This window comes from Strongylocentrotus purpuratus, unplaced genomic scaffold (genome assembly GCF_000002235.5).
Source record: "Strongylocentrotus purpuratus isolate Spur 01 unplaced genomic scaffold, Spur_5.0 spur5_scaffold_21, whole genome shotgun sequence".
NCBI classification, from domain to species: domain Eukaryota; kingdom Metazoa; phylum Echinodermata; class Echinoidea; order Camarodonta; family Strongylocentrotidae; genus Strongylocentrotus; species Strongylocentrotus purpuratus.
The window spans coordinates 3100814-3158637 of NW_022145607.1; the positions used below are offsets into that span (position 1 = coordinate 3100814).

The 57824-nt window shown below is 38.4% G+C and overlaps 3 protein-coding genes across 3 annotated transcripts in view; all 3 read left to right on the forward strand.

Moving 5' to 3' along the window:
• LOC115928182 (serine/threonine-protein phosphatase 6 regulatory ankyrin repeat subunit A-like) overlaps positions 1-1827 on the forward strand; it is a 5708-nt gene extending 3881 nt beyond the window's left edge. Inside the window, exons 1-2 of the mRNA XM_030995088.1 lie at positions 1-1670; positions 1805-1827. The exon at positions 1-1670 is cut by the window's left edge and continues 3881 nt beyond it. Coding sequence (XP_030850948.1) covers positions 1-1670; positions 1805-1827 — 1693 coding nt within the window. The remainder of the gene's footprint in view (positions 1671-1804) is intronic.
• A 13-nt stretch (positions 1828-1840) lies between these two features.
• On the forward strand, positions 1841-5405 carry LOC105440733. The gene is made up of 4 exons (XM_011671219.2): positions 1841-2125; positions 2637-2701; positions 3235-3334; positions 3652-5405. Exons 1-4 carry the CDS (start codon positions 1910-1912, stop codon positions 4573-4575), a joined length of 1305 nt encoding a protein of 434 aa, XP_011669521.2. The 5' UTR covers positions 1841-1909; the 3' UTR covers positions 4576-5405.
• Positions 5406-32846: 27441 nt separating this feature from the next.
• Positions 32847-45316, forward strand: LOC115928183. Its single transcript, XM_030995089.1, has 5 exons — positions 32847-32909; positions 37380-37477; positions 38609-41139; positions 41488-44738; positions 45242-45316. The coding sequence occupies exons 1-5, from the start codon at positions 32847-32849 to the stop codon at positions 45314-45316; spliced, it is 6018 nt and encodes a 2005-aa protein (XP_030850949.1).
• The last annotated feature ends 12508 nt before the right edge of the window (positions 45317-57824 follow it).

The window sequence follows — 57824 nt, forward strand, 5'->3', positions numbered from 1 at the left end:
ATATCTCATGACTAAAGGAGCGAAGCAGAACACATACGATGGCATGACCCCACTCTATGCTGCAGCTCAATTTGGTCATTTAGATATCGTCAAATTCTTCGTTTCCAAAGGAGCTGATGTAGACGAAGAACACGACAAAGGGATGATTCCTCTCCATGGTGCATCTTCTAGAGGCCACTTAGAAGTCATGGAATGTCTCATTCAGCAAGGATCCGATCTTAACAAGGGAGATGCCAAGGGTTGGACACCATTCAATGCTGCTGTTCAAAATGTCCATCTTGAAGCTGTCAAATATCTCATAACTAAAGGAGCGAAGCAGAACAGATATGATGGTCAGACCCCACTCTATGCTGCAGCTCTATTTGGTCATTTAGATATCGTCAAATTCTTGATATGTAATGGCGCTGATGTGAACGAAGAAGATGACGAAGGGATGATTCCTCTCCACGGAGCAGCTTCTGGAGGCCACTTAGAAGTCATGGAATATCTCATTCAGCAAGGATCTGATGTGAACAAAGCAGATGCCGAGGGTTGGACACCATTCAATGCTGCTGTTGGCAATGGCCATCTTGAAGCTGTCCGATACCTCATGACTAAAGGAGCGACGCAGAACAGGTTTGATGCAATGACCCCACTCTATGCCGCAACACAATCTGGTCGTTTAGACATCGTCAAATTCTTCATATCAAATGGCGCTGATGTGAACGAAGAAGATGACAAAGGGATGATTCCTCTCCACGGAGCAGCTATTGGCGGTAACATAGAACTCATGGAATATCTCATTCAGCATGGATCTTATTTGAACAAGAATGATTACACTGGGTGGACGCCATTACATGCTGCAGTCAGTAACGGCCATCTAGAAATTGTCAAAGTTCTATTGGCCAAAGGAGTTCAGGGTACTATGTTTGAAGGATTGACCCTCCTTTACATTGCAACACAGTATGAACTTGTTAATGTGGTAAAATTCCTTGTCTCCAGTGGATATGATGTGAACGAAAGAAATGAATGCGGCAAGTCCCCTCTTCATGCAGCATGTTACAATGGTAACATGGATATCGCGAAATTTCTCCTTCACCACAACGCCAATGTCAATGAACAAGATCATGATGGATGGACACCACTCGAAGCCGCTGCACAAGAAGGACATCGAGATATAGAAGATTACCTTTTATTGAATGGAGCAGATATGACAGCAAGGGACATAGATGGTTTGACGCCACTCCTGGCTGCAGTAATCGCAGGTCAAACACCAGTAATAGAATGCATCCCATCGCGTATCGATGGCCTGGATGAAGAAGAAACAGGAGATCCACGAACCGGTAGTCACCAGAATATCATCACAAGCGGATTTGTGACGGTAACAATGCAAAGTGCAGACACACATGTACGTACAGGACAGTTAGCATCTCAGGTAGACAATGCAGAGGTGGGGAATGACCGCACTCCAGCTGATATTACGAAGAGAGGAGCCGGTGGACTCTCCTTGCAGAATCTGTCCACAAGGACCCATGATGATGATAAAGATGCAACTCATCCAAACGTAAATGAACACTTCTCCCCACGTAGAGGTGACCCGGATCAGGAAGATATAGGAGATCCACTATCGGAGAGCCACCACTATGGTGCTAAACATCTCACCACAAAAGGTTATGTGAAGAAGAAGAAGGGTATACAAATTAAGGAAGTAGACACAAAGTCACGTACAGGACAGTTAGCATATCGGGTAGACTATACAGAGGAGGGGAATGACTGCACTCAAGCTGATAGTGCAAAGAGTGTAGCCGATGAACTCTCTTTGAAGAATCTTTCAACAAGGACCCTTGATGATGAAAAAAGTGGAAATGGGGAACATAATCCTTTCATTCATGCTAAATTGAAATATCCTGACAAAGGTGAACAAGATCCGATGTTAGATCAGATAGAAGCAATACAGAGCCCTGGAACAATGAAAAGAGACACAACAACAAATGGCACAGACCGCTCTTCCCCGCATGGACCTGAGACATGGCAATATAGCGAATTCGATCCACCCTATCTACAAACCATTGAGACTGATGGTCACCCGTCTGAAAAACCGGAATCCAGATGTCACTCACTAATTTATGGAAACAGGGAAATGAGAGTGAGTGGTTATTAAATGTTTAAGTTTTCTCTTAACAAAGCATACATTTGGTTGAAACTTTGGATAGATATGAAAATGGCAAATACAGATATGTTTGGAAGCAACCATTCAGCCAATTATAATGTAATCATAGAGAATGAGAAACAAAGATTCATAGAAAGCAAAGTAAATAACCTTTTATAAATAGCCCTATAGTAAAGGTTCCGTAATATATTTTGGTTCCAACACACCTGTGCATGAGAAAAGGCCTCAAAATATAACAATAGGGAATTAAATATAATACATGCAATACTATTTTACACATTGGTCAGTTATTTCTCTTGTAAGAAACAACAACGTGTTCATTCTTTGCATGTATTTTGCGATTTGTCTTACTCGCTGTTTTGTCTAATTCCTCCTAGAGGATCCGTGCTAACAAAAACCAATTTTCTGCATTATGTCTTCTTGGATCATATCATTTTACTGCATTCTAATCTTACATTTTCTATGATGTAATCCATTTTCCCTTCAGGAATCTCCTTCACCGATGAATGCTGGAGATGATCTATCAATCAAAGAACCATTAGAGATTGAGAGGTACTAGTCACTTTCCGTTTCTTTATTATAAGGAAACCTTCTTATTCGTAGGACAAGATGTATTTAGTACATACATTTCGCTCCACGATTAATTGCGTCCTTAGTAACAACAGTTTCCTTCATGTTTATTGAATATTCAGAATTATTTTGTATATTCTTCATAATGTATATGAATAATCGTTTACGGTAAAAAAAATCATTATGTACGTAAACTGTATGACATTACCTATTAGCAGAATTAGAGCACTTTAAGATTTATTACCTACCTGGGCTTGAACCTTAAGAAGCTAGAGAACAGTGAAGCAAGACCTGATGTGGTACCCATGGTACTGTTGAATTCGATATTTTAAATCTAGGTATTTTTCATTGTAAGTCTTTTTTATAAACATTCATACGTACATTTGTATATTACAGAGATTTTTGGTTAATGGGCTATATATATTTAACATCATAGTAGTACACCCTACTATAAAGGACCAATGTGGTTTCTCCTTACATCAGCTAACTGTAATTTCTACAAATAAATTCAACAGCTTTCCTAAACACCCACCCGCTGTCGTTCACCAAAAATTGGATGATGGAAACCCTCTCTCCGACCATGGAACCTCCTCAAACACAGTTTGGGAAATCAGGGTAAGAGAAAAGTATTGCCTCAATTTAGTATGCTTAAATAAATAGCTGTCGAAGCTTATGATAAAATGGAACAATGTTCTGCATCTGTGCATAACAATACTTGTATGGGGGCTTTTTTAAAAGGACACTACAAGAATGTTTAGATTATATTTGGGAGGAAGCGTCGATCATTAACCCTTATAAGTAGTTTTAAACGTCAGCATTAAATGGTGCCCCCCACTCTGTATTGTTCACACCGGATCCTTGCTGAATGAGATATTCCATGACTTTGTCAAGTTTCAACGACGTTCTTTTAAATTCATACCCTTTTGATTTAGAACAAACTTCGGACAGCGGTTTACCGGTGTCCTTCAATCCTGGCCCTCGTACAAACTTTCCTGCAGGTGAGTATTGCTTTGGCCATCATTCTTGCAGGAAGTCCAGTTCTAGTTGCAGGGAGCGGTATCACCGAACGAGTCACATTACAAGCAGGTAAACCGGGTGTGGTCCCATTCCATCTCCCATTGTCACCTATAGGTACACCCCAGACTGTTCCATATTACACACTTCGATTCGAATCTCAGCCTCGCCCATTCTGCATTAACGGAGAAGCTGATATCAAGGGCTTTAAAAACTCATCCCAGTTGCGAAGGTTTACCACCTCAGTCACAGGTTTAGACACCTCTCCTTGTGTGAATCTAATGATAGATAACGTTGATAGTCTAGATGAGGATGGGTACTTATTAACGGCAGTCTGGCATAGTTTTGAGAACGTTAGGTATGAAACTATGAAGAAGGAGATTGATGTACAATTCCCACCGGGACCTGCAAAGTGCTTCATCACCTTAAGTAAAAATGTTGATTATCCATATGAAATACACTGTCGAGCCACCACTGGAAGCGCTACAACCACTCTATCATGTTACCAGAATGATCGGAAGATTGACATCAGGGGTGATATTACAGATAATGGGCTAATTACCAGTGGTATATTCTGGCTGCTCGATTACACTCATTTTTCTTGTTGCTCACATGATGTAACCTTGCATGTGAATGTTTCAACATGCAATGACTTCGAGTGGCCACCTATCAAAGAAACTACGAGACAGGCTGTTAATACTGTACCTACATCGGTTACCACTCCCACACCCCAAATAGAATCCCATACAGAATCAGGGGCTTGTAGGCAATTCATGCTTCCTTCTCTGTGGCACTTCACATACCTGTTCATAAACCTCCTCGACTTTGTTACAATGTACTAGACACAAAATCTTAATACGTAATATCACTTTCTTGTTTAAAGGATAGTGTTATACATAAAAATAAATGCAAAAATATATCATCGTTCAAATTCGAATTTCTTTAATGTATATAATGTTCAATGTTTTTATTATTTCATAATTGATTCTAAAATTATTGCATAACTGTTTTTATTTGAAAGAAAATATCAATATGGCCTACTTTTGATTTCGTCGTTATTCGAATGTATTCTTAGTTTAACAGTCTATAGTCTGCTATAGTTGAATAATTGAGGGAAAATCTTTGATAATCGATGTCATTCTATTTTATCACCATGTCGATTTGGCATAGACTATATAAGTAGTTTGCTATCACCCAGCCATTTCTGACCCCAATTTTAGAATGAAATTGAACCAAGAGGTTCTCATCACCAATCATGTAAATGTTAATTTGGAGTATGATTTCATGTTTTAGATTTTATTTTGCATTTTCCAATTTCATGTTGAGCCGGGTGTTACATTCTGAGGTTGAATAACTTGATATAGAATAGTGAATGCGTTAATGCAGTGTTAACGCCTTTCTAGCTTCAAATCGGCGATGTATAGTTATTTATCGCTGTGTCAGTAGAGGTAAATATGAGGTTGGTTTCTAACTGTTATATTGATTCATGAATTAGCAATAATTTTTCTGCCAGAACTAATCCAGGAATAAAGACCCTCATGCAATCTACAACTTAACCTCGTATCTACTTAGGTATCAACTCTTTGATAATTAGTCATCGCTCTGTTTGCAAAGATTCTGCTGAACTTTGGAACAAACTGCATTTACATGTCAAAAATTGCCAGACTGTCAACCAATTCAAAAGTTGTCTAAAGACAAATATTATTCAAAATTGCTTTTGATGATTAATTTACTCAATTTCATATGTATTGTAATTTGTGGGATTGTTTGTTATTTTTTGTTTTGTTTATAATGGAATTGTTTATCATTGTATTTTGCTTGACATAGCGCTTAGAGCCTTCGGTGGAAAGCGCTTTATAAGCACCGTTCTTCTTCTTCTTAGTATTATTATTCTCATGGAAATAAGAGATGTTCAACAGGGACGCATGTTCCATTGTCGAAGTCATAGTACATGTATATTTTGTAATGCACGGACAGACTTGTTGCTTGATCAATTAACTTCTAAAAATATTTTACATTTATGTCTACACTTCCTAATGTTTTTTATATTGATATACATGTGCTTACAGAACGACTCGCAATTAAATTAATATGTGTATTATAGGCCATTCCCAACACCATCCATGCACAATAGAGAAATAGTGCTTCATTGCAGAATATGATGTAATGTTAGCTCCTTATTGCATGATGTTATGGTAGTGTCTATCACATGTAAATTTTATAATTTGTGAATTTGTGCATCCCAGAGCTGGAATACGTTGAACAATGAAAAATTGGAACACTATAAACACGTAAACATTACAAGTTTCTTTGGATTTTCTTTGTAAATATATACAAATGTAAACGTGATTTTAAAAACATGCTTTGCACTCGTTTAACTTTTGTTTTTGTGTGTATGCTGGAAGTCAAGTGCACTAATTCAAATTTGTATATACGCCAAAGTTTAACTAAAGCATCTTCATTACGATATGCATTTTGCATTTTATTTTACCCAAAAAAAACAACACAATCTTATAACATATATAGCTCAACGCAATTCATTGATTTATTTGTAGGCTTTATATTGTAAATAAGTTTCATTTTCATATTGCAAATATGTGTTAGTTTTGAGAAAAAAATATGCGAGTTTTATATTGAAATATTGCATTTACACTACATGTAGTTCGGGGCACGCGTGCTTCGATTTTCGAAGCCTTATGGAGGAATGACGTGATCAAAATTGAGTTTTAAGAATGTACATCAGTGGCCAATCTTGTTTTACCGCTGTCCTGTAAAAGATATCGAATATTTTACAATTTGATCTTATTCAGAAAATACAATATTTTTGTGTCATTGTACCACAAATATGGCTATTTTTGCCGAAAAGATATGGATCAGATTAGAACCAATAGGTACAATAATGCAGATGATTGTTCTTCAATCAATGAAAGAAGATTATTTCCCACCTCTTTCGTGTGACTTTTGAGGAACACATGTGTCTTGTGCACTTAGCTTTAAGTGCTTGAAAACCTGCGCTTTCTCGCTTTTCTCTAATATAAATGTTTTTCAAACCATGATATTAATGAAATGATATATACCCATGTAGGAAATATAATATTGTTTTACAGTGTTGTGATTTGTTGTAGTATGAACAAACCCATATAAACAGGGCACAAATATCACAAATGTAATTGTACAGAAGAGTATGCATACTATATTAGTTTGCATAATGTACAGTAATCTACGAATGTCATAGTAAATTCCTTTAAAAAAAAATCTTTGTGTATATAAAAAACAGAACATCTATGCGTATATTGATGACCACATATCGAAAGTTTCAAGTCTTATTAACGAAATTATCACTGTTGTATATGTATATCACCCCATTATTTTACTCAATATCATGATCATGATAATAAAAGATCAACCTCTTTTGTATTGGGTTTAGAGTAAACGCTTATATTATGCACCTTATCAAATTATATTTGACATTCATACCGACCTACTGCTCATATTACAGAAGGATGGTGGTCATAAATGGTCTGATTTTGCTAAGTAAGAATAGCAGTAAAACTTTTGAAGACCGTTTATTTCGATCTATATATTTATGCTCGTGAAATAATGATGCGAAAACAACATCAGAAGACCAGCCATGAAGAGGAGTCACACAATAATAACAATAATTGAATATTTCACACGATTATGTATATATATATATTATCCTGATTCATGGCTATACAATATATGTACCTATATATAATTTACAGGAATACAATAAATGTAGCAATGGTACAAACATGTATCAAAGAAGTAAATTCCTAATGTATTTGATAATTTTGGAATCCATCTTCCTTTGTAAATAACTTTATCACTATACAATATATGTATAAGTTTACTTTGTGTTTCAGTGTTCTTCTATATAAACGTGATTTTAAAAAGAACATTGAAGATATATAAAAGATGTTGAGAATGACTATATAACCTTTCTCTGCTTTCTTATATGATTAGTATGCTTCCATGCATCTCAGTGAGTTATGTTATAATTAACATAAGTTAAAAATCGCTTCAAATCACCAACAGCAAGCGAAATTTTAAGCTGTTTGTTATGCACTAACCATGCTATCCTCTCATGAATGTCAATAGTTGTGTGCCCTTTGTCTTTAAAAGCTTGACAATATTTGCTGTCTTGCTTTTCTCTGGATTAAAGAACTTTTTCAAACTTTGGCAATGACATAATTATGTACCAATGTATGAAGTTATATATTGTTTGACAGTGTTGTGTTTTATTGTAGTAGAGTGTAATCCATATTTAAAGGGCATACATATCAGAAGTGTAAATATAAAACAAGAAAGAAGGGACGAGATAAACAGATAACAACTCAACGTATACATGTAATTATATCCAATATAGTCTGTTTAATAGCGTCTTTGTAGAGGTTTATGGGCTTTACTTTGCGTGATACTGGAATGGTAATAGTAATAAAGTTTTTCTTCACACATTGTTAATCATACGATATGAGATTTGGAAGGAGTATTGATAGTATTCAGGGGTAATAGCTAATGCTGTATAGTGTTCATTGATACATGTATATCGTTAATGAATTATTCACAATTTGTAGCACATCGATAAAGTAAATTGATTCACAAAGATTGTCATGTACAACAACAGAACCTCTTTGCGTATTTTGAATAATGAATTACGTAAGTTTGAAATCGTAGTAACAAAATGATTGATGTTGTATACATGTATATCGTTAATGAATTTTTTACAATTGTAATGCATAGTCTACAATATTTTGCTTACTTTGGAGTTTTTCTAAATTGAAATTTGATATCTAGTGTATTGTTGAGTATGATATACATATTGTGCAGTTATCTATGAAAATCATAGTAAATTGATTCACAAAGATTGTCATGTATATCAACAGAACCTCTCTGCGTTTTTTAATAATGAATTACGAAAGTTTGATATCTTAGTAACACAATGATTAATGTTGTATACATGTATATGACTCATTACTTTACTCAATTTTATAATCATGATGATCAAAGGCTAACCTTTTTGTATTCAGTGGTGGATTATATACTTAGATTTCAAGTTATCTGTGACGTTCATACCGACGTACTTGCTCATATTACAAAAGTATGTTGGTAACAAAGGGTCTAACTATCCTATTAAAGAATAGCCGAAAAACTGTTATACAGCAAAATACCAGCCATGGTGAGTAGAGACAAACTAAAAACCGATAATTGAATAATTAACACAATTATGTATGTACATATTTTGATTTATGGCTATACAATATAAGTTGCCTATATATAATTTACAGATATCCAATGAAGGTAACAATGGTACTTATATGTATAAAAGAAGTAAACTCCAAATGTATTTTATCATTTTGCAAACGAGAGAAATTTGTAAAATTGTCTTCCTTTGTAAATAATTGTATCGCTTTACAATATATCGTATAAGTTTACTTAGTCTTCCAGTGTTCTTCTATTCAAATGTGAATGTTTTTTTTAAACTCTGAATAGATTTTACAGAATGTACATATAACTTTACATCTCAGTGGGTTGTTATACTTTAAATAGTGATTAACGTCGCTTCAATACAACATCAACAACAACAACAACCAAACTCCATAAGCGTGTTATTATGTAATATAAACAATGCTATACTCTCATGAATTGCAATAGTTTTTTTTCACTTCGTTTTTAAAAGCTTGAACAAATCTGCTTCCTCGCTTTTCTGTAGGATAAAGAACGTTTTCAAACTATGATAATGACATAATTATGTACCCATGCATGAAGTTATATATTGTTTGACAGTGTTGTGTTTTCTTGTAGTAGAGTGTAATCCATATTAAAGGACACACATATCAGAAGTGTAAATATAAAAACAAGAAAGACAGGACAAGCGAAACAGATAACAACTCAACGCATACATGTAGTTATATCCAATACAGTCTGTTTAATAGCGTCTTCGTAGAGGTTTATGGGCTTTACTTTGCATGATACTGGAATGGTAATAGTAATAGAGATTTTCTTCACATATTGTTAATCATACGATATGAAACTTGGAAGGAGTGTTGATAGTATTCGGGCGTAATATATAATACTGTATATTGTTCATTGATAAATGTATATCGTTAATGAATTATTTACAATTTGTTATACATACAATATTTTACCTAATTTTGACTTTTTTCTAAATTTAATTTTGATATATAGTGTATTGTTAAAAGATGCGTATTGTGCAGTTATCTATGAAAATCTTAGTAAATTGATTCACAAAGATTGTCATGTATAACAACAGAACCTCTTTGCGTATTTTGAATAGTAAACTACGAAAGTTTGAAGTCTTAGCACAAAATCGTTAACAAATATCACTCAGTAGTTCACATAAAAGTATAATCATGATAATTAAAAGCTCAACCTTTGGTACCAATGGTTTATGTACGTACACAATAAGTAAATCATTTTAAAACAATATTATCACTATATCATATATCCTGTAGGTTCGCTCAGTGTTTCAGTATTCTTCTATCCAAAACATTAATAGTTAATTTTCTTCAAACATTAAATGGATACTAACCAATATGCTTCTATATGTTTAAGCAGGTTATAATAACAAACGTATCAATATTTATAGTATGCAAGGTGGACCGCATATATGGATTCTATGAAATTTGAAGACCTGTTGTACTTTAATGTGGTCTGTAACCACCGGTTTTTCGTTGAATAATGGATGTGGCAGATCAACATGAATGATCGAATTTGCTTGCTTTGCTAATAAATACCTAAATGAAAATAAATTGTTCTCAGGTTGTTTTTTAATCTTGCTATATATATGTATTGAGTAGGACTTTCATCCTTACTGAATATGATTTTCATGAAAAGTACTTTCCTAAAATCAAAGAGTGATGAAATCTGGTAAAAATAACAAATAATATATATGTCAGTTAATCCTATTTGGAACTATATACAGTGTATATCCTCGTAGAAATGCCCTATGATTTTAAAAAGTTGGACTGAATTTCATATGTGTAGTCCCCTACACCTTTACATGTGTGCGACGGTTGGTTTTACTCTGATATTCAGCAAGAGTGGGTCTTTTATATATGGAGAGAGGAATTGGAGGAGAGAGATAGGAAGAGAAAGGGACAGAAAGGGAGGATAAAGAGGGGTAGACGGAGAAACAAAGAGAAGAAGAAGGGAGAACCAGTATTTGCTTGTCTTGTTGTGTGTCTATCAGCAGGCACGTATCCGGAGTTTGATGTTTCGGGGGCACATACATGTAATCGATCGAGGTAAATAAAAGGGGTCTAATAAAGTTCAACCGATCATGGATTTTTTTTTAAATGCCCCCCCCCCCCCCGTGGCTACGTGCCTGTCTATCAGAGAGAGTGAGAGAGAGAGAGACAGACAGACAGACAGATAGACGTAGAAAAAAAGAATAGTACTGGAAAGAGCGTCCTCTTCTAAAGTTGCATAAATTACTCAGAACCTTACAACTAACCTAGGGATGATTTTTTTTGCTAACTAAAGAATGGGAATCTGTGCTAAAGGGTAGAGCAGACTTTAGTATAAAGGAAGGAATGTGTAGACGTCACTCTGCCAGGTTAAGTTCCATAACTTTTGTCTAAAATCCACAGACCCAAAATATTAACAGCGACTGATTGATTTCTTACCCCTCAGGGCATATGTGAAAGAATGAATAGGAATTTGCTGCAGTTTTATTTTCCTACTGATCTTATATATTTGTGCATCATCTCTCGTTTTTTCATTCTTTCCCTTCTTTTTTTTCCCTTTTCGTTTTCTTCGTACTTCTTGCTCGTGTCATTCGTCGTATTTTGAACTTCCCATGAAAACCCGGGGTCAAATGAAGCACATTCATTTCTCCAAACCTCTCTCATTCTTTTAAAGGATTCACAATACTTGAAGATAGAGAAGGATCGGACTTCCGAATATCCATCATCTGGTTTTTGATATTTTTTTAATGATTCCAATAGAGTATTCACTGAGTGGTTGTATAAAGGGAATGAATAATAATATGATACAAATCTTGACACTCTCTTGCGATAATAATCCAACCTACTCTGGCTCTTTAAATATTTTCTTCTCCAAGTATGTTTCTTAGATAAAGAATTTTTCTGGCGCCATAAAGCAATAATTCATATAAGCTAAGCATGGATAACAATTCCTTTTTGCTTTCTTGATTGTAGTCACTGGTATTTCTCATTTCATCTAAATGAGTTAATTCGCAAAAAACTAGGTCTCGGCCATTTCAAATCGTAGATTCCACGTCATGTACTGGTAGTACTAATTTACCAATGAATATTAGTCAAACAAACAGCTTGTTTGATTTGATTTATTGATTCATTGATAAATAGCGTATGAACACATTTATGGCGCTATCAAAAAGATGAATGATGTCAATATGTCCCTGTCCTCTGAGCGAAATGTGTTTCTTAAGCTTCCGATCATTGCTTAAAATTGAAGGGCGTATATATGAATCAGGGATTTCATAAAACGTATTTTCGTGTACATCGCGTGAAGAAGATCTCTTATCATTAAAACGAATAACTTTCAGAGAAGGCGGCGGAGCACCTGATTTGCGATTCCTAATACATTTGTAAACTTTCGATGATTATAATACCAAAGAACAGTAGGTCAAACGCAATTAAACAAAATAGGTACTACAAAGATCTGCATACCTTCAGCTAACTCCTTCGATGCACGTGTAATGGTGCTATTCAAATACAATTTCATAAAGGTTGCGAAATGTGTCGAGATTGTTGTCGGATATTGATCTTGTTGAATGGAGGATGATACTAAGGGGTATAGACCCCTGCAGTGCAATTCGTTGCCCTTGAGGAGATACAAGACGTCAAGCGTTGCAAACTCAGATGAAATAATATTTCGATCATCCAGCGTGTCCACACACACAACAATTTATCCCGAAACTCTATAACGAAACGTCGTATAAAGAATCATAGTCTAAATTTCAAAGTGTCCACACACAAGAAACGTCATATAAATAATCATCGTATAAATTCAAGGATGTCCATAAACAGAAGAAAGTAATCCTGAAACTCTACAGTCTGGTCTCCTTTCGCTCGAGGTCACGTTAAGCCCCGCCCAGTTAGTTACACTAGTTACACTCTCCCTGTCCACACACAACATTTCCGTGATTAGGCGTGATTCTTTATCGAGTTTCAGTTCGAAACGATGCCCAAACCTGCGTTTCGTTAGACTAGTTTCGTTATACGACGTATCGTTAGTGAGCGTCCACACCTACAATTTGCATCGTAAAACTATCGCGAAACGGTATCACTATCGCGAAACGGTATAGCTAATCATGACTAATGACGGAAAATGTTGTGTTTGGACAGGGGGATCATCTAAGTGAGTAATGATTATCGAGCTTGTTTATGGTAAGGGAGGATGTAATCCTTTGATTGATGATGTCTGTTACTGTAGTGACAATGTACAGGTCATTCTGGTGGAGAGTTTCAGTAAGACCGTTTACCCAGTAGGAGGTTGCAGAAGAGAAGGCAACCAGTGATCGTAAGGTACACTGAAATGGTTCTAGGAAAACTACCCCCTGGGCAATCACCCCCCGGAAAATTACCCCCCGGAAAACTACCCCCAAAGGACAATTACCCCCTGGAATATTACCCCCCGGAGAATCACCCTCCTAGGACAACTACCCCCCAAGGACAATTACCCCCGGAGAATTACCCCCCGAGGACAACTACCCCCGAGGACAATTACCCCCTAGGACAATTACCCCCCGAGGACAATTACCCCCCGAGGACAACTACCCCCTAGGACAATTACCCCCCGAGGACAATTACCCCCCGAGGACAATTACCCCCGTGGACAATTACCCCCCGAGGTTAACTACCCCCCGATGATAATTACCCCCGAGGACAATTACCCCCCGATGACAACTACTCCCGTGGACAATCAGGATTCAATAGCAAAAGACGATCTGACACATTCAAATACTCTAGCACGTTGTCTTTCTCATTACTACACATTTCCCTTTTATTATAATTTATGCAACGCCAGCGCGGTTGCTAATTTCCACGAAGGATGTAAGTTTTAGGTAATTGTCCAGCACTTTTCTAAATGCATAGAATTACATTTCTCTGGAGCAGCGTTATTTTAGCTTTTTGTAAGTCACGGTACCCTCTTAAGAAATGAAAAGTTTCTCCCAAATCCCAAAGTCTTTACAGACTATTAATTTTGCATGACTGGCTCTCGTCAAGTACTATGCACACACGTATGGGCACATTTAGGAATAAAACTGGTAATAAAAAAGTTTGTAATCCACACACTAGAAACTATTTAAAGTACTGCATGCGGGCACCTTGCCGCACTGGCGTACTGGTGGGGGGCTTGGGGCGCCAGCCCCCCTCCAAATAAAATAGAACCATGACTTATTTTCAATTCCATATACAAGTGATGTATAAATGTTCGTGATATCACATGATTTTCAACAAAATGTGCGTTTCTCCATTTCTGTTGCAAACTGACACATTCCCAAATGGCCAGGAAGAGCATATGTTTTTTTTTTATAGTCACTAAGGGGCCGTGGCCACTAACAGTAACACTAGTAAAAAAATCCTTTCCAGAAGCACTGCCGGGCGTTCCATACTTACATCATGTAACACTGCACATATGTACCGTTAAGGGGGCCCAGTGGGAAAATTGAATTCAGACAAGATTAAGAGTAGTGAACGGTACAACGAATCGTTTTCCTTCTTTAATAATTTAATGAAGTGTCAAAGCTCCCGCGCTTTGCGCGAGATGGGCGAAAATGAATTGAGACAAGGAGTAAGAGTCGGAACCGGTACAATGAATTGTCTTCTTTCTCTAATAAGTTAATGAAGTGTCAAAGCTTCCGTGCTTCGCGCGGGATGGGGGAGAATGAATTCAGACAAGGATTAAGAGTAATAATTTATTGAAACGTCAAAACTACTTCGCGCGGGAGGGGGGGGGACTGGATCCAAACAAGAAATAAGAGTCGAGAACGGTACAATGGATCGTCTTCTTTCTCTAATAATTGAATGAAGTGTCAAAGTTTCCGCGCTTCGCGCGGGTGGGGGGGGGAGACTGAAAAAAACTTAGTTCCTGGCCACAGGTTTAGAGGGTTAAATTTGTAGACATTTGGACATTGGCATCAATATATTTGTAGGTAATTGGTTGCTCCTTTTGTCTGTAATCGGTGGCCTCTACACCCTCCCCACTCCCCCACTGACAAAGATCTAGCGACGCCCCTGATAACGACACAGTTTATACACTCGACAATTTTTTTGCAAGTACTACTGATGAAGTACCGGACCACCGTCTTTGTGCATTGTGCGGCATCAAAGCATATACAACGTCTCAAGACGTGACAGATCACTTTTCTCTACCTTCTAACCAATAAGAAGGCCTCGTTTTTTTTCCAGGAAGTGCCGGTGGACATTAATGCGCCAAATGTGGTTCTCAAATTGCAAAAGATCCCTACTCTTGGAAGGGGTAGGAGAAAGCAATTTTACGTCATATTACTCCAGGAAGTGCCTAAAAATGCATCTAATTTGGTTCTAAAATTGCAAATGCTTCTTACTCTGGGAGGGGGCCAGAACCCACTCCCAAACCAACCCCGCTTGGTCGCTCCGCTCCCTCGCCGCTAAAGCCTCGTTCTGTCGCTTCATCGTTTTACATATATTTAACCCCATGCCATTTGGTCCCCCCCCCCCCCGGTAAGAAATTCCTGGATCCGCCACTGATGCCCATACCCCTTGAGCTTCGGGGGCTCCGCCCCTTGACCCCCGCCGGGGCTTTGCCCCTAGACCCCACTTTGCGAAACGTTCAGCGGGGCCTGCATGTTAGAGTGGGGTGCTGCGGATTTTTTTGGTCAGCCCCCCAAAACGTTTTTGCTCATTACGCCACTGCCGCCGAATGTACATACAAAAAGTGATATATTCGGTCATGACCTTGATACACTAATATGAGGATATTCGGGCCTCTCGTTGCCCTCATTTGCCTTGCTGTCAACAAATTGTCAGCGAGCGAGGAAGGAAGACACTTTAGTATCTTCCAAATTTTATTTTCTCTTGTAATTACATATTTTAACCGTTTCTGGTATTTGATTTTTTTTACAAAATCAACGTTTTCCAAATCATTCTCTTGCGGCACCCCGGTTGAAAAACGCTGTGCTGGAGTTACAAAATCAAATGAGATGAATTACCAGAGAGCGGATATTTATTTTCTTTTGACAGGGCACCGTACATATAACTTGAAGGCAATTTCTATTTCAAAATAATTTGTACACGAAAACATATTATACTTGTCCTCTGGGGTTGTTGTCCTCGAGGGTAATAACAATAATAATAATAATAATAACGTTTTATTTACCCAGGGTAGCCACTTCATCTTCCAGCGGGCCCTGCATAACATAACATAATTATTACTACCCTTCTCCAATCTAATATCCTGAGCGCCTAGCTAGAAGGCAGAAGGTCCCATTGTTATAAGTCTTTGGTATGACTCGGCCGGGGTTCGAACCCACGACCTTCCGTACATGAGACGGGCGCTCTAACCACTGAGCCACCAGGCCCAGTAGTGTCCATGGGGGGTAATTGTCCTCGGGGGTAGTTGTCCTCGGGGGGTAATTGTCCTCGGGGGTAGTTGTCCTCGGGGGGTAGTTGTCCTCGGGGGGTAGTTGTCCTCGGGGGGTAGTTGTCCTCGGGGGGTAATTGTCCCCGGGGTAGTTGTCCTCGGGGGGTAATTCTCCGGGGGTAATTTTCCGGGGGGTAATTGTCCTTGGGGGGTAATTGTCCTCGGGGGGTAATTCTCCGGGGGGTAATTTTCCGGGGGGTAATCGTCCTACGGGGGTAGTTTTCCGGGGGGTAACTTTCCGGGGGGTGATTGCCCAGGGGGTAATTGTCCTGATACGCACTGAAATAACGCAGATGTATCCTCTTTGGCACTCACATCAGCAGGCTGGGTGACGAATTCGAAAGTGTTAGAACACACAGACTTAATTTGGAAAATCACTAGAATCGTTAATAGTTTGGCGATAGGAAAACTCCTCTCTTGACAATTGTAACCTTTCAGAGCAGCGGAATGGACCCCCATTGTGACTGATACTACCAATGCCAAAATTGCATAAGATGCTCATCATACATATGACGAAATGATAAGGTAGGTAGATCGAAGATTATTCCTGAAATGAAATAAATAGTGAGAAAGTGAACACGTGAAACTGGTATGCATTATCAGATTAATTCTCCGGATAACAAATTACTTGTCATTCGACAAGTGTTTTAGTTTGATAGATCATGGGTGCGTGTGAGAAGGTTATTTCATGATTTTGTTTAAAGATAACGTAAGCTTGTTTATTTATTTGTTTTGACAAATATTCATAACATATAGCTCCTCCTTTTTTCTTTAAAGCTCATGACATCTCATCTTGAATCTCGCTAAATAAAAATAAAAAATTCTTCATGTTCTAGGCATGATGCGGAAAATAATGATCACAAAGCAGCTCACAGAGGACTGGGAACAAGAGAGGAATAATCCAGGAGAAAAGTTGTAATGTGGAATGTGTTGAGAATCTTTTACATAATCGTGCGCTACCGCTGAGAGCTCTGGTGAATGGGGGATTAGAACAAATAAAAATAGAGAGAGAGAGAGATGAAAAAAAATATCTCTAGGTAAAGCTTAGAGTTATGTGTGGTTTATTAGTTTCTTGAGTTTGTGTGTAAAGTGGTACCTGTGAAGTTCCCCCTGCTTTATTTGCAGTATGTTAGTCCCTTTTTGCACACCCTGTATTAAAAATGTTTATGTATGTATATACATGTAGAAGAAAATATATTAATTCACAACGCAAGATCGAATACACAAGAAGCATGGATTGAACTCCACAATGGTTTTCGATTCCTGTATGTCCTTAGGTTAACCTACCATCCTACTTACATGATGTTTACCTGACTAGAAGAAAATAGAGTTTGGGTCCGGATTTCAATCAATATCACTTTAATCATTCTCAAGACAACACCTGTCATCAACAATCATCTCATGGGAGAGCCATTTTTCAGGACTTGGTTCGGTTGTGTATGTCTTTTTCCAAGAAAAGAAGACATTTTATTGTTTTCACTCCAGCATATGCTATGAACTATACATGTCGTGGCAAAATAAAAACAACACGACATCATAACAACAATGATAACAATAAATTTGTACAGCGCATATAAACTCTCGAATCTTTCTCTGCGCTCAATGTTTATGCAATGATTTTGAAATTGTATTTCGTGCTAAAACTCCCACCTTATTAAAAGAAAATGTTACTACATTAAAAAGGTTCAAGTATAGTTTTTTGTCAAATGTTTAGGTATATAATTTCATATTATAATGAGAACAACCCACTATGATTACAGTTTCGTAATATTCTAGGTTAAACGGATTGTCAAACATTAACCACAAACTTAAACGTTTATAATCTATATTCTAACATTTTGCCAAAAGTAGTGATCACTATAGTCCTTCCAGGGAATATCATGTTAATGATATCGACGGTAATGGCGTGTTCTTTAAGCCCTCGTGATTGCTTGGTCGATGAGCTGTTAATATTCCGCACCTGAATGGCTCGTTATAATCTTGTTTGTATGTTTTATCAAAAGGATGACATCATCGCTGAAGTATTGTGGTTACAAGTCTGGATCACAATTCACGGTTCACCGTAGAGGGCCGAAATTCTGCTAACAGGGGAGTCCTTGAGTTAGAAATATTAGAGCGAATCACAAACAAACTTGACCCCTTCTTCTGGTCCACGGAAAAATGTGAACCTTTGTCGCATAAATTGAAACGAGTTTAGCAGTAGTGGTTCATTTGAAAATTGGAGGACTAGTTTAAATGGTAGGATAGCTTTTCCTAATTCTTTGTTGAATGCGGTTCAGCACAGGACATGCTCACAAAAGAATTTGTTCATACAATTCCTCCACATTACATTTCTTCTCCTGGTGATGCTACAGCATGTCTGACATTGTAACTCCTATTGTATGGTATTGTATTGTATGGTCTATTGTAAACAGGGGGTCAGCTCTGGTGAAGCTACATACCAAAGTCTCTAAATAGCTCACTAATGATTGATAGATGATGTCATAAGATTAATAAGATTTGGAGCATGTTATTAGGGTGGATCTTATTAGCATATCTGATAACATTATTTGTTTAATCTATTCAAAAATCTAAGACAAATATTTAGATGTTTAAATAACAAAAAGTGAATTGTATGCAGCCTTGCACATCACTAGGAATCAGCTTATATTTGGATGTCACCCGACCCTCAAACTCATTTTAATACATCAGCGCCATCTGTTGATAGATGTAGGGTAATGTCTTCATCCATCGAGCAATTATCATGTATCGTGAACACACATATACACTACATATCAATCATTTCAGCTACTTCCGAAAAAATATTAAAGTCCGAATCATTTTGCATAAAATTTGTTCGAAGTTCCGAATTTCATAAATCGTGTTCGTAAATATATTTTGCCAACCTTTGCATATCGTGCACATAACGATCACTTGGACGAAGGCGTAACTGAGATCTTTATTTATTCATTTTTTAAATCTTACGATCTTGAAGATAATGCATCACCGGTCATTACTATGGTCATATATATTATAAGTACTTGTATAAGTATTGTATACCACGTGACATTGTCATGTGTAATGTTATGATTGATTATAGTTTCATTATACAATACCATACGTTTCCGTGAGTTTGCTGACCATATACAAGAATATAAATAATATAAGAATATAATAATAGGTGAGGGTCAAGGTTAAGAGTAGAGTAGAGCCTAGCCTTTATTTAACATATTTGTGGCTTACACCCAGTAAATAAGATCGATTGATCGATCTGTATTGAAAAATAAGTCAGAAAAAATCTTGGAACCACCCGGATTTGAACCTGCATCTACTGCTTGCCGGGCAGCGACTCTACCACCAGGCCATCACTGGTCCATGTCACAGTCACGATGAACTAGAACAAATACCTAAGTTCTCCTAGTTCATTCTGCCCGGCAAGCAAATAATTGAAATTTCTCCCAGGAAGCATTACATTTATAAAAGAGCCTAGCCTTGTTTTTCAGGCACAAACCCTTGTCAGTCGCTGTGCGTTACAGTGTCTGCATTATGAGACTACATTAGGCTCTGTACTCTAGCTGCTATTCGACACATCCAGCAATTACCATATTTAGGTTCTGCTCTAGGCTGTAGGAATTGTGGAAGATTGCCAAATTAGATTCTTTGCTAGCAGACTTTGCAAGCAGAGCCTTTCTATGAAAATAGCATTTATTGAATGATATCATCGCCAGATAAAGTGTTGCTAATGATATGACAACGTCAGTGATCATAAATGGTCTAAGTTGCAGCAGTAGAATTGTTACTAGTAGTAGTAGTAGTTGAGTCTAGATGTACAGTAGTAATGATTTAGTATTTAGAGCCGTAGCTTAGTTGTAATAGTAGTTGTACGTAGTCGTAGTCCAAGTCTTATCGCCTTAGTCGTAGTTGTTGTAGTAATAGGAGTAGTAGTAGTAGTAGTAGTAGTAGTAGTAGTAGCAGTAATAGTAATAGTATTATAATTATCATTTTCATTGTCATTATTATCATCATTATCATTATAAGTAGTAGTAGTGGTAGCAGTAGTAGTATCAGTATAACAGTAATAGTAAAAGTAAAAGTAGCCGTAGTCTTGGATGTAGTAGTAGATGTAGCTGTAGTTACTTTATTACTTGTTTATTCATACGGGGTTAATCTGCAAAAGGGTCATTTGAACAACTAGATACCAATACCTTACGAATATAAATAATACTAGAAATATTGGGTTGGAAAAAAAGTCAGATGAAATATTGATAAACATAATACATTGAAATTTACTCTTGCTGTCCTGGGGCTGCAAATATTGACCAACATACCAAGTATTTTCAATCACACATTGTTCTTACAAGTAAAAGTACAGTAATAATCATTTATATAAATCATTCTTTCATAAATATCTAATATATAATTCATGCTGCCATGAAATATTTGCATTAAAATTTTCACAAAGTTGTAGTGAGGACAAAAATCCTGAATTATTTAGTTCAAGCGACCAACCTCTGTTACATCAATAATCAGTTGTGTCCGTATAAAATCATTCATTTCTATACTAATAAACCATTAAAAACATGAATTATCTAGGTCTATATATATGGTTTTAAAATTCGACCTTGTCCACGTTCATGGACACAGCTGACCTATGAAATTGTCTTCTTTTTTTTTACTTCAAACAAGTAAGAGTGGTCAATCTCTATCAGATACCAGTCGAGTGGACATGCGTGCTGGTATTCTTGTAATTGATTTATTTTTAATTTCTCCTGTACCGGATGCTAACCTCCCCTGTCCTTGAATATACATACCGTCCTTCGTACATGGTGTTTATGTGCCTAGAAGAAAATAAGTTATCGGTCCTTATTTCAATTCAATATCACTTTAATCATTCTCAAGACAACACTTGTTAATTACAGTCATCTCGTGCAAAAGCCACTTCTCTAGTTCTACAGTATGGGGTATTAAAGACAACTTTGTTTCGTTGTGTATCGTTGTTTTCCAAGAAAAATGTTATTTGATTGTTTTCATTAGGCTACAAACACTACATGTGAAGAAATGAAAACCAAATAATAAATATCAATAGTAGAAATTATTATAGCGCATTTACATGCAAACTCTCGAGTCTCAATGCTCTTAACGATACGAATTTTATATCGTATAACAAATTTCAAATGACAAAATATATAAAGAAATTTATTATACAGTGAGACTGTTGAATTAAGTATTTGTAAAATTAATAGTGTTTGTGAAATTTGCATTTGGCAAGTAGGGACAACTGCTATACTACATAATCATGATCGCTTTAATCTTTAATGAGGCTTTGATTTGTTATAATATGTTATTGACTTTTATAATTAAGATTATATTCAGATCAACACACTCTGACCCTGCAACTACAGTTTTGCATTGGTCTCGGTAAAACGGCTAAATAAACAATAACCACAAACATAAATGTTCTAATATTTATTCAAATAGTCGGCCGATGATAAATACTTGGATAGTCCTCCTAGTGACGATCATGTTTATGATATCAACGGTGATGGCATATTCCTCCTGCCCTCATGATTGCTTGATTGGTGAGTTAATAACATTCCGCCCCTCTTTCCTTCCTTCCTTTTTATCAAAAGGCTGACATCATCAGTATTGTAGGTACAGGTATGGGTCACAATTCACAGTTCACCATAGAGAGCCCAAACTCTGCTCACAGGATCGTCCATTAAAACGATAGATGGATTTGCAAGAAAAGAACCTTAGTCGTCATATTTGAAAAATCGAGATTGACAATATTTGGTACATTTTAAAATATGAGGGCTTTAATAATTTGTCTTCATTCGTTTTGTTATATTGGTGCAACACTCCTTCGCCCTTCCTCCATTCCTTCCTTCTATTCCTTTCTCTCGCGATACAGAGATCTTCGAATACATGTACATGTATATATATATATATATATATATATATATATATATATATATATACATATATATAGATATCTAATCAATATTATTTATTTTTCGCATGAGGTAGAATAATATAATAATGAAATAACCATGTATTTAAAGAAAAATTGTATAATATTTCCATACGTCATTATACCCCCCCCCCCTAAAAAAAAAAAAAAAATTAAACAAAAATATGGATAAAATAGTAATCAGTATAATCAGGATGCTAAGGGAGCATTAACCTAAGGGAGCATAACTTGTTATCCTACGTATTAAACATGTGTTCTGTTATTTTCTGTCCGCAGATTGTGTTTAGTAGTTAAAGCACAAAATATGCGTTTTAGGACACGTGCTCCTGTAAACACTGTTCCAGGACCATTTTTATAAACTAGCCGAAATTAAAAAGGATTAAATAAATCCAAAACCTAACTACCATTTTTAACCTCAACTAAAACCAAAGCGTAACCCTCACCCGAAGACTAGTTCATTGAGCAGTAGCCACCGGAGCACCAATGTCAGAGAGTCAGAATATCAAAGCCGCTTTGAGAGCAATTTCCAAGCCTATTTCTTTAGCTTGTTGGGATGTTCTCTCGCAAAATCGACAATTTTGAAACTAGCATTTAGCCTGATCCCCAAATTTGAAAATAAGAATGTTTTTAGTTGCTTGTCTGAACACAATATTTGTCCTGCTGTGATGCCTTGGTATTTTCATCCTGCTTTTCTTCCAGCTTACTACCCGTTTGCAGGCGCGGATCCAGGATTTTCCAATAGGGGGGGGGGGCGGAAATTTGAAAATTGCGCAGACTGTTTTTTCAACTCAACATACCAATACTAACAAGGTCATATTAGAAGCACCATACCGGTACAATTTTTTTTTTTTGGGGGGGGGGGCTATAGCCTCTTGCCCGAAAAGTAATTTACTGGTTTCACAATTCGAAATAGTGAGCGAAGCGAGCGAGCAACAATTTGAGCATAATATGTATTTTGTGAAAGTGTTATTTATCACCAAAATAAACGAAAAAAGATATCAAAAACTCATGCTCGGGCAGCTCGCTGTCCCCCCCCCCCCCCCCCCCCCCATTACGCGCGAAGCGCGGAAGCTTTGGCTTTTCATTAATTATTAGAGAAAGAAGAAGATTTGTTGTACCATTCTCGACTCTTATTACTTGATTGAATTCAGCCCCTCCCCCCCCCCCTCCCCCGCCTCCCGCGCGAAGCACGAAAACTTTGGCCTTTCATAGTTTAATGAAATTATTAGAGAAAGATGATTCGTTGTTCTATTTACGACTCTTAATCCTTCTCTGAATTGAGTTCCCTCCGCCCCCTCCCGCGCGAAGCGCAGAAGCTTTGACGTTTCATTAAATTATAAGGGAAAGGAGACGATTCTTTGTACTATTCTCGACTCTTAGTCCTTGTCTGAATTCAGTTTTTCCCCGCCCGCGCATAGCGCGTAAGCTTTGACGGTTCGTGAAATTATAAGAGAAAGAAGACAATTCGTTGTACCGTTCACGACTCTTAATCCTTGTTTGAATTGAGTTCCCCTCCCCTCCCGCGCGAAGCTCGGAAGCTTTGTCGTTTCATTAAATTATAAGAGAAAGGAGACGATTCTTTGTACCATTCTCGACTCCTAATCCTTGTCTGAATACAGTTTTTCCCCGCCCCCGCGTAGTGCGTAAGCTTTGACGGTTCGTTACATTATTAGAGGAAGAAGACTAATCGTTGTACCGTTCACGACTCTTAATCCTTGTCTGAATTGAGTCCCCCCCCCCCCCTCCCGCGCGAAGCGCGAAAGCTTTGTCGTTTCATTAAATTATAAGGGAAAGGAGACGGTTCTTTGTACCATTCTCGACTCTTATTCCTTGTCTGAATTCAGTTTTTTCCCGCCCGCGCGTAGCTCGTAAGCTTTGACGGTTCATTACATTATTAGAGGAAGAAGACTTATCGTTGTACCATTCTCGTCTCTTAATCCTTGTTTGAATTCAGTTTGCCCCCCTCTCGCGCGAAGCGCGGAAGCTTTGACGTTTCATTAAATTATTACAGTAAGAAGATGATTCGTTGTTCCATTCTCGACTCTAAATCCTTGGCTGAATTCAGTTTTTCCCCGCCCGCGCGTTGCGCGTAAACTTCTGACGTTTTATTAAATTATTAGACAAAGAAGACCATTCGTTTTTACCATTCCTTGTCTGATTTCAGTTGCCCCCCCCCCCCCCCCCTCCCGAGCGAAGCGTGGAAGCTTTGACATTTCATTGAATTATTAGAGAAAGAAGACGATTCGTTGTACCGTTCTCGACTTGTCAGAATTTTCAATTTTTTTCTTTGTCTGCTCCTTTTTCGTCCTATGTCTTCTTACTGCCCCTACCGCCCCTGGCTACGCGCCTGCTTTAAAGGGAAAATGAAACAATCATGATTGTGATAGCACACAATTAGGTTAGTAGTAATGAAAGGGAAAAAAGATCTATTACACCAACCATGGATAAATCACGGCCGGGAGCGTCATATCATAGTTTTGTGTTATCGGGCGAGGGCAAGGGCGTAGCGACCAAGCGAGATTTTTCAATGTTGAATGCTGAAATTATGCATTCTAGAAAATTCCGCTATATTTCTTTCTAGCTATATTTCTAAACTTCCTGGGGGACGTGTCTTCCTATCGGGCCCAGGATTGCCGCCCCTGTCCATGATTACTACCAACATGAGTTCAAATACAAGCACAAGCGAGTTGGTATGAGCTGAATCCAAATGAAGGGCAAAATAAGAGTTATGAAGCGGCCCTACCGTTAATTTAAAATTTGACTGTTGAGTATATAGCTTCTATTTAAAAGACATCCAAAATATTGTGCCCTTTTCAAATTTCTCACTAAAGAGTGATGACCTTTGTAGCGCAGGGGCTTTTTTTCATGTTTAACTTTGAATCCGTGACTCGAGATTTTTGCGGCCGGCCCGGCCCCCCTCTAATCAATAACGTTTGCCAAGCCTTCTGGAATGACCCCAAATCTCCCGATTACAGTTTTCCCTTATTCGTCGTTACTGTCACTTAGCGCCATTTCCTTGTCTTTCCCCCTTTCTCACCGAGTTTTCTCCCCCACCCACTCAGTATAGGGTACGCACATGTATGTTCCCTCTCTTTGAAAGCACCCCTCTATCTCCGGTGTAAGTCAGTACGGGCCGGATTTTTGTGTATTACGGGCCGGACTTTGTTGCGTGAAAAGTAACTCTTTATCGGAAATTTTGGGAACACAAAGTCGGTCCCTCCGAAAGGGGGGGGGGGGAGTTGGGCTTTCTTCTTTATCTTTTCTTTTGTCTTTTCTCTTCTCTTCCCTTTTCTTTTCCCTTCTCCTTTCTTTTCTCTTCTCCTTTTTTTCTTCTCCTCTTCTCCTTTCTTTTTTTCTCTTCTTTTCTTCCTCTTTTTTCTTCCTTTTTGTTGCGCCACCAATAGGGGGGGGCGCGGCCGTTTCGGCCCCCCTGGATCCGCCACTGCGTTTGAGGGAGACGTTACTGACAGCTCCGGTAACAACCGCGACGGAACCACGACCGGCGATGTTTCTTACGCGGCTGGCCAATGCGGTCAGGCCGCGTCCTTTAACGGTGCGTCTAAAATGAGCGTCCAGTCGTTTGCCAACTTCGCCTGGGGCAAGGAGTTCAGTGTTAGTGTATAGTTCAAGCGAACCGGTGAGTGGGGGAACTACCAGGGCATCATCAATAATGGGTATTACACTACAGGAAGCTGGGAGATCAGAATGGGTAGGGAGAACAGCGGTCAGATGTTAGGCGGTGGTGTCGTTACAACCGCTGCGGCGACTACCTGGTACTACATACATCTTGTCGCTTTGCGGAACACTTTGAACCACGTGACCATGACCTATGATGGGTCTACCTTGCTCTACTACCTCAATGGTCAGCAGCAGACAGCCAACAACCAGAACGGTTTCACTGGCCCTATTCTAACACGCAATACACCGGTCACTATTGGTCAAGCAGGTCCAGGGCAAAGTAACGAGTATTTCTATGGCTTGATTGACAAGGTCAAGATTTATGGCCGAGTGCTCACCGCGGTCGAGGTTCAAAATTTGGCCAACCATCCATGTCTTTAAAATCCGTAACTCGATTCTTCTAAAGTATGTTGGTCAAGGGATTGTACAAGGTTTTTTTTTTTTTTTTTTTTTTTGTTAGAGAGCTTTGTACCAGGCTTCTTTACTATTGGCAATAATCATATTAATGATATGGTATTTCATGAAATTTATAATTTAAGCATGACAAATGTTATGCCTTCATTGTTAATTTGTCAGAACCTAATCCTTTTGATTTGGTTTAAGACTGTTTTATACGGTTTTACTGCCTTATCTCGAAAATTCAAAATACTGTATTAAAATGAGATATTATTATTTTCCACTTAATGGTTTTAAAGGCGTTGGTTCTAAAGAAATGAAACATGTTAGTATTCATTTCTCCATGTTTGAAACTCAAGATAAGCCGAGATATATGTGTATAAGTTCATCGGGAAATTTTAGACGCTTTATCATCAATGATTATTTTGTTTACGGACCTATCATAGTGGAAGTCGTGTTAAAGACCCAAAATAAATACCATTCCGATAAGCCATGCTCATATTCCTTTTACAGGATGAATATGGTATCACTTTGTTCGTATCTTGGAAAGTCCATGGTTTAATGTTATCCCTAAATAAACAGTACTTTGAACGAGTTTATAGATGTCAAAAATCATTTCGTGTCTGATTAACGTCTACCCGGCGAGCCTTGTCGAGAGACAGCTCTTGTGATTGCCATAGAACGATGTCAAAGTGTACATTGACAAACGTGTTCTTTAAATATAAAAAAAACATAAGCAGATAAAGAGGATGGGAAGGAGAGAGAGAACGAAATGGAGAGAGAAAAAAGATAAGAGAGAAAGAGGGGTAAATGGGTTGCAGAAAACGAACACAAATACAAAGGCAGATGGGGAGAGGGATAATATGAGAGAAAGAGATAAATAGAGAAAGAGAGAGAGAGAAAGAGAGAGAGAAACTTGAACTTCATTTCTATCGACCCCTTTCAGAGTATGAGAAAAATGCATGAAAATCATAATACATTGTTTTATATCATATCAATAAAGTTAAGGTGGCAATTAAAGCATTTGTAAACAACTAACACAGCGAAACTTTTATTATGATGCATGCATGCGCTACGTGTGGATTATAAAAAGAGATCAACATATTTAGTTGAATAATTGTGATTTACCAATCTTTAACAAAATAATTCACACAAACCTGTTATGTTTCACATCTTTGGTATATACATCGAAACAACAAACAAAAGCGAACCCCCCCCCCCCCCCTGAGCAAATCTTCATAATTTCTAAACCTTAAAATTTTGAACAAATTTACCTAAAGGAGACTATGCCTTTAGTTCTCATGTAAAAATAAAGTAATTAAAAGTGTCCGTCAAAGTCATGCCTGAATGATCATGCCTTGAAGACAATAACAATAACAATATTTCAAAATTAGCAAGATTGCTGTTATTTAATTATTGTTCTAAGAGACAGTCACATCCATGACTGTCTTTGCTGTTTGTATGTATTGGGTTAAATGATGATCTCCTGACACCTTGCTGACCTTGAATCTTTATTTTCACGGTAGACTGTGTTCCAAGCATTAAGCAAGTGTCAATGCAAGGGAGTATATGTTACCTGTTTCTCAATACAACTGTAGTAATGACACCACTTCAGTTCCGTTTGAACAGTGTAATAATGGACTTTAGGGTGTGTCAGGATATCTCTAACCAGCCCAATGCATACATACAGCGCTATCCTTCATAAATGTTACTATCTCTCAGTACACTAAAGAAATGACATGAGTCCAGGGGCGTCGCCAAAGGGTCAGGATATTGTCGGTTAAATTGCGATGCCGTCGGGAAAAAGAGAAAAAGGGGAGGGGAAAAAAGAGAGGGAAAAAAGGAGAGGGAAACAAGAGAAGGAAAAAAGAGAGGGAAAGGGAAAGAAAAGAAAAAAAAGGAAACAAAAAGAAAGAAAGGAAAAGAAAGGAAAGAAAGGAAAAGAAAGGAAAGAAAAGAGAAGAAAGAGGGAAAGAGAGGGAGGAGAGGAAAGAAAGGGAAAAAAAAAGAAAAGAAAGAAAAGGAAAAAAGAAGAAAAAAGAGTGAAAGGGAAACAAAAGAAACGGGGGATGAAAGAGAGGAGAGAGAGGTAAGAGTATGAGGAAGGAGGAGTGGGAGTAAAAGAGAGAAGGGGGTTGTTGGATGGAGTCGTCTCGTCGAGAGAGCAAGAAAGACTCGGGTAGATATGTTGCTGTGTCGGCTCAGCTGTGTCGGTATTCTTGCTCGATCCTCGTGTACTATATCAATGCAGAAGTTTGAAGTCGGTGAGATGTATATTGTCGGTCGGCCGACAAGATTTTTTTTTCCCTACGAACTGTGACTTCCTATCCGCTGTGGCGACTTCGACAGTGACTACAACTACAATACTTGTATTTTCTCGAAGTTCCACTTTCCTATAACATCAGCTAAAGAAATCAGAGGTTTAAAATTTTCAGGGAAACTAAATTCAAACAAGGTTTAAAAGTCAACAAAGTAACGACATATCGTCTTCCTTTCTTCATATTGTGATAAAACGCCAAAGCTTTCGCGCTTCGCGCGAGAGGGGAAAACTGAAATCAGATGAATAGGGCAAATAAAATTCGAAAACAGTACGAGGAATCGTCTTCCTTTCTCTATATTGTGATGAAACGCCAAAAATTCCGCGCTTCGCGCGGAATGGAATAACTACATTTACACGAGTCGGGAACGGTACAACAAATCGTGTTCTTTCTCTAATAATTTAAGGAAACGTCAAAGCTTACGCGCTTCGCGCGAGAGGGGGAAACTGAATTCAGATGAATAGGGCTCATTAAGATTTGAAAACGGTACGACGAATCGTCTTCTTTCTCTAATAATTTAATGAAACGTTAAAACTTCCGCGCTTTGCGCGGGAGGGGGAGAAACTGAATTCAGACAAGGATTAAGAGTCGAGAACAGTACACCAAATCGTCTGCTTTTTCTCATAATTTAATGAAACGTCAAAGCTTCCGCGCTTTGCGCGGGAGGGGGGAACTAAATTCAGAAAAAAGATAAACAGTCGAGAACGGTACAGCAAATTGTCTTCTTTTTTATAATATTTTTATAATAATTTAAAGAAACGTCAAAGCTTCCGCGCTTCGTGCGGGAGGCCCATTACCCACAACCCCCTAATGAGCGCGCTTTTAAGTTATTCTCTTTCTCACTACCGCCCCTCCCTAAAATAAGATCCTAGCTCCGCGCCTGCATTGAAATATATAGCTATGATGCTGACTAAATTGAAGAAATAATTCGTATATTTATGTCGTCGAGGAAAATGACCATTTTTCGCTTATGCAAGTACTAGAGATAGTCTATATGAAAAACAATTTAGGCTCCCGCCTAGGTTTATGTTGAATTTGTAGATATTGAACATTTAATTTTGTCGGTAATTGGTGGCTAGTTTTGTCGGTCATCGTTGGCCTCTACACCCCCCCCCCCCCCCCGCCCCACTGAAAAAGGTCTAGCGACGCCCCTGCATGAATCTTGTGAAGTTTGAAATGTAGCACATTGTCTTCAAAGTGTGCTTATCCAAGCATGTCTTGACGGATACCTCTGATTAATAAACAAAAGTTATATAGGAACCACAGGCATAGTTCTTTTTAGGTAAATTCGTTCAAAACTTGGCGGTTAAACATCTGTGAGGAGTTGCTCGGGGGGACTTACTTTTTTGCTGTGTCTAGTTAAACCATATTCAATGTGTTTAGGCGGTTCCTGTACTGAGAAAGAATATATATCATGCTACATTCCTTGCAGTAAGCACACTTATATAAGTAATGAAAATCGTCACCGAAAATGTGTGCAGTACAAAAAATACATAACCTATTATGTCTAGGAATACTCTCATATCGTCTTTTTCACAGGGTTACAAAACATCTACGTGAATTTACTCCATCTTTTTTATCAAGCTGTTCCAAGTACGGTTCTAAACATGAAAATCTTTGAAAATCCTATAATCCGTACATTGACTATTTTCAAACATCTCTCTGTGCAAATTATGTTTGTCTATATCTTTTAGCGTAATTCAAGCGCACTTTTTCAGCCATGTAGTGTGAGAAGGAGAGAGGGAAGAAGGGAAAGAGATAATAGAGAGGAAGTTAATAACATAAGGGAGATGAGGTAGAGACCGGTGACACACAAGGATAGACATGTTCCATTATGTACATATTTGATGAAAGTACTGCCAGGTTACTACAGGATATTTCGTAATCAGTTATAAATCCGGTCAGAATATAAACAAAGTACTGCACGTAGCAAGAGACAACACAATGATAGTTTATATTGCAACTGTGTTATTTACACAGAGAGCATTATGAAAGCCTTGTTGACTATAATTTTAACGATGACTGTGAGCAAATAATGATATCTTCATTCCGTGATTCCTGACGGAGGTAGAGATCTTTTTAACTCAAACAATACTGTTCCTGATCACAAGTAATGACCCGATTTTAAGCTCAATATATCTAGATTAAATGAAAGAGTTCACAGAAATAGATTAACATGTACACAAGTGTTTATGTGTACATATCAAGGTCAAGCAATAAAGTAAGGATTTAATACCTCCACCTGCAATTGTACTTTGTACAGTAAATATAACCATAAAGATTACTTACACGCATCAAAACTTAATGATCAACAAGATAAATAGCGGACAAGATTTATGACCACCCTGCCTTAATAATAAGAAGAAGCAAAGAGTGCTCTAAATTTACTCTTATTAACAAATGTTTGGTTTCATCCCATTCAGATACGGCGAAACGGTCTAATGCCAACATATTTATTAAAACTTGAGATGCTTGAGATCATGAAAAACAACCCAAACAAGGATTGTGAATGAATCTGGTCATTTTAGTGCTTGGATTGGATTAACCACATTTACACTTTCATTTTAAATGGTGCTGCTGTTCTGTTTTCACACATCAATGAAATATGATGAAGTGCAATGAAATAAAATATAGAATATAATAACAATAAAATAAAATACTATTTAATAAAATAAATTCTACCTCTTCTGATGAAAAAATAACCCTTATGGTAAACTTTACTTTTTTCAAACTGAATACATGCAACTAAAATACTGAAATTAATTAATAATGTGTATGTCTTATATTTTTATCGGTCCTATAATCTGATGGTATCGTGGGTCGTCGGAATCGTGAAACTTGTGTAAATTCATTTTGTATTTTATATCTTCTTATTTACATCTTTACTTTATCAGTCTATTGCGCTGTTAGTATCCTGGACTGTCGGCCTTGTGGGCTGTCTGTTTCAGGGACATACAAACTATTTTTATTTTGTTTTATTTATTTCTTCATTTATTCATTTATTTGCTTGCTTGCTAAATTGTGAGTTAGTAGTGAAAAGTCGTTCCTCCTAGCCTGGTGGACCCCCTAAAAGCTTGTACGGATATGTTTCTTATAATCAAGTATCTAAAGTATTAGGAAGAGAACATATAATATTGTATACCAGTCTACGAAAATGAAGAATGGGGTGGATAAGTGGGCTATGTGACGAGTGCAAAACGAAAGGAAAAACATTTAAACAGATTCGTCAAATATTTGATATGACATATTCAAGATAATTTAATCTATTAACCAATAAATTAATAAATCAGATAACGGGGCCGAATCTATTCGATTGAAATATTTATACTGATTGATTGTCATAATGACCTCTGACACAATTTTTGAAATACAAATACAAATTATGGAAAATGATTAACCACTGAATAAACCCATGAAAAGACAAAGGTCAAATTACACCCGTAAAAACTTCGTTAAAAGTTGAGCTCTTGGGACCAAATTTGATCGATAACATACATCACGAGACAAATAAAGGCGTTGTCAAAACGTTCCTACCAGATATGCTATGAGTACACGCCATTATTTACTTTAAACTCCTAGCACTTGGTTTGGTGCGCCATTCTCCTGCAAAGTTTCGACATCTTTTCAGGACTGGGCTGTTGACGTCTCTCCCGCTAGATTAAAGCACGGCTGAGGACACTTCTATACACGAGCGATCTATTAGAAGTAAGTATTCTGAAAATTACTTGGGTAATTATAATCTGAGAAGAAAATTGCATATCAAATATGTTAAAGTGTTCATTTGTTATAAGATATGGTCGCTGCAGGCGAAAGTGCTAAACTTGCTTCGATATAATCAGGGCGGAAAGTTGTAAACAGAGAATAGATTGATTGCCTTTCGTTATCTTTCTGTTGGGGAAAGCACATCATGAACTCCTTTATAATTTATATAATTATTCTTTTCTTTTTCTTATCGTATGTAATATAATGAATCATTATAAATTTAATTAAATAGTGAAAGGCATAAACCTATAAGAAACAGAACTGACCAGGGCTCTGAGATTAGCAGAGCTTGTTGCATTGCGATCCCTTTCTGATGTTTATCTTTATATTTTACGCGCTACAGGGTGATTCCACCATGGGGGTGAATACTGATGGCGAGGAGATTGATCCAGGATCAACAATAACAGACGGACTGGAAGTAAGCAAAATTTATGTTTATGATTAAGCATTTTAAAAGGTTTACTCATAAAAGTCTAAAGGAAATTATATTGCTGTACTAATTACGAGGTTATAAAGGTCAATTTGTGGTAACCGTTTTTCCCCCTTTTTTGCCATGGTGACCGGGCCCGTCGCCCCCTGTGGATCCGCGCCTGGTCGTCTATCGAACTTTAAAAACAATTGTCAGACGGACCGCGAGACCAAAATGTTCGGTCTCTTGTGTGTTGTTCTGATGTGATATGATTATAGATTAAATGGTCAGTGAGCCACAAAATAGAACATTTGATTCAGTTCATGTCGACAGTAAGTAAAGCTATGGTCACAACTGTAGCCTGCTCGGTCGCCGCTGGAATTTAGGCATCGCCCAACGAGCAGGCTGTAGAACCCCAGCGATGCCTGGGCGGTGCCCCGTCGATTTCCCGTCGGTCGCCGGTCGATTTTAAGTCAAAACTGGGCGAAATCGGGGAGCTTCTCCGGGCGGCGTCCCGGTAGTGACCGACTGATGACTTTCCGATTCCCGAGCGTTCTCCCACCGGCCATCGGAAGATTTTAGAGAAATTCCCCTGGTGGCCAGCTGGTGATCGGCGGGACACCAAAATACGCTCGGTGCCCCGGCGCACAGTGGGCCAGGGAGGAACCAAAGTGCGCCAAAACTCATGTTTGGAGATTTATTTTTTATAAATCCAGAGGAAATGTTTGGATTTCCGGGGATTTTCGCTTAAATGTTATTACCAACATTCTCTCTGATGTCTAAGCTTTAAGTTGATACCAGATTTGGCTGCCCAATTCTGCCCGTTATTATGTTACAGCCGTTTTCCTTGCAACATTGCCCCGAAAAATGTGTTATTTTGGTCCGCGGTGTCAGAACAAGTGTCACGCGCCCCTCGCTCCGTGATTTATGACCACGAATCCTTCATGATTCAGCCGCGGACCAAAAAACCCCACATTTTTCGGGGCAATGTGGCAAGGGAAATCGGCTCTAACATAACAACGGGCAAGATCGGGCAGCCAAATTTGGTATCAACTTGAAGCTTAGACATCAGAAAAAATGTTAGTATTAAAATTCAAGCGGTACACCGCAGAGATCTAAACATTTTTTCTGGATTTATAAAAAACATCGATAATTAGTCCATTTTTCAGTGAAATACCCTATACTATATCATGAAGATTGTGTTTTTATTAATTTTAACCCATTTATTCAACGAAATGAACTATCAGAAATATGTGAGATCAATTTCATATCAATAACTCATGTTGAATTGTAAGATTTATAAAATAAGTCAGTTTTGCACTAAAACTGTGAATATGTAGGATTTTGCTGTTTGAAGTAGTAAATTTATACCCTTATTGTGCATACCGGAATTAAATATTTCACTGAGGTATTCCTCTATGTATTACCTTTCAACTGGGCAAGAAAAAAATTGAAAAAAAAAATCACCCTAACTTAGTTTTGGCGCACTTTGGTTCCTCCCTGGCCCACTGTGCGGCGGTCGCCGCCCGGGCACCGACCTAATCATATAGCTCCGAATAGTCTCATTTTACAACGTCCCCTATCGTCAGAGTCAAGCAGCCTAACCGTGTGTTAGCATTTGGACTTTTACCAAACAAATCGTTAAAAATTCATATTTTGTTAAACGAAAAGCACATCCACCCCGACGTACGTAGACACTAGCTCTTTCATTGGAAACCTCATGTCCCATTGCCTTTTGAAAGTTCACCCACCGTAATTTGATCAAAATAGGTCGCAAGCTCGCCATTGCATATATAACGCATGTGTAACAAGTTGAACTTTGGACGCAATTTACCACGCGATTGTAAGATTATAGGTCAAGCTCACGAAGGATAACAAGCATGAACTAGACCTGCTATCGTGGCACAACGATATGCGTGCAATGACGGGCGATGCGGCACTAACGGTCGTCTACACTAACATAATCATAAACAGTATAAAATGGTGTCTAAAATGCAATTAACTCACAATTGTTTGTGTGAACATATACCATACTTGGTATCATTCGAAAGGACACTTCATTGCGGTCAGTTTCACACAATTGTCATCTGCGCGCAATGTACTGCACGCATTAAAAGCACTATTATGTAATGCATTGTAAATTCATCATTTTGGGCGATAACTTTGCGCTGACATAACCGAATTTTACCAAACTTGATAGACAGTTGTCACGTATATGGATACATGTGTCTGCCAAGTTTTATTGACGTAGACATAAGGATCGTAATTTTAGAGCAAGTTGAAGTTATTTCGCAATTTTCTTGAAAACTGCATATTTGGAGGGCATTTTTCGCAAGGTCGGTCAGTGTTAGGGTATATAATTTTGCATTTGGCTGGAAGGGCATATCTTCAAGTATCTAAATCCAAAAAAGGGTACGGGTTTGCCAAGACACAATAAAGATACGGCCACAAAAAGAAAGCCAATTCTCAGAACTTTAGAGGGCGCTATGTATGTTTTGCATAGCCATTGGAGCGTAAAATTTGGCATGACTAGAAACGATTTAAAGTACCGTATGCGGGCACCTCTCCGCCGAATGTACATGAATACAAAATTATATATTCGGTCATGGCATTGATACAAAAATGTGAGGCTATTCGGGTCTCCCGTTGCCCTTATTTATCATGTTTCTAAATGTAATTAGTGTGGTAACAATGTAATTTCGAAATGTAAGATATAATATAGATTCGGGCGCCTTGCTGTCAAAATATCGTCAGCGAGCGGAAAAGAAAAACACTGTATTACCTTTAACATTTTATTTTCCATTGTAATTACAATACTTTACCCGTTTCTGATATTTGTTTTTCACATAATCAACGTGTTCCGCTGCTCTGGAGTCAAAAAATAAAATAACATGAATATACCAGAGAGCGGATATTTATTTTCTTTTGACTTAGCACCCTACATGTAATTTGAAGGCAATTTCTATTTCAAAATAAATTACTTTACAAGAAAACATATTTTACAGCATGACAACAGAAATATATATATAACGTGAAGAAAACCTTAATTTTGGGTCATGAATGAGGGCCCATTATACATACAACCTCAACCCCCCCCCCCCCCCATCGAATTTAATAATTTGAAAAGACGATAATGAACTTCATAAATAACTAAGAAAAATAAAAATTCAAGAATTTTTTTGCAAATATAAATTTAAAGAGAAGCTCGCGGTATACATGTACGTTAGAGTGTTGCAAATTCCTCGGGGTGATTGTCCTTGGGGGTAGGTGTCCTTGGGGGTTATTATCCTCTGAGTTAATTGTCTTCGGGGGTAATTGTCCTCGGGGTAATTATCCTCGGGGGTATGTAATTGTCCTCGGGGGTAGTTGTCATCGGGTGTAATTGTCCTCGGGGGATAATTCTTCGGGGGGTAATTGATCCCCGACCAGTTGTTTATTATTGCCGATTAATAACCAAACAATTACTGCTAGACCATTCGTAAATATCTCCAGCTTTAAAACCTCACATTCTCAAGAAAGATGAATAGGGATAAATCAATTTTTCACATACTTTAACAATAACAACTCTTGTTGAGGTTATGAATAATTTAGTTGTGAACTATATGTATGAAGATGATAAGGTGGAAACCTTGCGTACCTTTCCATTGTTTCAGCATCTAGGTTATACATGTGACTTTCTTACAATTCTGTATATCAATCATTTGAATAATTGACCATAGCTCTCACATACATGTGCAGTATAACGATTTCTTTGATTTCTCTGTCACGAGGGGGGGGGAGCAAGTAATTTATTTTTCTCTCGAAATTCAAAAGGTTAATCAAAAAAATGCTGAGCATGAGGTAATTCATTTCTGCAAAATTGTAATTGCAAGTCCTAAACAACTTTGTTAAAATATTCGACCGCATTGGTCTTCTGACCTTTATCTTGTCTTATTTCGTAAATAAAAGTTCAATATAATGGAAAGGAATTGTAATTATAATCTTTTTGGGGGGGGGGCCGAATCATACTCATATTGTTTGTACTGTATCTGTGCAGTGAGTTTATTTCACTACGTATCGTTAAGGTCGATGTTTTTTCTAAGAGATGTGTTCCTTAATATCCATGCATAATCTATATATTGATCTCTATTCTCTATGTTTATAGAGGTTCCAGATTTATATCTCAATTCATGTCAAGGGCTCTAATATTGCCGCTTTCTCCAAGTGCAGGCAATTATAATTAGACGAGATTACGCTTAATGCAACCAATAATCTCAGTTCAGTCATGTTGATGTATTTAATAAAGGAGAAATATAAGTTGATATACTGTTAAAGGGAAAACAACATGACTAACAAGAAATATAAGATTGTTCCAGATTATGTCGCATTTTAACCCAATAATCTGATAGGTCTAAACGAATAATCATTGGGGACACAAACCCCTGTGAAGGTATGACATAATATCTGTGATGAGTTCTGTGTGTGGTTATTTTTGTTCAGCTCACTGAGAAAGCTTGCGAGTTTGTTCATCAACATGAAAATGAGGAGAGTCTCCCTCAAGACGCTGATTGTGACGTAGGAATTCAGGGTCAGAAACCGTAAGTTCTTTTAGTTTGTTATCAATCATCATCAATTAAACGGAGGCCTAGGTTATGACATATTTGTTATCATTGGTTACTATAACTTGTATTCGCGTAATTACATTAGCATATTAGTTAATAAAACGGAAAGAGGTTAAAGTGAGGGTAAGGTGAGTTAATAAAATTGTTATCAGCAATCTTAGATGATAACGATAGAGAAGGAGAGAAGAGGGTAAAATACAAAGAAAGAGGAAGAGAGTGAGAGAAAAAGAGCGGGAAAGTAGGGAAGAGAAGGGGAGAGGGAGAGAGAGAGAGCCGAAGGGAGGAGAGATGTCGTCTAGGATGACTATTATTTTATGAATAGAAAATAGAACGAATAATGATTAATGTATTCATGCTTAGACATCTTATCTCATCTCCATTGAGATCAGACATGATTTTTTTTTTTTAACCATTATGTGTAATTATTATGTATACTATTATAATGTTCATTGTACTTTACAAGTAGTCATGCCACGCATATCCCATATAAACTTTAGTTTTCGCACAACAGTCAATTTCCATTTAATTTTAATTCTACTCTCCTATTAGATGAAACGCGGTATGATCGACTTACTTCCCTATAAGACTCCATTCTATTTTTGAAAACTATCCGCTTAGTTGGATGCTTGTTTACGGTAGCCCTTTTATTAAAGGTTTGATTTCATAACGCTCACAAACTGTTTGTGTGGTTGTGTTGAAGAGCTTTAAATTTTGTCTTTGTCTTAATTAAATAGTTAATAAGGTATCAATACGTAGCAAGGAACTTAAAATAAACCCGCCCCCTCTTCTCCTCCGAAGATAGTGTCAGACTCAAATGAGATCATGCAATGTATTTTCTATTTTCAATCGCGTATCATTCCATTGATTTGACCTTCATTTAAATTCGAACAAGTATACATTGGCATGACGTAAAGGGTTCAACAAGTTTAGGTGCTAGATTCCATTTTAGGGACTTTTAGATTTGCGTGGACTGATACGTATTGACGTCCATTCAAGGCAGTGCATTAAAAGGACGTCGATCGTAGCAATCCACGTTGTCATTGTGCAAATCTAAAAGTCCCTAATATCACTTCGAGGACAGCAAAAGAAATATGCCTTTTGTTTTAGGGTTGATGGACCAAGGATACCACGGATCTCATCACTGCAACACATACGACCACAGCAGACATCAGCTGTCTTGAATACTGAACACGATGAAACGCAGGAAGAGCATACAGATGGAGAGAGAAATGTATCTTCTAATACGCCTACATCACAACGACATGACGCAGATATAGAGGACGAAAATACAGAGCTGTCACACGGCGCTCTTGTAGATTTGAATACCAACACATCTGCTGATGACAAGTGCCTCAAATTGGAAGAATGCACATTTTCTATGCAGCCAGGAGAAATCATGGAAATCTTAGAGCCTGATACCAATGATGATTGGGATGCAATGTATAACGCACTACTGAATGAAATATCTCCGAGTGATGCAAGTGCGTTCAAACTAGAACTACCATTCAACCCCGACATAGAACAGATGGATGCGGAAGGATACACACAGCTCTACAGGGCAGCTTTTGAAGGTCATCTCGAAAGTGTTGATGATCTCATTTCACGGGGAGCAAACCCAAATAACCCAAGTCAGGATGGACTCCGTCCTCTTCACGCAGCGGCTCATGAAGGTCATGCACAAATTGTTGACGTCCTCATCCTGCAGGGAGCAGACGTAATTGTTGAGTGTGACTTGGGTCAGACACCTCTTCATAAAGCGGCTGCAAGAGGTTATGTTGACATCTTAGAGAGCTTCATTGCAGACGAACCTAACGTGAACATGGAAGATCACACAGGATGGGCTCCATTCAATGCTGCCGTTCAGTATGGCCATCTAGAAACCGTCAAATATCTCATGACTCAAGGAGCGAAGCAGAACAGATATGATGGAATGACTCCACTCTATGCCGCAGCAAAATTTGGTCATTTAGACCTCGTCAAATTCTTCATTACCAAAGGAGCTGATGTGAATGAAGGAAATGAAAAGGGGAAAATTCCCCTCCACAGTGCAGCCGCTAGGGGTCACATGAAAATTGTGGAATATCTCATTCAGCAAGGATCCACTGTGAACAAGGGTGATGCCAAGGGTTGGACGCCCTTCAATGCAGCAGTCCAGTATGGCCATCTTGAAGCCGCCAAATATCTCGTGACTGAGGGGGCAAAGCAAAACAGATATGCTGGTATGACCCCACTCTATGTAGCTGCAGAATGGGGTCATTTAGACATCGTCAAATTCTTCATATCCAATGGTGCTGATGTGAATGAAGAAGATGAAGACGGGATAATTCCTCTCCATGGTGCAGCTGCTTTGGGTCACTCGAAAGTCGTTCAATATCTCATTCAACAAGGATCCGATGTGAACAAGAAAGATAACACCGGATGGACGCCATTCAATGCTGGCGTTAGGTGTAGTCTTCTAGAAGACACCAAATATCTCTTTCATAAGAGAGCGAAACAGAACAGGTATGATGCATTAAGCTTAGATCAATTTGATCTCGACAAAGACCTCATTTCTAAAGGAGGTAATGTCAACGTAGAACATTACGACGGGATAAGTCCTCTTCACGATGCAGCTGTTTTGGGTCACGTGAAAGTCATGGAATTTCCCATTCAACAAGGGTCTGATGTGGACAAGAAAGAGAACACTGGATGGACATCATTTATTGCTGCTGTTCAAGAGGGCCATCGCGTAGCTGTCAAATATCTCATAACTGAAGGAGCGGAAGAGAACAGATATGATAAAATCACCCCATTTTGTGCAGCTGCAGAATTTGGTCATTTCGACATCGTCAAATCCATCATATCCAATGAAGTTGATGTCGGCGAAGAAAATGAAGAAGAGATGATTCCTTTCCTTGCTGCTGCTATTTGTGGTAATGCTGAAGTCATTGAATATCTCAATCAACAAGAATCTGATGAGAACAAGAGTGATTCCGAGGGTAATACATTATTAAATGCTGAAGTTCACTATGGCCATATAGAAGCTGTCAAATATGTCGTTACTGAAGGAGTAAAGAAGGACAGATCCGCCAGAGAGAACCCGCTCAATACCGCAGCAGGATTTGGTCATTTAGACATCGTCAAATTAATCATATCCAATGAAGTTGATGTCGGCGAAGAAAATGAAGAAGAGATGATTCCTTTCCTTGCTGCTGCTATTTGTGGTAATGCTGAAGTCATTGAATATCTCAATCAACAAGAATCTGATGAGAACAAGAATGATTCCGAGGGCTGGACTCCATTCAATGCTGCTGTTCAAAATGGTCATTCAGAGGCCTTCAAGCTCCTTCACGGCGCAGCTGCTCGGGGTCGCATGAAAATCATTGAATATCTCATTCAGCAAGGGTATGATGTAAACAAGGCAGACGCTAAAGGTTGGACGCCATTCAATGCTGCAGTTGGATATGGCCGTAAGGAGGCTGTTAAGTATCTCGTAAGCAAAGAAGCTAAGCACAACATGTGCCTTAGAAGGACCCCACTCTGTGCTGCAGCACGATTTGGTGATTTAAACATGGTCAAATTCCTCATATCCGAAGGAGCTGATGTGAACGACGAAGATGAAACAGGCGAGATTCCTCTCCACGGTGCAGCTGCTCGAGGTCGCTTGGAAGTCATGGAATATCTCACTCAGCAAGGATCTGATGTGAACAAGAAAGATAAAACTGGGTGGACTCCATTCAATGCTGCCGTCCGACATGGCCATCTAGAAGCCGTCAAATATCTTATGACGACAGGTGCAAATCAGAACAGATATGACGGCAAGACGCCACTGTGTGTCGCAGCATATTTTGGTCATTTGCAAATCGTGGAATACTTCATTTCCAATGGTGATGATGTGAACGCAACAGATGACAGAGGTCTGACTCCTCTCCATGGTGCAGCTTTACGAGGCCACGTTGAAGTCATGGAATTTCTCATTTTGCAAGGTTCTGATGTTAACAAGTCAGACGCTACAGGTTGGACGCCATTTTATGCTGCAGTTCGATATGGCCGATTAGACGCTGTCAAGTATCTCGTGAATAAAGGAGCAAAGCAGAACATGTGTCTTAGAAGGACCCCTCTTTATGCTGCAGCACGATTTGGTTATTTAGACATCGTCAAATTCCTCATGTCCAAAGGAGCTGATGTGAACGAAGAAGATGAAACAGGGAAGATTCCTCTCCACGGTGCAGCTGATCGAGGCCACTTGGAAGTCATGGAATATCTCATTCAGCAAGGATCGGATGTGAACAAGGGTGATGCCCAGGGTTGGACTCCATTCAATGTTGCTGTTCAATACGGCCATCTTGAAGCCGTCAAATACCTCACGACTAAAGGAGCGAAGCAGAACAGATGTGCTGGTATGACCCCACTCTATGCCGCAGCAAAACTTGGTCATTTAAACATCGTCAAATTCTTGGTGTCCAAAGGAGCTGATGTGAACGAAGAAGATGATGAAGAGAAGATTCCTCTCCACGGTGCAGCTTCTCGAGGCCGCAAACAAGTCATGCAATATCTAATTCAGCAAGGATCTGATGTGAACAAGGATGATGCCAAGGGTTGGACACCATTCAATGCTGCCGTTCAATATGGCCATCTAGGAGCTGTCAAATACCTCACGACTAAAGGAGCAAAGCAGAACAGATGTGCTGGTATGACCCCACTCTATGCCGCAGCAAAACTTGGTCATTTAGACATCGTCAAATTCTTGGTGTCCGAAGGAGCTGATGTGAACGAAGAAGATGACAAAGGGGTGATTCCTCTCCACGGTGCAGCTGCTCGAGGCCATATAGAGGTCATGGAATATCTCATTCAGCAAGGATCTGATGTGAACAAGGATAATGCCAAGGGTTGGACACCATTCAATGCTGCCGTTCAATGTGGCCATCTAGGAGCCGTTAAATACCTCACGAGTAAAGGAGCAAAGCAGAACAGATGTGCTGGTATGACTCCACTCTATGCCGCAGCAAAACTTGGTCATTTAAACATCGTCAAATTCTTGATGTCGGAAGGAGCTGATGTGAACAAAGAAGATGATGAAGAGAAGATTCCTCTCCACGGTGCAGCTTCTCGAGGCCGCAAACAAGTCATGCAATATCTAATTCAGCAAGGATCTGATGTGAACAAGGATGATGCCACGGGTTGGACACCATTCAATGCTGCTGTTCAATATGGCCATCTAGGAGCTGTCAAATACCTCACGACTAAAGGAGCAAAGCAGAACAGATGTGCTGGTATGACCCCACTCTATGCCGCAGCAAAACTTGGTCATTTAGACATCGTCAAATTCTTGGTGTCCGAAGGAGCTGATGTGAACGAAGAAGATGACAAAGGGGAGATTCCTCTCCACGGTGCAGCTTCTCGAGGCCACATGAAAGTCATGGAATATCTCATTCAGCAAGGATCGGATGTGAACAAGAAAGATAACACTGGGTGGACTCCATTCAATGCTGCCCTTCAATGTGGCCATCTAGAAGCCGTCAAATGCCTCATGACTGAAGGAGCGAAGCAGAACAGGTATGCTGGTATGACTCCACTCTATGCCGCAGCAAAACTTGGTTTTGTAGACATCATAAAACTCTTCATTCACGAAGGAGTCGATGTAAACGAGGAAAATGATACAGTACGGATTCCTCTCCATGGAGCGGCTATCCACGGTGACACTGAACTCATGAAATATCTCATTCAACAAGGATCTAATGTAAACCAGAACGATGCCATGGGTTGGACTCCATTGAATGCTGCTATTCAATATGGTCAACTCGAAGCTGTCCAATACCTCGTGACTCAAGGAGCGAAGCAGAACAGATATGATGGAATGACCCCACTCTATGCCGCAGCACAATTTGGTCATTTAGATATCGTCAAATTCTGTATATCCAATGGTGCTGATGTGAATGAAAAAAATGACAAAGGGATGCTTCCTCTCCAAGGTGCTACTGCTCGAGGCCACATCGAGGTCATGGAATATCTTATTCAACAAGGATCTGAGGGAAACAAGACCAAGGATGATGCCAAGGATCGGACTACGTTTTTTGCTGCTGTTCAAAATGGCCATCTCGAAGCTGTCCAATACCTCATGACTGAAGGAGCGAAGCAGAACAGATATGATGGCATGACCCCACTCTATGCCGCAGCAAAACTTGGTCTTTTAAACATCGTCAAATTCTTGATGTCCGAAGGAGCTGATGTGAATGAAGAAAATAATAAAGGGATGCTTCCTCTCCACGGTGCAGCTGCTCGAGGCCACATCGAGGTCGTGGAGTATCTAACCCAGCAAGGTTCTGATGTCAACAAAAAAGATTTCAGAGAGTGGACCCCATTAGATGCTGCAGTCAAAAACGGCCATCTAGAAATTGTCAAATTTCTTATGGCGAAAGGATCAGAGGGTACCACGTTTGACGGATTGACCCTACCTCACATTGCAACACAATATGACCATGCTGAGTTGGTAGAATTTATTGTTACCAATGGATATGATGTGAACGACAGAAGCGAATGCGGCAAGTCCCCTCTTCATGCAGCATGTTATGGATGGTCACCACATCATGCCACTGCACAAGAAGAACGCCAAGAAAATCACCTTACATTGAATGGAGCAGACATGAACGCGAAGGACATAGATAGTTTGACACCCCTTCAGGCAGCTGTAAATGCCGGCCATGCCCATGCAATAGAAGTCATCTCACCACATAGAGGTGACCCGGATCAAGAAGAAACAGGAGATCCAAGATCTGGAGGCCACCATAATCTCATTAGCAAAGGATATGTGACGGTATCACTGAAAAATGCAGACACGCAGTCACGTATAGGACAGTTAGCATCTCAGGTAGATAATGGAGAGGATGAGAATGACTGCACTCAAGCTGATATTGCGAAGAGAGGATCCGATGAGCTCTCCTTGAAGTATCTTTCCACGAGGACCCATGATGATGATGGTCAGGAGCACAATCCTTTCATTCAGGCTAAGCTGAAATGTCCTGACAAAAGTGAAAAAGATCCAATGATATGTCTGAGAAAAGCAATGAAGTGCCCAGTGCCAGGGGAAGGAGACACCATAACACATGGCACAGACCGCTCTTCCCCGCATGGACCTCAGACAGGGCAATACAGCGGATTCGACCCACCCTTTCTACAAACCGTGGAGAGTGACAGTTGTCCGTCTAAAAGATCGGAATCTAGATGTCACTCATCAATTGACGAAAACAGGCAAATGAGAGTGAGTGATTATTAAATGTTTAACTTTTCTCTTAACAAAGCATATATTTAATTGAATTTTTGAATAGCAAAAGATATTGGCATATGCAGATATGTTCGGAAGCAAACATTCAGCCAATTAAATGTCATGATATAGATGAAAAACAAATATTCGTAGAAAGCAAATTAATGATCTTTTGTATATAGCCCTGTGGTAAAGATCCGTTATATATTTTGATTCCAACACACTTTTGCATGGGAAAAGGACTCAAATTCTCAAAAGTTACATGGAATGCAATTATACACATTCGTCAGTTATTTATGTTGTGAAAAACAATAACGTGTTCATTCTGCATGTACTTTAAAACTTTTCTTACTTGTTGTTTTGTCTAATTTCTCCTAAAGCATCCGTGAAAATCAAAAATAATTGTCGCCAAACTGTCTCCTTAGTTTATATCCTTTCACAGCACTCCACTGATAATATGACATATTCTATGATGTAATTGATTTTTTTTTTCCCGTCAGGAATCTTCTTCACCGCTGAATGCTGGAAATGATCTGACAACCAACGAAACATCAGTAAAGCTTGAGAGGTACTAGTCACTTCCCGTTTCTTTTATATGTGGAAACCTGATCGTTTAACGAGATGTATTTAGTGCATTTTTTCGGTTCACAATAATATTCATAACTATTGTGTATATTCTTCATAACGTAAATGAATAATCGATTACGAAAACATTATTATGTATTACCTGCCTTGACTTAAGAAGCTAGGGAACGGTGAAGCAAGACCTGATGTAGTCCCCAGGGAACTGTTGAAGTCGATATTTTAAATCTAGGTTTTTTTCCTTTGGTTTTATGTGGGCTTTCTGCAATGAAAATGTACGTCTATTTGTAAACATTCATACATATATTTGTATATTACAGAGATTTTTAAAATCTTTTCTTGATAATGGGCAAGAAATATCATCATCTGAGTAGACGCTACTAGGGACCCACTTTGATTGGCTTATTTTGGTCTTCCCTCACACCAGGTAATTCTAATTTCTCCAATTATATTCAACAGCTTCCCTACACACCCACCAGCTGTCGTTCACCAAAAGTTGTCTAACCGAAACCCAGTCTCCGCCCAAAGAACCTCCTCAAACCAAGTTTGGAAAATCGGGGTAAGAGAGAAGTATTGCTTCCATTTATCATTTCTAACTTACTTGATGTTAAAGTAATGAAATATTTTAACAAGCTTATGATAACAATGGATTATAGTTCTGCATTTGTGCAAAACAAAATGTATATGAGAATTTGTTTTGAAAGGACACTACCAGTATATTTATATTATATTTGTGAGGAAAGAATCGATCATTAACCCTTATCAGTAGCTTTAATGATGAGTAAACCGACGAAAGGAACCTTTATGATTTATAGAGGAAGGCTTTTCGATGAAATAAGCATTTGCTCTTGCCATTCATTAGTTCAACATTTGTTAATCGTTTTCGGGCGATTAGAAAATAACATCATTTAATCATTCCCATATATTGAGAAATATCAGTTGTTTCCTCTTGAAACATTGAACATCAGCGTTGAATGGTGTCCTTCCCCCCTCCCCCAATCTGTATTGTTCCTTGCTGAATGAGATATTCCATGACTTTGTCAAATGTCAACGACGTTCTCGTTCAAACTCATACTCTTTTGATTTAGACCAAACTTCAAACATCGGTTGACCGGTGTCCTTCAATCCCGGCCCTCTTACAAACTTTCCTGCAGATGATTATCGCTTTGGCCATCATTCTTGCTGGAAGTCCGGTTCTCGTAGCAGGTAGCGACAGCACAGGACGGGTCACGCTACAAGCAGGTAAACCTGGTGTGGTTCCATTTCATCTCCAATGGCCACCTAGTGACACATTCCAGGGTGTTCCATATTTCACACTTCGGTTCGAATCCAAATCTCGTCCATTTTGCATTAATGGAGAAACTGATATCGAGGGCTTTAAAAACTCATCCCAGATACGAAGATTTTCAACCTCAGTCACAGATTTAGATACTTCTCCTTGCGTGAATCTGATGATAGATACAGTTGATACTGTAGACGAGGATGAGTACGTCTTAACGGCAGTCTGGCGTAGTTTTGAACACAATTGGTATGAAACTGTAAAGAAGGAGATTAATGTACAAATACCCCCCGGACCTGCAAAATGCTTCATAAATTTAAGTAAAAACAGTAATTGTCCGTATGAAGTGCATTGTCGAGCTACTTCTGGTAGTGTTAAAACCACATTATCATGTTACCAGAATGATCGAAAGATTGACGTCAAGGGTGAAATTACAGATAATGGGCTAATTACCAGAGGTATATTCTGGCTACCCGATAACACTCAATTCTCTTGTTGCTCACACGATGAAACGTGGCATGTTAGTGAAGCAATGTGCGATGACTCCAAGTGGCCACCTGGCAAAGGAACTACAAAACAGAGTGTTAATACTGTACCTACATCGGCTACTACCAACATCAGCAGGCCTGCCAATGAACACTCTAGAACCACTTCCACACCCCAAATTGAATCCCATTTAGAGTCAGGGGCTGGTAGGCAATTCATGCTTCCTTCTCTGTGGAACTTCACGTACCTGTTCATATACCTCCTCGCCTTTGTCACAATGTACTAAATACACAATCTTTACATAGTCATGTGGTATCACTTTCTTGTTTTTCGTTTCATAAAATAGCATAATACTGACAGGTAAATCCTGAACTATATTCCAAGACCTGGCGGTTTATCATCATTCGAATTCGAATTTCATTAAAAAACGGATAAAATATACGATGTTATAAATACTATTCACATTATTTGCTTAAGCTCATATACATGTTTTTATATCAAAGGAATTATACATTTGCATACCTTTCAATTTGTTGTTATTTTCATGTAAGCTTGGTTCGGTTTTTTATTCTTCAATGCTTGAGAGAAAATATTTAACATCGATGGCATCCATTTTATCAGCATGTCGATTTGGCAAAGACCATTAAAACAGTTTGAAATTAAGATGTCTTGTCAGAATTCATTTACGTATAGCTTTTAAAATATTAAACACACGAAGGTCTTGGCTTGGTTTGCCGTATGTGAAGCAAATCTGAATTTATTTTCATTTGTTGTCGTTATAAATACGTCGAGATAATTGTTTGACTTATTGAATACATACATACATTTAAGTTATCGTGACAATGGTGTGAATTGTGGACTCATATATACACACCTGTATGTCATTTCAAATTCGGAGACGCACATTTGTGTTGAGAATTTCCTGCATAACCGAGAACCTACATTTTACATGTAAACGGAGGACCTAAAATAACCTACCCCTTATGAAGGAGCATTTGAACGGGTTATAAAACCGATAACGTCATCGATTTTCTTTTTAAATGTACAATTCGTATGAGTGTTAGCGCACACATAATAGTTAAACTCCGCTGTTATGTAGCGTTTAATACATCGACGATGTCTCTAAGCACTTTAAAGATATAATTAACCCGGTCACCGGATTCAGGCACACAATGTATGAACATTCTCCACTCCCTGGGTAGGCGTCATTTTACAGACGCTCATAATGCTGAGCAAACTACAATAACGTTCGCATCCTACCGGATACCCATTTAACACCTGGGTGGAGAGTGGTAAATGTAGATTAACGTCTTGCCAATGGACGTTAGTGCCGGGCTGGGATTTGAACCCCGTATCTTGTCCACTAGACCACAACACCTCTACAACACATACACGCCCACACATATAGTAGGAGAATATTGACGTATATAATTCCCTCTGGTGTGACTTATAAATATATAAATTATGTCTTTTCTAATCACATCACAGAGGTGCATAGACCCGATATTAGAGGTAAATATACCAACATGTATTTCGTTAATGAAAATGGGTTAAATGTTACATTGTTGAAGTGATTAAGAGCTCTTACGTAGAGCAGTTGAGTCTTTAAACAAATTAAAACATAAACTAGACATTTGTCTTTATTATTTACCTGCATGTACATCATTACATGTGAATTGAACACGACTGAACAATATATTATTTTGCAAACACAGTCCTTTTATAGTGCATACTGTGGTATTTCTTTTAAAACTAAAATTATATTTCTTTCTGTTAATACATCGGCATTATGTTATCCATGATATTTTGAGTTTCTTCAAATTCGTTTTTCATACCGGTATGTACTCTCCTCTTTAAGCTTTAACATATTTTTTTTAATGTGAATACCTGAAAAATATATGTTATTCTACATTAATAATGATTATTCTAATATTCTAGAAAGATCAAGGTCATTCATAATTTTTAATTCAAACGTATATATCGGTACTTTATGGAATACTTAGGAATAATTTTCTTGTAAATAATGAGTACAATAAATGTGTTTCAGCAGGATTATATGTATATTTTGTAAACCTTTTGAAAAGTATAGATTAGATTTTACCTTTTTAAAAGGGACATGTTTTACAGCATACCTGTATAGCCTGTTCTTTCAGAATGGCTTTTATTAAAGTAATGCAGAGTGTGATGTAATAAAGGCAACGACTTGATTTAGATTACGTCTAGTATATACACTGTATTTCAGAAAGGAAATATATGTATCACAATTTGTTAATCTTTGAATTCTTAGGCCCGTATTCTGAAGTCGTGTCTAACTCCTGTTTAACTAAACAGTTGTCTAAGTCCTGTCGAAGTCCCGTCTAACTTTAGTCACGAAGTCGTGTCTAACTCTTTTGGTATTCTGAAGTCGTGTTTAAATAAAGTTAAACACGAAGTCCTGTCTAAGTCCTGTTTAACTTTAGACAACTGCGAGGGGTTGTGTCCTGTTTAAGGACGCGATTCTGCTGCTTTTCAACGTCGAAGGTAAACTCTACTAGCTGACCCCGAACTTGCTGGGGAGAACGATGGTACGTGCATCCTCAAATACGTTTTGCAGGATTTTTTTCTCGTGTAGCCTAAAAAAAAATTCTCGATAATATTAACTATTCTTATCTACTGGTGACATCTTGGAAATTCCATAATCTATAATAAGCTAACCTCCGAGCACTGAGACACTGATAAGTGATATTATTAGTGTGTTTGTCAATGCAATACGTACGTTAAGCGTTACGTACACACAGTACATGCAGTATAGTCATTACGTCACGATCACATCACCATGGTACCAGCACGCGCACAGCTAGCTGTGAGCGTTAATTTATTTATCCGGTGCGCGCACGCATGCGCATCGGGTCTATCGTCAGAATAAACGCCTACTGGGCATGCGCAGAAGTCTTGACTACAAGTTAAACACGACCTGCGCAGAACTTAAACAGTTGTTTAGTTAATGGTAGGTTCCCACTGCTGATCAAACCAACCCGACCAAGCCCGATCAAGCTATTTTGGCCTGGTCGGGCTCGGTCGGCAAGGGCAATCGGGATCGGTCTACCTTGATCGGGATTGGTCTACCTTGATCGGTATCGATCTGGCTTCCTACACGACAATATTTGGCATGTCAAAAAATATCGTGTAGGGGTCGAGAAGGCAAGCGATCGTACAGCGATCGTGTATTGGTCGAGAAGAGGTCGAGCTGATCGGGAATCGATCGTATAGAGGTCTAGTTTGATCGGGGTGGATTTTTTCCGCCGATCACTACCCGATCATCTCGATGTATACACAACTTCTACACGATTGGTTCCCGATCAACTCGATCAACAACTCAACCGCTTCACAATCGGAGCATGTCTGCCCTAAACAGTTACTCGACCGAACTCGCTCACTTCTCGACTGCTTCTCGATCACATCCCGAGCACTTCTCGACCGCACTCGATCTTTCCGATCGCAACTCAACCAAGGACACAATTACGTGCTGATCTAATCACTTCGTACCGGTATATTGATACTAGTTAAGTTAATCGCTTCTAAAATTGGTAATAACATGTGACAGCGACACGCAGGCGCGGATCCAGGATTTCTTGGGGGGGGGGCAAATTTGAGATTATGCGAGCCAAAATATTGGGAAGTAATTGTGACATCGGCAGTGGCAAAAACTTTTTTTTTTGGGGGGTAGACAAAAAAAAATTCCCATCACCCCACTCTTACATGCAGGACCCGCTGAACGTTTCTCGGCGGGGGTCAAGGGGTGGAGCCCCCAGAACCTCAGGGGGAATAGGCATTTGATTATCGTCAGATGAGCATCTTTTTATACCTTATTTGTGACACTGGCAGGACATAAATTGGTGTTGGGTCCAGGGGGCGGAGCCCCCAGAAGCTCAGGGGTTTTATACCTTAAATTATCGTCAGATGAGCAAATTTTTATACCTTATTTGTGACACTGGCAGGTCACGAATTGGCGTGGGTTCCAGGGGGCGGAGCCCCGAGAAGCTCAGGGGTTTTAGGCATTTAATTACGGTCAGATGAACATATTTGATACCTTATTTGTGACACTGGCAGGCCACTAATTGGCGTCACGGGTTTTAAGCATTAAATAACCGTCAGATGAGCATCCAGGTGCCTGACTTTGGGCCCTTGGTGAAATCCAAGGGGCAGAGTTCCCGGAAGCTCAGGGGTTTTAAGGCATTTAATCACGATCAGATGAGCCATTTTTTTTTTTTTTTTTTTTTTTTTTTTTATTGGGGGGTGGGGGGGCCGGAAATTGGAAAATTACGTCGTCAGATATTTCGTTCAGTGGCTTGGGGGGGGGGGGGAGGAAGACTTTTTATGTTGCTTTCTTTAGCACACATTCTTTGTTTTTGTTGCCAGGGGGGCTGGGCCCCCGGGCCCATCCCCCTCCCCTGGATCCGCCACTGCCCACAAATGTAACTGTTCGATTTACATCTCTTGAGTGTCTGAGATGAACTGAACGCTGATCAAAAATGAATACTGCACAATCAGCTGACGATAATATTTTGTTCAACCACTCAATTCACGAGTCATCTTGGATCCCTGTTCGAACAGGTCGATCTGCTCGGGTCGAGATTGTGTAGAGATCGTGTGTACGTCTAGTTAGTCTAGTAGGGATCGCGTTGGGATTGTATGTAGATCGGAATGATCGAGAAGAGATCGAAGTTGTGGTCAACTATACGTCGTGCAGGAGTCGAGAATGGTCGAATGTGGGTCGTCAATAGTCGAATAGCGGTCGGGAAGAGCTTGTGTTTAGGCATGGGGTCGGGATTGGTCGGGGAAAAATGGGTGATCGGGCTTGATTGGGCTTGGTCGGGTTGGTTTGATCGGCAGTGGGACCTACCATAAACACCACTTAGACAGGACTTAAACAGTTGTTTAGTTAGACGAGACTTAAACACGACCTCAGAATACGAAATTTAGTTAGACAGGACTTAGACACGACCTCGCGTCTAAGTCGTGTCCGGGGTCGTGTCTAACTAAACAGTTGTTTAACTTTAGACATGGCTAAGTTAGACACGACTTCAGAATACGGGCCTTAAAGTATAGGTTGTTAATTTTAAAAGTGCCAAGCAAATTATAGCAAGATTTTCAAATTGATATTTTTGGATATGTATATAGCCTAGAATCGAAATATGTTTTTTGCTTGCAAAACATGGTGTTCTGCACTCACGTACAAAAGGCTGCTTAAAGGCAGATTTGACCCTCTTATTATTGCACTTACTTGCAACATGAAGGCTCAGAGCTGACCCGGTTATGTTACTCATTTATGTTATTCCCCTGATTATATTACTTGTCTATTTTTTTTCTTGTTTCTGTTTCATACCCCATTAAGTTTATACTACTTTTATAGCTTGATATTAGTATATTCATTAAAAGAACTTTCAGCAACAGGGGGGGGGGGGGGTTAGGTTTTTTTTAGGGGGGTTTATATACATAAAAATACCAAAGGGGGGGTTTGAACCCCCACCCCCCCCCCCCCCCCCCCCCCCCCCCCCCCCCCCCCCCCCCCTGCGTACGCCCCTGGTGCAAGCCGACGATACCAATATTGCACAGTGTTGAATTTGGGATGTTTGATATTCGAGAAAAACAAGTTCACCTGAACTTGATAGGCAGCACTCATTTTTATCATGTGATCCTTTCTTTGTTTTGTGATTCTCTGTGAATATCCTACTGCAAGAAGTATATATTCCTTGTATTTTACTATGGTATTGATATTGCATATTACAATTGCGTTCTGAATAAAATGTTAAAACAATTACAAAAGCTGGTTATCATGTTCTAACCATGCGAAACTGTCGTGGGCAGGAATATTTTTTTTGTGTGTTTTCTTCAAGATAAAGAACTTATTAAAAGGATAGAAACGACATATATACCCTTTTAAAAAATATTTATAGTTCATACTGCTTTATCATAATGTTTTTGTAGTAGAAAATCCATATCAAGAGTGCATACATATCATAAATGTATATATCAGAAAAGAAAGAATAGACAGGCGAAACAGATGAAAATCTAAGCAAAAGTGTAGGTGAATGCAATGCAGTCTCTTTAATGGCGTCTTTCTAGAAGCTTATTGGTCTCACTTTGCCTGATGATGATAGTAGGAGAGAACTTCTTCACGTATTGTTCATCACAAGATATGAAATGTGGAAGTATTAATATTATCAATTGTTAATGCTGTATATTTTTAAGGTAGGGTATTGCACATGCAATGAAATTGTTCCGGATAGATAAACATCGTTTCACATATTTTGCATACGTTATAGCTCATGTTTTAAAAGGAGATTTAATATCGTGTGTATCATAGAATCTACAGAATGCTAACAAAATAATGCACATATTTATACAGTTATCTGTGAAGCTCGTAAAGATTTGTAAGTAATGTCCCGTATGAAGGTAACCTCTTTGCGTGTTATTAATTAAAATGTGAAATTTAGAATGCTTGCCAATAAATTGGTGGTTTATAATGTTATGTATTATATAATACGTATACTACTCAGTATTTGGGGGTAGGGTGAATGTTTGGTGGATCGTTTGCACATATTCAAGTGACCTTTGACATTCAAACCCGCTTGCTTCGTCATATATCTAAAAATGTCTCACTGTGTTTATTATTATACAATGAAATAATGCGTACTTGTGATATATATTTAGATATAACACAGTTTATAGGTTGTATTATAAAAGGTTAGTATCAAAGAATCTGATTTTACGATTCAAGAATAACAGACACTTAGCCTAAGCTATGAGTCTACTTGGTCACTTTTCGCATTCTGATATTTTCGAAGACCTTTAGTACTTTTTGTTGTTAGCGCTCCTAAATACTCGATATCTGTGGATAAGACAACTTCAGCATTTCATAATTTTGAAACGAGCATGTTTAGTGTACGCATCATGTACAATTATTAGGGGGAGAAAAAACGAGAAAAAATGAATTAAAAAAAACAAAACAAAGGGAAAACAAAGAAGGAAAAAACAATGATTATAGTTAACATAAGCAACATGTTTCTGTATGGATACTGATCTACGTCTATACCATATATACGTAGTCATGTTAACAACATATTTTATGTATAAAATAACAATATTCTTATGCTATTTGATAATCATACACACAATAGTGATACTTTATAATTATTTTTTCCGTGGTAAACACACTGTATAAAAAAACGTGTTTACTCAGTACTCAGTATCCTTGTAATCAAATATACGATCTTGAATTTCACCGAAAACTTGACTAGTTTCCTTTGTAACCAATATGCTTCCATCACTTCAGCAGACCATGATAACAAACGTATTATCCATTATTATATAGAGAGTATTTATCATAAACATGGATTCCATGAAGTTAGATCTGTTTTGCAATTTAATCTGTTCTGTAACCGCCGATTTGAAGCTGACTAAAACACCTTTAAAAACAGCAATCATCCTGATCAGGGTATAACAGCCCACAAGGTGGTAAATAAATGAGCAAAATGAAATATTTGTATATTAGAGGTATCAAAATAATTAGTTGAATGTTTTACGAAAAATGAATTACCAAATGTGCTTGTTCTACAAATAAAGACATTAATTAAATAGAATATGCTCTCGAATATTTATCTTTATTTCTAAGTCGGTTGCTTTACACCGCAGTACTTTGATAAGCCTTTAATACAATGTTGAGTTCTGGTAAAGGTGAAAAACATAATTGTCAGCTTATTCGGAAACTATTTCAAAGTAGCGGTGCCGCATGAAATAGTGCTCGGATATCAATTTAAAACCATACATTTGTAACGTGTGCGATGGTTATACTGTGACTTTTAAGCAAGATTTGGTCAATTAGTTATCATATTGATGTTTTAAAGACAGTACCATTCAATGTACAATTCTCTTGTATTTTATAATAAACCTTCTACAGTGTGAGTCAAAAAAAAGTTTACACCTAGAAAATTGCTAATTATTTTTTAAGATCATCTATGAACAGTAAATTATTATACATCTTATGAAAGAGTGTTTTATCCCAAATCAGTTGGTATCATTTTTGTGTGGTATGTGTTCACGCTTGGATGAGCAGGATGCATTGTTTGCGAGGGTGCAGAAAATCGACTTGCGCCAGAGTTGCTCATGTGATGTTTGAATAAAATAATTGGGATTGGGGAATTAAATCGGTTTTTGCAGATCCAAATAACATCCCTAACAAAATTTATCATGCCACACATATCAAATATCGAATATCGAATATCAAAGCACAATTGTGCGCGTGTGTGTGTGCGTGTGTGCCTTTGCTTCTGCAAAAGGCATATGCAATGCATTTTATTTGATACATTCAATTCATATTCTCACTCCGCTAATCCCAAACAGAATACATGCTGTAGGCATCACTTTGGCGCAAGTCGATTTTTGCACTCTCGCAAACAATGTCCCCTGTTCATCCAAGCGTGAAAATATACCACACAAAAATGATACCAAATGATTTGGGGTAAAACACTCATTCATAAGATGTATAATAATATACTGTTCATACATGAGTTTTAAAATAATTAGCAATTTTCTAGGTGTAGACTTGTTTTTGACTCACACGGTAGATTCTTTTACGATGCAGTCACATGACCAGCGACACATTTCATTTATAAATTACTTTTCTTACCTATAAAACTTAAACTTATTGTAAAATATAAGTGAATAAACTAGTGAAGAAGGGGATTGGACGTAAAATAGGTACCCGAGATAAATATGATATTGAACAGGTTATATGAATACGAAAGAAGAAAGAAAATCTATAGATAGAGAGGTGAGAGAAAGGAGATAGAAAGATGGTGATATTAGAGAGAGAGAGAGAGAGAGGCATACGAGAGAGAGGGAGGGAGGGAAAGAGAGAGAGAGAGAGAGAGAGGCATACGAGAGATAGGGAGAGAGAGAGGGAGAGAGAGAGAGGGGAAAAGAAAGAAAGAGAGAGAGGGAGAGGGAGAGAGAGAGAGAGAGAGAGAGGGAGAAAGAGAGAGAGGGGAAAAGAGACATAGACAGACAGACATTCCAGTAGATCGACAGACCACGAGACCGACCGCGCATCAGACCGATAGCCAAGAGACCGGCATTGACCCTGTAGACATCTTTGGTATGTGAGCTACTAATAATAATACTGATAAATGATAACAATTGTTTTTCCTTCTTTATGCAGGACCATTTTGTAAAAAAGCCTGCGAGCTGATCAATGTTATTTTGTTAAAAGATGTTTTAATAAATAAATAAAAATAATGATAATAATGATAATAATAATATCAATAATAACGCCGGCTTCTTATAAATGACCAAAGCGCTTACAGTATTGCAATTTTTAACCCGGTCACTGTACTCAATACTATTCTGCGCATTAATTCGCACATTCTTCACTTCCTGCGGAGCAGCCCAGCTAGAAGCATTTTAATGGGGGGGGGGGGGGAGGTGCACAACCACAATGACGTTCGCATCCTATCGCCTACCCTATTAACGCCTGAGTGGAAAGGAACAACGTGTATCGTGCCGAGGCTCGAACCCACTACGTTCATATTTCCAATTGATTGATTAAACTACTCGACTACGACAGTTCTCATACATGTTATGTAGAAGGCCTGCGAGAACGACGGTCTCATTGGCCATCGCTTTCTAACCTGTCGGTGTTAAGATCTTTCGGTCTCGTTGTATGTAGCCATGCACACGACTTGATAATTGGGAAGAGATAGAGAGAGAGAGAGAGAAGAAAGAGAAAGAGGGGGAGTTGCAGAGGGGTAGAGGGAGAAAGAGTCAGGGAGAGACATAGCTAGCGATAACTTATATGTGCACGCGCGTGCGGACAATACGCATACACACATCATATTAGGCCATTAACAAAATATACATGTTTAGCGTCCCCGCCAGCTTTCTTTTTGGGGACCGTTTCCTATTTTTTTTTTTATTTTTTTTTTTTTTTTCAAGAAAAAAAACATGAAAAACACTGCTAAAATGGATCTATTTCTGATTTTAAAAAAATTAAAAAAAATGTCGGCGGCCACCTTGAAAAAATAGCCTGACTGTCAGGGAAAATGTACCGAACGGCCATTTTGAGCGGCCATTTTGAAAGAAAAAAAAAGAAAAAAAAAACGCCTCCTCCTTCCTATTTTTCGAAAAAAACAGGACGCTAAACATTTTTGTTATATTTTTTTTGCCTTATACGTTCTTTTCTATAATGAGATTAACATTGTCTAGAGTATAAGCTTAATTATATGTCAATTGTAAATACCATTCATCTTTACTTTATCTGCAGGATACTCCATTAGCTTTCACTGATACATGAGTCATGAGTAGATCTGCAAGACAGAAACCCCATTTTGACCATTTGTGGGGTTTTTTGTCAGAGTGTTTTTAATTCAATCCTCAAAACGATAAATCAATGTCATGGTTTTTCTTCTACCTCGGAGAAGAAAAAACAAAAATGTTTTTTTTCCTGTTTCTTTTTATTTGAAATGATACTCTTACTTTTGAGAAATAAAACATAGGATCGCAAGGTGGTAATAGCAAGGAGGAGAAGAAAAGATCAGTACATGACGAAAGTGTAAGGCATAGGATTGTACATCCTAAGGTCTTGTTGAAATATCCGTTCCAGGCCTCGATACTAAGTTTGCGTTGTACATTTACATTCCCGCTTCTCCACTGATTCTGCCATCTTTGCCCTGTAATATCTACTGCTGCTGTTTCCTACG

Coding starts and splice junctions, on each gene's coding strand:
- LOC105440733 (XM_011671219.2), top strand. CDS start 1,910: ATGTTAGATCAGATAGAAGCAATACAGAGCCCTGGAACAATGAAAAGA. Junction 2,702..3,234: donor GAACCATTAGAGATTGAGAG/GTACTAGTCACT, acceptor TAAATTCAACAG/CTTTCCTAAACACCCACCCG. Junction 3,335..3,651: donor ACACAGTTTGGGAAATCAGG/GTAAGAGAAAAG, acceptor CTTTTGATTTAG/AACAAACTTCGGACAGCGGT.
- LOC115928183 (XM_030995089.1), top strand. CDS start 32,847: ATGGGGGTGAATACTGATGGCGAGGAGATTGATCCAGGATCAACAATA. Junction 32,910..37,379: donor CAATAACAGACGGACTGGAA/GTAAGCAAAATT, acceptor ATTTTTGTTCAG/CTCACTGAGAAAGCTTGCGA. Junction 37,478..38,608: donor GGAATTCAGGGTCAGAAACC/GTAAGTTCTTTT, acceptor CTTTTGTTTTAG/GGTTGATGGACCAAGGATAC.